The 72,089-nt window shown below is 38.5% G+C and overlaps 2 protein-coding genes across 2 annotated transcripts; both read left to right on the top strand.

Moving 5' to 3' along the window:
- Window positions 1-25,930: 25,930 nt before the first annotated feature.
- On the top strand, window positions 25,931-27,689 carry LOC103693040 (prostate and testis expressed protein 2-like). Its single transcript, XM_087564015.1, has 4 exons — window positions 25,931-26,024; window positions 26,136-26,159; window positions 26,459-26,599; window positions 26,866-27,689. Exons 1-4 carry the CDS (start codon window positions 25,973-25,975, stop codon window positions 27,060-27,062), a joined length of 414 nt encoding a protein of 137 aa, XP_087420141.1. The 5' UTR covers window positions 25,931-25,972; the 3' UTR covers window positions 27,063-27,689.
- A 33,253-nt stretch (window positions 27,690-60,942) lies between these two features.
- Pate-f (prostate and testis expressed protein F) lies at window positions 60,943-71,360 on the top strand. Its single transcript, NM_001267780.1, is given in 3 exon segments — window positions 60,943-61,003; window positions 70,949-71,077; window positions 71,224-71,360. Coding segments are annotated over 3 exon segments (327 nt in total).
- The last annotated feature ends 729 nt before the right edge of the window (window positions 71,361-72,089 follow it).

Here is a 72,089-nt window from a genome sequence, read left to right as displayed (position 1 = left end):
TTGAAGTTCTAGACAGAGCAATGAGACAACAAAAGGACATCAAATGGATAAAAATTGAAAAAGAAGCCAAAATATCACTATTTTCAGATGATATGATAGTATATTTAACTGATCCCAAAAGTTCCACCCGAGAACTACTAAACCTGATAAACACCTTCAGCAAAGTTGCAGGGTATAAAATAAACTCAAATTAATCATTAGACTTCCTCTACACAAAAGAGAAACAAGCCAAGAAAGAAATTATGGAAATGACACCCTTCATAATAGTCCCAAATAATATAAAATACCTCAGTGTGACTTTAACCAAGCAAGTAAAAGATCTGCACAATAAGAACTTCAAGCCTCTGAGGAAGGAAATTGAAGAAGACCTCAGAAGATGGAAAGATCTCCCATGCTCACGGATTGGCAGGATTAATATAGTAAAAATGGCCATTTTACCAAAAGCAATCTACAGATTCAATGTAATCCCCATAAAAATACCAATCCAATTCTTCAGAGAGTTAGACAGAACAATCTGCAAATTCATCTGGAATAACAAAAAACCCAGGATAGCTAAAACTAGCCTCAACGATAAAAGGACTTCTGGGGGAACCACTATCCCTGAACTCAAACAGTATTACAAAGCAATAGTGATAAAAAAACTGCATGGTATTGGTACAGAGACAGACAGATAGACCAGTGGAATAGAATTGAAGACCCAGAAATGAACCCACACACCTCTGGTCACTTGATTTTTGACAAAGGAGCCAAAACCATCCAATGGAAAAAAGATAGCATTTTCAGCAAATGGTGCTGGTTCAACTGGAGGTAAGCATGTAGAAGAATGCCTATTGATCCATGCTTATCACCCTGTACAAAGCTTAAGTCCAAGTGGATCAAAGACCTCCACATCAAACCAGATACACTCAAACTAATAGAAGAAAAAGTGGGGAAGCATCTAGAACACATGGGCACTGGAGAAAATTTCCAGAACAAAATACCAATGGCTTTTGCTCTAAGATCAAGAATCTACAAATGGAATCTCATAAAACTGCAAAGCTTCTGTAAGGTGAAGGGCACTGTTGTTAGGACAAAATGGCAACCAACAGATTGGGAAAAGATCTTTACCAATCCTACAACAGATAGAAGGCTTATATCCAAAATATACAAAGAACTCAAGAAGTTAGACCGCAGGGAGACAAATAACCCTATTAAAAAATGGGGTTCAGAGCTAAACAAAGAATTCACAGCTGAGGAATGCCAAATGGCTGAGAAACACCTAAAGAAATGCTCGACATATTTAGTCATAAGGGAAATGCAAATCAAAACAACCCTGAGACTTCACCTCACACCAGTGAAAATGGCTAAGATCAAAAACCCAGGTGACAGCAAATGCTGGCGAGGATGTGGAGAAAGAGGAACACTCCTCCATTGCTAGTGGGACTGCAAACTGGTACAACCATTCTGGAAATCAGTCTGGAGGTTCCTCAGAAAATTGGACATTGAACTACCTGAGAACCCAGCTATACCTCTCTTGGGCATATACCCAAAAGAAGCTCCAAGATATAACAAAGACGTGCTCCATTATGTTCATAGCAGCCTTATTTATAATAGCCAGAAGCTGCACAGAACCTAGATGCCCTTCAACAGAGGAATGGATACAGAAAATGTGGTACATCCACACAATGGAATACTACTCAGCTATCAAAAACAATGACTTCATGAAATTCATAGGCAAAAGGTTGGAACTGGAAAATATCATCCTGAGTGTAGTAACCCAATCACAGAAAAGCACAAATGCTGTGCACTCATTGATAAGTGGATATTAGCCCAAATGCTTGAATTATCCAAGATGTACAGACCACATGAAACTCAAGAAGGGTGACCAAAATGTGGATGGTTCACTCCTTCTTTAAAAGGGGAACAAGAATACCTTTGGGAGGGAATAGGAAGGGAAGGTTTAGAACAGAGGCAGAAGGAACACCCATTCATAGCCTGCCCCACATGTGGCCCATACATATACAGCCACCAAACTAGGTAAGATGGATGAAGCAAAGAAGTGCAGACTGACAGGGACTGAATGTAGATCTCTCATGAGAGACACAACCAGAATATGGCAAATACATAGGCGAATGCCAGCAGCAAACCACTAAACTGAGAATGAGACCCCCATTGAAGGAATCAGAGAAAGGACTGAAAGAGCTGAAGGGGCGTGAGACCCCATATGAACAGCAATGTCAACCAACCAGAATTTCCAGGGACTAAGCCACTACCCAAAATCTATATATGCACTACCCTGGGCTCCAAATTCATAGGTAGCATTGAATAACTTATTAGGGGCACCAGTGGAAGTGGAAGTCCTTGGTCCTGCCTAGTCTGGACCCCCTGTGAACAGGATTGTTGGGGGGTGTTGGTAATGTGGGGAAGATGGGGAGGGGAACTTCTATATAGAAGAGGTGGGGGAGGTGTTAGGGGGATGTTGGCCTAGAAACCGGGAAAGGGATTAACATTTGAAATGTAAATAAGAAATACCCAATTAAATAAAGATGGGGGAAAATGGTATAGTGAGCTAATCAGGGAATTCTCAACAGAAGACTCTCTAAGGGCTGAGAAACATTTAAATAATGTTTTTTTAAAGTCATTAGTCATTAAGGAAATGCAAATCAAAACAAAATGTCTAAGATCAAAAACTGAAGAGATAGCACATGAATGTAGAACAGGGGAGACATTCCTCCATTGCTGTTGTGAGAGCAAATGTATACAACCACTTTGCCAATCAATGGGGCAGTTTCTCAGAAAACTTGGAATAGTTCCAACTCCAGACCCAGCTATAGCACTTTTGGGCATATCCAAAGGATGCTCCACCTTCCCACAAAGACATTTGCTCAACTATGTTCATAGCATCTTTATTCATAATAGCCAGAAACTGGAAACAATCTAGATGTCCCTCAACTGAAAAATGTATACAGAAAATGTGGTATGTCTATTCAACAATTAAAAACAAAGACATCCTAAATTTTGCAGGCAAATGGATGGAATTTGGGAATATCATCCTGAGTTGGATATCCCAATCCTAAAATGATATGCATGGTATGCACTCACTTATAAGTGAACATTACCTATAAAACACAGGATACACATGCTACAATCTACAGACACAAAGAAGCTAAAAAAGAAGGAAGGCACAAACAAAGATTCTTGAATCTCACTTAGAAGGCAGAATAGAATAGTCATAAAAGGCAGATGGTGGGAGAGAACTGGGAGGGAGAAGGGATGGAAAAGGGAATGTATGAGTTCAGGATCAGGTGTGGAGAGGGACAGAGGAGATAACCGGAGGTACATGAGAATAAGTGGAACTCTGCAACTGAAGTGGGTGCATCTCCAGGATATGACAGAGTCCTGGTTTAATGGAGGCATCCAAGAATCAATGGAGGTGACCTTAGCTGTGATTTACAATGTTGGGGATATGGAAGCTGAAGAGGCAACTTCCTGTAGCCAGGCAGTAACTACACTGGAACAATAGGGACACCAACTCACCCACAACCTTTTTTGACACAAAATTTATCCCATTTATAAGAAAAGCAGTGGGTGTAGCATGGAGACTCTTATGGAAGAATGGGGGAGGGGGGAGAATGTGTATCCTGAAGTGTATAAAAAGTCTATAGGAAAACCAATGGAGTCAAGTAACCTGAACCCTTGGTGTCCGTAGAGACTGAATGATCAACCAAAAAACATGGGCTAGACCAAAACTCTCCACACATATGTAAGCTTGGTCTTCATGTGAATTCTGAGCAACCGGAGAAAGGGGCTATCCCAAAGCTGTTGCCTATGCATGGGATATGTTCTTCTAACTGGCCTGCCTTGTCTGGCCTCAGTGGGTGAGAATGTGGCTAGCCTCAGAGAGACTTTATACACTATAATGGGGTATGTATAGGGCCTCCACCCACTCAGAGGAGATACAGAGATAGAGAAGTGGGGGAAAGATTGTGGGAGGTGACCTGGAGGGGGACAGTGAGTGGGATGTAAAGTGAATAAATTAAAAAGTAGTTCCTATCATTCTGGTGTATTTTGAATTATATTTCTTCTGTAGCTTATCACATCTTGGCTATTTTTCTCTGTTTACTTTGTTTATGAATTACATGAATTCTCTAGAATGTCATTTGTATGCTTTTAGATTTTTCTAGATGGTTTCTGACAAAAGGGATAACAATAAAATAATCAAAATACCTATAATAAAATGGCCATCTTACCAACAGCAATATCTACAACAAATACAACTCCTATCATAAATATTCACATAACTTGAAATGAAAACTTTCATTTTCACATGAGAAAACATACACACAACAATAACCACAAATTTAAAAAGGTAGAGCATAATTGAAGCTTTATGTAACAGTATTTCTTTCCTGCAAGAAAGATTCTTTTGGTCATTCTAAATCTCAATAAGATTTTTATTTAAAAAATCTTTGATGAATAAGTTAGGGACACAAATATTTTTCCTAAATTCTCACTTTTGCTTTAATAAACATCAAATTTGCATTTTTCTAATAAGTAATTGTATTTAATTCATTCTCCATCAGTATTTTCTACCAGCATCTCATTTTTACCCAAGAATCTGTTCTGATATTATAAATCAGAAAGGTTAGGTGAGAAAATTCTTCTTATGTGTTTCTATTCAAGTTCTTTGTCAGTAATATATGATTTGATTATTTTCTATAGTTTTCACTTTTTCAGATTTTAACAGTATTTTTACAATAAAACAATTTGTTCTATTACTTTAAAAATATTTTTATATTTTTTTATCAGGTTGAGTTCAGTTAGTGTTTCCCATATGCAATCTATACTGGGTCATCACTGTGAAATAGATGTCTATCAGAGATGATTCCCACAACTAAAATAATCGTTGTGGGTTGTCCTGATGGTGTTTTCTGATGTTAATTTTGCTTCCTCAGGAGGAGCTGACCTCCAATGTACAGTCGCTCACATACTCAGGTGATATAATGTGAATCTTTTGCCCATTTTTACTGGTCAAACAAAGGCTATGCCCTGTGGTTGGACAAGGAAAGTAAAAAGTGGAATGGAAGGTCTGGAAAAGAAGAAGAGAGGGTGAGAGGGAGGAGGAGAGAGGAGAAGGAGGAAGAAAAGATGGAGCAGATCCACATGGCCAGGAGAAATTGCAAGTAGCAAGGGTATCATAGTTGGAGGAATAAATTGGTATGGTGATAGAGCTGCTGAATCTAGGCTCAGGCTTATAAAAACTGTAGTGTATGTTTTCATATGGGTTTATTAGGGGTGAAAATAAACCTTTCCAGCATTCCAAAAAGGTCTCATGTCAGTTATTGTTAGCCAAGGAAAAAAATTAAATATGGTTTGTGACATTGTCCTTGTCAGTGTGGCCAGATTTATAATTACCCAGGAAACACACTGCTAAGTGTGTTTGATGGTGTTTCCAAGGAGGTTTATCTGAGGAGATCTACACAGAATGTTAGTAGAGCCATAGCATGGACTATAATCTTGGTCTAAATTTTTTAAAAAAAGTGGCTAGAAATGCCAGCTGAGGTACACCATTCATTTCTATCTGCTTCTTGCCTGTAGGTATAATGTGATGACCTTTGCACACCTGTGACCACATCTTCCCACTATGATGGATTCTTTCCCTAAAACTATAACCCCATATATACCCTTTCTTCTTTAAGTTGCATTTTTCAAATATTTTGTCATGACAATAAGAAAACAACATATATTCTTACTGAATATGATTCACATTTGTGTGGCAGGAAGTCAAAAACAAAATCACGCCATCCTTAAATTCTGGAACATTATGCATGCAGAAATGGTCATAAAAGTATGAAACGAAAAAGTATAAAACAATTGCTAGTTTTTTGTTTATTTATTTTGGGCTTGTTTGTTTGTTTTGTTGTTTTATGGGGGTTGTCATTGTTTTGTCAACTTTCCACAAGATAAAATCATTTGAGAAGAGTAATTTCAATTGACAAAATGCTCCCACTAGATTTGCCTGTGGAATATTTTCTTGAATAATGATTTATATGGGAGGAACTATCAGCCCTGGACTGGTGGTACCAATGGTATAAGAAAGCAAACTGAGTAAGTCATTGGAGGCAATCCAGTAAGAAATTGTCCTCCATAGTTTCTGATTCTGTTCCTGCCTCCATGTTCCTGTACTGCTTTAGTTCCTGTCTTAACATCCTGAATGATAGACTGTTACCTGGGATTGTAACACCCAACCAACAACCAACTTGCTTTCAGTCATGGTGTTTTATCACAACAAAAGAAATCCTGATTAAAACAAAAATTGATACCAAAAGTGTGGTATTGTTATGATAATTTTATCATGCTTATGAGAAGAATATAGAAGACACTGAATAAATTTCCCTATGCTTTCATAGACTTTATCCTGTTAAGAATCATTCTTGCTCTCCAGTCAACCTAAATTGAGTGCCATGCAATAATAAGATGGACGAAGGATTCCCAGCATTCACACTAGACTGAGACTTAAGTGGGCAACCCTTAATAATCTTCCTGTCCTCCATTTTGCTTCTTCAGATTTATTCTTCATCCTGATGCACCTACATGTAGGAGTCGGTCTTCTTATCCCACTGAGGACTCTGCTTCTTGGTGTGTGCCCTGGGTCTCAGTAGTTTTTCCCACTGATCCTTTTGACCTTCTCTCCTATCACATTTCCATTTATTTGTGACACTTGCCAACCCTCTACCAGAAATCACACAGCCTTTCAAATGCCTAAACTGAAATTCAAAAATAAAATCATAAACAGCCAAGACAATATGTCTTTGGCATGGGGCAGCCACCTTATTGCAATAGATTTCAAGAAAAGTCATTTAGCTGATATACAAAACAAAGTACTTCAAAATAATGATTACAAACATGTTCAATGACCTTAAAGATGATATGAATGCCCTAATAAAGATTTTGAAAGTGCAAGAAAACAGTTTAAGATAATTGAAGACTGGAAAGTAAAATTTAACAAAGAAATAGAATTTACTAAAGAAAACCCAAACTGAAATAAACATGGATGTGTAAATCTCAGGATATCAAACAAAACCCACAGAGGTAACACTAACCAACAGTTAAAAGAAGGAGAGAAGAGAATTTTGAATCTTGAAGACAAGATAGAAGAAATGAATAGCTCAGTCAAAAAATAATGTTAAATCTAAAACATTCTAGACAGAAAACATCCATGAAATCTGGAGCACAATAAAAATATGGAAAAGGGAAAAGATATTCATTTTAGAGACACAGAAAATACTTATAACAAAATGATAGAGCAAAATTTCTCAAATCTAAAGAAGGAGATGCCTGTTAAGTTCCAGACGTTATACAAAATACCAAGATAGGCAAGATCAAACAGAAACTCCCCATAAAATATAATAACAAAAGCACTCAATGTACATAACAGGGAAAGAATTTTAAATATTGCAAGGGAAAAAATACCAAGTCATATGCAAAGACATATTCTTTAGAATAACCTTTGACTTTTCAATGGAGGCATTGGAGGCTAGAAGGAATGGAATGGTGTTCTTTCAAGTTCCAAGAGCCACAGATGCCAGTTTAGACTACTATAAAGAGCAAAACTATCTGTGTATATTGGCTGAGAAAAATAATTATTTTGTGATAATAATTAGTGAAAGCAATTTATGTCCACAAATCTACCTCTACAGAAGACACTAAAAGAAAACTTCAGTTCCAAAAGGTTAGCAGTCATCAAGAGAACACAATGAACAAATAATCAAAAGAGGGGGTTCATCACCACCATGTCAAAAGATCAATAAACATTGCTCATTAATAACTTAATATTTAAGAGTTAAATCTCTCAATAAAAAGAAAGAATTCACATTCATATTTCTTTTGTAGCTGAGAATTGTACCTCACCATCAAGGACAGACACTGCCTCAGAGCAAAAGAATGGAAAAGAGTATTCTAAGAAAATCTAGTCAAGAAGCAAGCAGGAAATGGCTACATTAATATCAAACAAAACTAACTTCAACACAAATTTAATCAGATGAGAAAGAGAAGGACTTATTTAAAAAAATCCAACAAGAGATTATTGCAATTCTAAACATTTCTGAATGAAAGACAGGGCAAAAAATTAACCAGAGACAAAAATAATAACAGATAAAAGCTGGCATCAAATAATTTCATAAATCAAGTAAATTTAGCAAACACCTTCAGAACATCCCACTCCAACACTAAACAATATACTGTCTTCTCAGCAACTGATGGAACTTTCTTAAAAGTTGATCATATATCAGGACAGAAAGTAACTCTCAATAGATATATGTACTGAAATAACATATCCTGCATTCTATCTGATTGCCATGGATTAAAGCTGGGATCAACAATAACAGAACAACAGGAAGTATATAAAACCATGAAAATTGAAGAACCCAATACAGAATGAAAAATGGATCAAGACAGAAATAAAGAAGGAAATGAAAAACTATTCAAAATTGAATGAAAATAGTGATACAATGTATCCAAGCATATGAGACACAAGAAAGTCAGTTCTAAGAGGCAAGCTCACCCAGGGACTAAGCCACTACCTAAAGACTATACATGGACTGACCCTGGACTCTGTCCCCATAGGTAGCAATGAATATCCTAGTAAGAGCACCAGTGGAAGGGGAAGCCCTGGGTCCTGCTAAGACTGAACCCCCAGTGAACTAGACTATGCGGGGAGGGTGGCAATGGGGGGAGGTTTGGGAGGGGAACACCCACAAGGAAGGGGAGGGGGGAGGGTGATGTCTGTCCGGAAACCGGGAAAGGGAATAACACTTGAAATGTATATAAGAAATACTCAAGATAATAAAAAAAATAAAATAAAATAAAACAAAATAAAAAAAGAAAAAACCTCATGTACTGAAAAAAAAATAAACAGTTTTCAAAGGAATAAACATACATTGTCAATAAATATTTGAAAATGTGAAAAAATAAATAAATAAAAAAATAAATAAGGCTGCGATGAAAAAAAAAAAAAGAGGCAAGCTCACTGCACTAAGCACCTACATCAAAATAAAGACCTATAATGATCTTATACTAATAACTTAATGACTTAAAAGCTCTAGAAAAACTAGAAGAAATAATACCACAAAAACAGTTAATGCAAGGAAATTAAACTCATGGTTGAAATCAAAGAAATAGAAACAGAACAAAAGATACAACTAATTAATGAAGTGGAGAGTTGGTTCTTTGTGAAAATCAACAAGATTGACAAATCTTTGGTCAAGTTAGTCAAAAGATATAGAAAGAAGGTCTAAATGAACAAAATTAGAGATGCAAAGAGAAACATTACAACAGACACCTAGGAAATACAAAGATCCTTAATGACATACTTTAAAAATCTATTTCCCAGAGGCTGAAAGAAGGCCCATTCAGATCCTGCCCCACATGTGGCCCACACATATACAGCCACCAAACTAGATAAGATGGGTGAAGCAAAGAAGTGCAGGCTGACAGGAAGCAGATGTAGATCTCTCCTAAGAGACACAGCCAGAATACAGCAAATACATAGGAGAATGGCAGCAGCAAACCAGTGAACTGAGAACGGGACCCCCGTTAAAGGAATCAAAGAAAGGACTGAAAGAGCTGAAGGGGCTCGAGACACCATATGAACAACAATGCCAACCAACCAGAGCTTCCAAGGACTAAGCCACTACCCAAAGACTATATACATGGACTGACCCTGGGCTCCAACTGCATAGGTAGCAATGAATAGCCTAGTAAGGGCACCAGTGGAAGGGGAAGCCCTTGGTCCTGCCAAGGCTGGACCACCAGTGAATGGGATTCTTGGCGGGGGAGGGCAGTAATGGGAAAGGATGGGGAGGGGAACACCCATATAGAAGTGGATGGGGAGGGATTAAGGGGATGTTGGCCTGGAAACTGGGAAAGGGAATAACATTTGGAATGTAAATAAGAAATGCCCAATTTAATAAAGATGGAAAAAATAAAAAATAAAAAAAATCTGTTTCCACTAAAGTAGAAAAGCTAAAAATAAATGGGTGAATTTCTTGATATCTATTACCTACCAAAATTAAACTATGATGAAATATACCATTTAAACAGACTCCTAACCTCTATTGGAACAGAAGTGGTAATTGAAGTGTAATAACCAAAAAACAAGAGACCAGAGTCAGATGAATTTAGCACAGATTTCTCCCAGACCTTGAAAAAGCTGACATTAATATTATTTAAATTATTCTGCAAAATAGGAATGGAATAAACATTTCTTACTTCTTTTTGTGGAGATCCTGAGACCAAAACACATAAAAACCCAGTAAAAAGAAAAAGAAAAAATTATAATCAATATTTTATGAGGGTAGATGAAAACTTTCAATAAAATGCTTTCAAATCAAATTCAAGAACATACTAAAATGATTATCTACCATGATCAAGTTAGCTTCTCCCCACAGATTCAGTGATGGTTCAACATATGAAATTAATGAACATAATCTACTATATAAACAGAGTCCAAGGGAAAATCAACATGATCATCTCAGGAGATGCAGAAAAGGCCTTGTTTTGATAAAAAAAAATAATATCCCTTCATGATAACTTTCTGAATGAGACTAGTGATAGAACAATAAAAAAAACTCACATCAAGCCCAAAGCCATTATCATCCTAAATGGAGATAAGTTCAAAGCATTCCACAAAAAATAAGGAACATAAGAAGTGTGCCTACTCTCTTTATACCTATTCAGTATAATACTTGAAGTCTTAGCTACAGCAACATGACAACTGAAAGAGACCAAGCTTCTTCAATAAGAAAGTAAGAAGTCAAAGCATCCCTTGCAGCTGATGTGAGTTTACAATCCTAACAGACTCCACTGGAATAAATGATAAACTCATTCAACAATGTTGCAGTATACAAAATTATCCCACAAAAATCAGTAGCTTTCCAATATAAAAATGGCAAACATAATGAAAAATTATAGAAGTAGTAGCTTCTACAACAGCCTCAAAAAATACCTTAAGATAATGCTAATCAAGCAAGTGAATGACAGAGTTATACAAAGTACTATATTTTTTTTGTATAACAAGATCCTTGAGGCACTGAAGAAAGAAATTAAAGAAGACACCAGAAGGTGGAAAGATCTCCATACTCATGGATCAGTAGGTATAATATAACATCTTACCCAAAGCAATTCACATTAAATTCCTGTACAATTCTTCACAGAAATTGAAAAATACAATCTTTATCTTTATATAAAAAGACAAAAATATCAGCATAATTAAAAGTACTACTTTAGATATGATCAAAGAATCTGTGCACTTTGCTTCCTTATTCCGTGATTGGTCAATAAAGATACCAGATCAGCCAATGACTAAGCAAGACAGAGAATAGAGTTGACTTCCTCCCAGTTAGGGAAGGGGGAGTTAGAAAGAGGAATGGGGATTTGTCATGGGGAGAGAAGCCAGGAGATACCAGATACCATGAGAAAACATCAGGGGCAGAGAAAGCCATAGCATAAAGGTATCATTGGAATTTTTGACTGGCAGGCAGCCAGATTAGCTGAGATGATTAAAACATAGTAATACTACTCAATTATTATGCCCTTGATACTCATTAAATAAATACAATAATCTAGTCTCAATTATTTGGGAGCTAGCTTGGATAAGAGGAAATCAACAAACATTCATAAATTTATACTAACAGATCTCTAATTGGATCAAGAACCTCAGCATAAGACCAGATACCCTGAGTCTAATAGAAGAGAAAATGTAAAGCAAGCTTGAATCACTGGCACAGGAATGAACTATCTGAACATGAAATTCAATAACATTGGTACTATGAATAGTTAATGAATGGTACCTCATGAAGTTGAAAAACTGCATAACAAAATCATTGAAACAAATAGGCAACCTACAGAATAGGCTGAAATCTTTACCAATTATATGTCTATCTGATAAAGAATTAGTATCAAGATTATATAAAAAACTGAAAAACTTAACATCAAGAAAACAACACAATTAAAAAATAACAGTTCTCTTAAACTGGAACACAAATGGCTGGTAAAACTTAAATATTTAACAGCCTAGCTATCAGGAAATGCAAATTAAAACAACTGATATTCACCTTACTCAAGTTAAAATTGCAAATATCAATAAAACAAATAATAGCACATGCTGATGAGAGTGTGGGGAAAGAGAATGACATCATTGTTGATAGGAGAGTTAACTGGTATACCCGAAACTTCAATCAGTGTGAAGGTTCCCAATGAATCCGTGAGCCAATATACCTTAACATAAAGTTCTATTACTCTTTGCCACATAGCTAAAGGACACTGCATCTTACTATAAAGATGTTTGCTCATCCATTTTCATTACTGATCTACTCATAATAGTCAGAAATTGGAAAAAGCCTAGATGTTAATCAACTGGTTAAGGTATAAAATGTGGCACATTTACACAATGGAGTATTCTTGGGCTGTTAAGAAAAAAAAATCAGACTGTGAAATTTGTTGGTGAATGGATGGAGCTAGAAACAATCATCCTGAATAGGGTAACCCAGATCCTAAAGGACAAATACTATGTGTTTTCTCATATATGTGGATGCTAGCCTTTTAGCTTTTGATATGTGTGCTACAGTGAAAAACACCTTTGTGGTTAGTTTCCCAATACAGAATCAGAGGGGAGAAGAAGATATTCCAAGAAAGGTAGAAAATAATATAGAGTTATATAAAGATAAAGGTGAAACCAAACTAAGACTAAATGGGGAGTAGATGGAAGGGAAGTGTTAAGGAGAAAATATGGAGGAAGTACTGTCACTAAATGCCTTTTGAAAAAAAATCTTATGGAAAATTACTATTCTAGAAGGTTCCTAACATATATATACATAAATGAAAATGTAAATAGAGTCAGATGAAGATGAGACAATGACCCAACTATAGATTTTATGTCACCAAGGAAACCCTCATTGCATGAAATGGGTTATATTTCATTAAGTCATTAGCAAAAGGATTACCATGGAATCCCCTCCACCAACATTATGGACAATTACCAAGGCTATTGGTTGCTCTCCACACCCTCATGGTAAGACCCACTGCTGAAGACAGCACTTATGTCCTGGATGATGGAAAACTCTAGCTGGTGCCCAAATTTGTGTTGCTTAAAGGTATTGTGTACACTACTGAAGAAGAAGGATATTCATTAATATAACCCACCTGTGAGTTGTTTTGTGGATATTCTGAGCTTCTTTTTGGCTAATCTCCACTTATCAGTGAATACATACCATGTATGTTCTTTTGTGACTGGGTTACCTCAGCCTCTGGTTGAAGGATGGGATGGACCCACACATCCACCCACCTCAAACTCCCCATGCTTCCACCCACCTCAAATCCACCTACCTCCAGAATAGCTCCTGTCAAAAGGTATAAAGAGTGGAGCAGGGATTGAAAGAAAGGCCTTCCAGAGACTGCCCCACCAACCAAAGAGAACACATGGAGATACCCATGGTTCAGCTGGATATGTGGCAGAGGAATGCCTTATTTGGTATCACATGCTGTGACCTAAAACTTACCCTCTGTGGAGCAGAGAAGACATAAAGTCATGGTGATCAGTATGCTAACTTTTACGATTGGATTCATGATGGACGATGGAAAGTGGATTGAGGTAAATGACAGTCATTTGTTCCTTTTATAAAGCTGGAAAACAGGAAGAATTCTCCAACATAGGCACAAGGAGGAAATGTTCTTTACTATTTCCTTTTGAGAAATCAGAATTGTGATAGTGTGGGTCAATGTTTTTGCCACAGCTAAGTCAGATAGCTTCCACACCTTATCTCATCTTCTGTTGTCCTTCAGAAACATCTCTCTGTACACTGTGAGAAAGAGATTATCATCCTACAATTAGGAAGTGGGAAAGGTAACTCAGAATTCAAATGATCCCAGAAAGGGTACATGAGATGTGAAGGCTTCCTGTACAACTTATTCCAATGTTGGAAAACTCTTCAGTTTGAGTCACAGGATAGGATTTTTGAACCTAATCATCTACATGCAACTTCCCAGGTTCCTGATTTCCAAATACCTCCATCTTTTCTTCTTAGGAAGTTCTAGTGCTTATCAGGCTGGAAGCCTGGGTTATCTGGAGGTTCCCAGAAAATCTTATAGTTGGGAGTTCAAGGATGAAGGAAGAAATGAGGGAGTGTTTCTTCAGAGACATTTCCAGTAAACTCCTTCTTGGGATCTGAGCAGTTTCTAGGTATTTCCTGTCCTAGCTATTCTAGGTAGAATGCATTCATCCAACACTCTTTCAAGTTGGCACTAATTCCTATTACCTTTATTTTAAAGGTGACCTTGCATTTGTGTATCTCCAATGTCTGTGATTCATTTAAAACCAGTAACCATTAAGGTCTTTTCTATTAACTTGCTGGTCTTGCACTCTGTGGGATTAGGTGTCTTTCATGTTCTAAAATTTTAATAGACAGGCTCTCTCCCTTTCCTTCTGCACATCTTTCACATGTTGGATCCTTAAAATAACTCTACGAAGTATGTGTAATATAATTTCTTCAATATGAAGTATAATATTTCATATTGATCTCAATAGGAAATACCAAAATTTCTTCAAATGACATAATAAACTCTGAAAGGTTTAGTAATATAAACAGGTCACAAAAAATTAGCAAATTGCAAATGACATGAACCAAAAATTTTCTGCCTCAATGCTATATTTGAGATAAAAATAGTCTTGTTTAGAAATCATAATTTTTCTGATTACTGGTATTTTATATATTTCTCGATTCTTGAGGAAAAATAATTTGATTAAATTCCTGCAACTGTGACACAGTAAAAAAAATCAATTCTATATTATTAGGGCATTTATGCTTAGTAGATTCCTATTGCTATGGTAAAAAATAATTTACAAGCAGTGACCTATAGTGAGATGGATTATTTTCTTAATGTTCTGGAGGACAGACTTCTAATGGCATTACCAAAAATAATGTCAGCAGCATGATGGTTTCTCTTAGAAGTCACATTTAAGAAGAAAACACATTTGCTTGATTTTTTTGTTTCCAGCTTTTAATGGCCTCTAATATCCCTGGGTTTAGGACTTATTTTTTGATCTTCAAAATATATAAATTCAAAATATGCTTTCATCCTATTATATTCTGCCTTCTCTGTCAAATCTTTTTCTATTTATCTCTGTCATTCCCCTCCCCATATCTTTTCCTCTTTATGGAGCTGGTGAATGAACCCAGGGCTCTGCACATTCTAAGCAAGTGTTTAATATTTGAACTGCATTCAGCGTCCTCTACTTCTCTTTTACAAGGTCATTTGGGATTGTATTTAGGGGCCAAATCACATGAAACCCACATAGCAGATACTAAGACCTAAAAATCTTTAGAAGTTATATCCTAGTTAGTGTTGACAACTAGATCACCAGAATATCAACTGGACAATTGTCTTTATCAGGTTAGTCTATGAGCATTTCTATGGGAGATTGGCTTGATTATTAATTAATTAATACAGGACGGTCCAACAGTCTGTCACTGGCACCACTGGCTAAGAAAGCTGGCTAAGCATAAGCCTCTGAGCAAGCCAGAAGAACCAGTAAGTGAAATGGAAAGCAGTATTCCTTCAGGAAATTTCTCCAGATCCCTGTCTTGAGTTTTCCCTGACTTTCCTCAAAAATTGGTTGTGATCTGGAAGAGAAAACTACTTAAAACTCCTTTTCTCTAAGATGCTTTCAGTCAGAGTATTTTATCACAGCAACGAGTGGAAACTAAAGCACAGTCCATCACACTCTAGTAGTATAAAGACTATGAGAACATCTCCATGGCCCCTCCTGTTTATCCAAATGCTACTTTCCAATATGATGTGAGTCTCTCATATTGGCCTTCTTGCATCCTCAGACCTCTATATTGTCCTATTTTATGCAGTAGCAAACACCTGCTACATCAGCAAACTAACAAGTTATTTACAGCCACTATACTATGACATCTTTTTTCTTTGAGACCCTCATTAACTGTTTCTTATAACCTATTCATTATTATTATTATTCAAAGTCTGTGTTTTTTACATTTTTAAATTTTATTTTTAATTGATATATAATTATATCATTTGCTCCCTTTTTCTTCCTTTCCCTTCTCCCATACTCCTTCCCCAATACTCTCTCAAATTTATGGCCTCCTCACCTCTTTTTATTTGATTATTATGGTTGACATACTAGATGTGGGGCGGGGAGGGGGAGGGTACGGGAGGAGCATCTCTAAAATGAGCTAAAAACCTAGGACAATGAAAACTCCCAGCAATCTATGAGGATGACTCTAGACTCCTAACAATGGGCCTAATATGGAGCCTGAAACAGTCACATCCTATAACCAGGCAAGACATCCAAAGGAGGGATTGGGACACCAACACAGACATGAAAGCTTAGATCCAAAATTTATCCTGACTACAAGGTGTGCATGGGTAAAAGATGGAGCAGAATTTGAGGAAAGGGCCAACCAATAACTGGCCTATCTTGAGATGCATGCCATAAGGGGGAGCCCACCTCTGACACTGTTGATGATATTCTGCTATACTTCTGCAAGACATGAGCCTTACATCAGAGAGGTTTCATCCAGTAACTGATGGAAAAGATGCAGAGACCTGTAACCAAACTTTAAGCAGCACTTGGGGAATTCTGGGGAAGAATGAGAAGAAAGATCAAAGTGGACAGGAAGGTCAAGTACACCATAAGAAAACCTACAAAATCAACTAGCCTAGGCCCATGGGGATCATAAAGACAGAACTGCCAGAAAGTACTAATGGGACAGGGACTCTTAAGCAAGAGTAGGGTCTGTCCCTAACTATATTGACTGCCTTTAGATCCTTTTCTCCTAACTGGGATACCTATTCTAGCCTCAAAAGAATATGCACCTAGTTTTACTTCAACTTGATATGACAAGGCTGGTTGACATCCATGGGAGGCCTCATCTTTTTCTGAGCAGAAAGGGAGGAAGGGTAGATGGTGGAGTGTGTTGGAAGGATTTGGAGGAGAAGAAGGAGAAGAAGCTTTGTTAAATATATAATATAAATAAATAACTTAATAAATAAAGAGTAAAAGTACAATTTGGCTGGGAAAATTATGCCAGATGATTGTTTCTGAATGTAGTTTTCTATGGTTGCCAAGAGATTTGCCTTCAGTTTCAATTACTTCTTTTTAACCAAGTCCAGACTTTAAATTTGCCTTGCTACTATTTTTCTTCCTAACAGTCCATTTTCAGAACTCTCTGTATCCCTCTTTCATCATCTGCTTCTAGTTTTAATTGGTTTAATTCTGTTGAGGGACTCTACTCAGATCTAACTAAATCTTCCAAATCCCACATTCCCATGTTTGTAGGAAATAACACACAAGATAAACAACTTACTCTTCCCTACTAGAGTCATGGACTTTTCTGCATTTAATTAAAGCATCTGCTCTAATTTAGTCACCTGAGGATCATGGATTCTGTGAGAAGGGATGACTTTTCCATCTCCTGTATGAAATAGCATGCTCTTTTTTTTATAAATGTGACTGGAATCCCTGGTAATGTCACAGCTAAAAAATTTATAGAAAAAAATTTACTTACTCACTTTGCATCCTGCTCACTGTCCCTCTCCTCCCACAATCCTTTCCCCATCCTTCCATCCCTTCTCAGAGTGGGTGGGTTACCCTGGGTATCCCTCACCCTAGCAAGTCTCTGCAAGGCTAGGTGCTTCCTCTCCCACTGAGGCTAAACAAGGCAGCTCAGCAAGTAGAACATATCCCACATATAGGCAAGAGCTTTCAGAATAATCCCCATTCCAGTTGTTTAGGACCCATATAAAGACCAAGCTGAATATCTGCTTCATATGATCAGGGAGGCCTAGGTACAGACCATGTATGCTCTGGTTGATGTCTCTGACTCTGAGAGCCACAAGGGTTTAAGTTAGTGTTCTAATGATCTTCCTGTGGAGTTCCTATCCTCTTTGGGGCCTGCAATCCTCCTTCTTCCTATCCTTCCAAAAATGTCCCCAAGCTCCATCTTCTGTTTGCCTATGGGTTAGACTATTTATTATTAAATGACAACATATAAGAACCACCAAAAACTTCTCATAGATATTGTGCTATTCCCAAAGTACTGTACTTCCACTGAGGGAGAACTCATGTATATTCATGCTTCTGGACTAGTATAATCCTTCTATGTCCCAGGAAGGCATGTTAGCAAAACTACATTAATGGAAGTTTGTACAAGGGCAGGGTCTACACTACAGCTACAGTTGAGGGTTAAAGTCCCGAATATCGAAGGAAAATCCCGGTGGAGTTAGCCAGCTATGGAAGAGACACTTCCCTACTCAGTAACATCACAGGCAGCCATATACAGAAATAATACATGCAGTGCCTAAATCACAAAAGTCCCCTGTGCAAGACTCTCCTGTGTCTGGAAAAAGGAAAAATGACAGAGAAATTCTGTGGCCCAAGAGAACTTAACAGAAAGGGCATGCACATGCATGTGTACTTGCCCCAGCATATGTATAAGTGCCAGATGACAATATGCAGAAAACTGTTCTCTTTCTACCCTATCTGTTCTAGAGGTCAAAGTTTGGTCATCAGTCTTGGCAGCAAAATTTATCTACTTGGACAAATTTTGATGATTGAAAAATGCCACAAATAGGAATAATTATATAAATGCTTCTGATATTTACTAACATGTGATTTATGCAATATCATGATGCTACACAAACCTAATAAAGTAAATTGGTTATAAAACTCTATAAACATTATTGCCCCCTGCCTTTAGATATTAAATGCAGGAGAAAATGTCTTTGTGATTTCATCCTTGATAGATAAGAAACCACCATTCATCTCATCGTACCATCCACATCCAGGTACCATGGTATCTTTGCAGCCCTTTGTGCCTAGTGAGCCTTGGCTGAGTTTCTTGTTATAGCCTGGGGCAACACTCCCAAGAAGCAAGATTCAAATTTTCTTTGCTGGGTTGACTTCCTTCTACTTCACCCTGGCAGGGGTTTTATTTTAGCTTTTAAGCTTGTAACCTCCTACAACTTCTGAACCTCCTACATTAGACTGTAACTTAGAATTGCTTTGATGTGCTACAGAAAGCCTCAAGGCATGTTCAGTGATTTTCAACTGGGCCCGCCGCACACGTAAACCAAAACTACCTTAGGGTTTCCTTATGATGCCAACCCTGTTCTGGCTACTGTGAAACAATGTCTACACCAAACCAGTGACTAGAGCAGGGTCAGGTATCTTCTAGCAAATTCACAGGACAAATGAGATGCATCTTTTTTTGCTGTTTCTTCTCTTCTGATCCCCTAGCAGACTTTCTCACCCTGGCTGGAAGGAGAGGGCATGTTTTTTTCCTTTTCTTTGAATTTTTTTATGATGGAGTGGTCAGAGATGTCAGTGTATGGAGCAGCCATAGGGTCTGTGAAGAGATCTCCATTTTTGGTTGTTAAAAAGTAAAGAAATTTGGTGAATTACCTTAAACTTTCCTTCCTATTGAGCATGGCTTCTGCTGTTATTGGCCCCTTTATAATCAGATTTAATATCCATTTACAAAATGTTATCTCATCTTACTTTGCTTTTACTTTGAGAAAATAAAATAAAATTTATCCATAGGAAATGCAAATGTCTCTTTCAAAAACTCAAAGTATGATACATGATATGTGTTTAAAGTACATTTGTGTTTTTGTATTAGGAGTCTGAGGCTACACAAGATAGACACTGATTATTAAGTAGCATTTCAGACTAAATTTGTGTGATGGTCAATATTGTGACCTTGACAAGATCCAGCATCACCTTGGGGACAATCTTTTGGGATTTTAGTCTATGTTAACTGAGATATGAAGAACCATTGCCTCCCATGCTGTGGTCTTGAACTGAATTGAAAGAGAAAGTGAAGAAGAGACAGCTAAACATCCCTCTGCTCTCACCCCAGGGACCACGTGATCTGCAACCTCAAGACCCTGCCACCATGCCTTGCTACCACCATGGGCTGAGACCTCAAACTAGGACCCAAACAGACCCTTCCTTCATAGGTTACATTTGTCAGACACTTTGTCACAACAATGAGAAAAGTAAACCGAACAGTTTGCCATACCATCTTCACCCTTTATGTGTTCTCTGCTCTCATGTAATGTCTCCTCAGGAATTTTTCACTCAAGTTATACATAGGATTTTCAAAGTCCTTCTTTAGAGATCTAGGGTTTTCTCCCATGTTGAGTTTTTAAAGCATGTCTATCTTTATTTGCTTTTCACAGGACACACTGGATACTATAACCTATAACCTATTTGGAATCTGAAGGTTCACTATCAGGCATATGGGATAGGAATTAGGTCATGGTGTAGTCTTCTCCTCCCATTGTCCATACCCTGCATAAGGCAGAGAGGATGAATCATATCAAGAATAACATTAGCAGGTAGTAATCATAGGCAAGTGTTGTTCTATTCTTTGTGCTCAAGACTTTATCATTTAATTTCCACTATTTCCCTGCATTATATATGAGATCCAGGTGAATCTTATTCAAAGAACTATTTAAAGGTAGCACCAGCATTTGCCCTTACTGTTGTCATACTGACAAATTACTGTCTTCTTATAGCATCTCCTTACCTATTCATTTTCACACAGTTATCCTTTGTCAGCATGCTGAATGTGGAGTCCCTGTTACTATGACACTAGCATATGTGTGATTAGTCTCCCTGCTCTGCTAGTACCAGACACTGAATCTGTCCCCTCACAGCTTGTCAGTACCAGAAGCATAGTTGTGGGACTAAGTGTGTTTAAAACAAATGAATAAGGAAGAAATATGGGGACATTTTTAATGCAGACAGAGATGGAAGCATGTAGGTTGGAGATTGGCTTTCTTGTCTTGAGGACAAGTTTGGTTTGAATAATTACAGATCTTAAGAGGTGCTCTAGATGCAGTGTTCAGTATGCTATGCTTAGCAGGGAATTCATCACCTCCCACATTGTAATGGGTTGATCCAGAAACAAATTAAATATTGATTCCCCAGCCTTCTGCTTATGTATCTTAAATATGAATTCAGGGAACTTTTCTTCCAAATAGATATTAGAATAAAAGAGATATAATATCACATTCATTTCTATGTTATTTGAATGTTGTTGCTATGGTTCATGCTATTCTTTGCTTCATGAGAGTCTTTCTTATAGACTGAACTATCTTGTGTGTTCTATGTATATATTTTGGTATATTATCATCAGTATGTTAGAATGTGACCATATTTGTGTATAGAACCTTTATAGATGTGATTGCAGCTAAATAAGAAATACTGGTAGCACCTAATTCAATGACTAGTACCCAAACAAATGAAAATAAAAACTGAGTATTTGTGTTTAAAGGGGATTTGTGTGTAAAGACACACAAAGAAGGCACCTATCTACAAACCAAAAAAAGAAGGGTCAGAGAAACCAACCCTACTGAGACTTTGAACTTAGATTTCTAACTTCTTTAGCAATGTAAAAATAGATTTCTGTGGTTTTAACAGCTAGTTATCATGTCCTGTCATGGCCCTAATAAACTAATATGAAGAACTGTCATAGATATTTGAATTACAGTTTGGAGATTTTGTCCCATTGTTATAAGAGTCACTGTCAGACTCTGAAGCCCTCTCCTAGGCCATTAGTGGGGGAAGAGCTGAGTGTTTGTGTTTTCCTAGATGAAATGGGAGTACACATAATCATGCTTCTGGGATAACACAGAGGGATTGGCAGGACTGGTGCAGCTAAACTTGGGAACTACCTGAGTCTGGGTTTGATTTAGGATTAGGTTTCCTTCTAATCTTTCTGAATCAGAGCTTATTGGTATTCTAGACGAAAATTGTTTGAACCTCAAAGTTTGACCTAAGAGAAAGAGCTTTCAGAGACTATCGTAAAATCCCTAGAAGTAAAGCCTGTAGCTAGAGAAAGAAAGCAAGGCTCCAAACATATCTTTGTAAGTCCCAATGGCCATAGCCCTCCAACTGTGTCTTTGACTGCTCTGGCCTTCAAGATGCAGATTCAGATTTCTCTCCATGATTTATGAATAAATTTATCTGTTTTCCTAATCAGTTGGCTCAACTATGAGAGAATTCAACCTGTTCTGAAGCTCAGCCCAGATTTCAAAGGCTTCCTAGAAGAAATTGTTCTTAGTTGCCTGCCCACTCCAACCTGAAAACCATACTGAAGCCATGTGGGCAGCTGATTTTTTCAGACAACTCCTACAGCTATCCACAACTGCCAGGTTATTTCTCTTCCCAAGACAAAGGGTCACCGTTAGGCCATGTTCTGATGTTGTCTCCAGAGTTATAACTTCTCAAACGGACCTCCGACTAAAGGATCTGATTCTAAACCATTTTTGAGACAAGGTCTCACTGTATAATTCTGCTAATATGGAACTCATTATATAGACCAGACTGGCCATAAAGTCACAGATATATGCCTGCCTCTGCCTCCTAAGAACTAGGATTAAAGGTGCACACTACCTTGACCTTTCTCAGGTCTGAGTCCTATGCTATGCTTGCTGGAGGGTTCTATATGATTCTTGAGAATCCCAAATATCAAGAATTCTATTATTATTATAACCTCTTTGTGCTTTAGCATAGAAGATCAAGGTTGACATAGCCCTGGGGTCACTTTTTCATGTAAAATAATGCTGTGTGGCAGTGGTTCTTAATTTTCCCAGGATCCTGTGCTAGAAATCCATGAAAATTGGAAAGTCCACATGGTTACTCTTATGAATATTGTATATAGATTTCCTTGAGCAAGAGAAGTACTAAGAAGTCATACTGTAGATCTCTCTCTCTCTCTCTTCATGCCTCTTCTCTAGCCTGACTGTCCATACTTCTATGGGAAGACTCAGAGGAATACTTTCTGTAAATACAGCTGCCACAAAATATGTAGATTTGCTCATGAGCCCTCCATGTATTGTGGCTATAACCAGATGAGTTTGGAAGGCAGGAGGTTATGTATTAGGGCACCCTGTGAGAACAGACTTAGGGCAAAGCCTCTCATGCTGGTTCTCTAAGGTCTTGCTTTCTCAGTCCAGGCAAAGCTAGGTCATGGAAAGTCAAAGAGGGGCATAGAAGAAGCCTGCAGAAAAATCTCTCTGAGGAAATTGATTTTTATTTCCCAAACTTCTGAGTTTGTGAAGCCAGTAGCCAACCAGGGCTGTGGTAGACATTAACTGTAAAAAGAGGTGACTCAGAATCCCTACCTAAAGTTTATACTCCATTCTTTTCTCACCTAACATGTGGCCTGATAACTGAGAGGACATGAATCAGTCTCCCTTTACCTTTATATTTTGGTGAATTTTAATTGACTTCTGTTTGTCATGTATAAAATAGATGTATAAAACTCCATGGCTCCTAATCTTACCTACTTAATTTTACATATATGACAATTTATTACTAATCATGGTAACTTTGAGATCATCCATCACCAGAAAGCTTGGAAAGTAACTAGAATAAATCATAATTATTAGAAGGATTTGGCAGGAGGCTCTCCTTGGCTGGTGGTATATGAGGAAATAGATGGTGAAGAACTTCTGGGTAGGAAGCTGTCAGACAGACAGGGTCTGTCTAGGATGACTTTAGGCTATCAGAGGGTGATTTGGTCTTAGGACATCTACATGTAAGGAAAACTAATTTCCTAGTCTCCAATTGCCTTGCAGTCTTGGGAGTGAGACAGGATAGATGCCATGGAGAAAGAATATGACTAGAGAGACACTTGCCTAATTTTTCTGTTTATGTGGACTATCTCATAGAAACTTGCTATGTAGCCTCTTCTCTGGAACACAGGCATATTATGCTTCTACACTTTACTTTCTTTCCTGTTTCTTACTGAGGGGAAAATATTTAATTTTGAAGAAATCGTTGTTCATTTTTCCCCTGCTTCTCTCAAGAGATAAACACAAAGAAAGTTATCAAGCTTCAAATCTACAATTTGCCTTTCCCTTGTAATAAGTAATAAGTGAATTTATGAGAAAAGTTGTTGAACATGAGGAGAGCAGGACAGAATAGTTGTCCTACAACCCCAGGTCTTAATAAAGTGCACTGAGAAAATGACAAGGCTTTGGGTCCAAGCCAATGTTAGAGGTAAGGTTAAACTTTCCAGATTTAACAGAAGACTCAAGGAAAGTTTAGGGGGAATCTAGAAGTTCAAAAATAGTAGAAGGGATGACAGGTTTGACAGCAAGTCTTCCTCTCTGTGGGAAGAAGAAGAGTTTTCAAGTATCATAAGACTGTCTATGGTTCATACAGATCTAACAAGAATTAATGATAGCAAGGGTAAGCTTGCATATCAGCCCTTCATAGGATTTCTTCTGATGATTGGCTTATTAGATACTTTCTTAATTCTAGAACACACTTTCTAGAAAGAATAATAATTTTAAAAGAAAAATTACACAATAATTCATTAAGTGATAGTGTCAGAATGACATATATAATGATGTATCAACCATGTGAACATAGACTTACAATATATGAAGGGAAATAATATTGGATGGAAAGATAGTAAGTTACATTGTTTTTCCTCAGAATTAGAGACAGAATGTGATTTTCATTAACTTCTTAACAATTTTGATATATTTCTAAATGTCCTATCATTCTTATTCTGAGAAAAATATTGGAATTGCCTAAAGAAACTATAAGATTGGAAATGAGACATTAAGTCAATTTGTTTAATCTTTGGAAACCCATGATATTTTTCTGGGCTGAAATAAAGTTTTTTCCTGGGAGACATGAGCTTGGTGCTCTCAGCTTGAACCATCTGGGGCTATGGGTTGCTTTCAGTCTCATGTACTCCAAATGTGAGATGCATTGAAGTAGTCCTAAAACCAATATGGGATTCTTTCCAACATAGTTTAACACTCTGCAGAGAAGACAGGAAGAAAGAGTGTTCAGAGAGTCTTGCTATTCCATCTGCATATTTGTGTGTTTCACAGTAAAAGTAGCAGCTAATATAAAAATGAGGGTTAGCAGGAAAATGTAACATCCCTGGAACTCTCACTAAGTTCCTTTCCATGCACCAGTCTACATCCCTTCAAGTGTTAGTCTCTGCCAGTGTCATCATTATAGCCTTTGTCTTCCTTGGGAAAAATAATGAATTAAACTCATGAAATGCTGATATCATCTTTCCTTCAATCTCTTGTCTCTTTTCCTAAGGCTCTTCTACCCACTAAAAAGAGCTTGAGCACTCAAAATACAGATAACGTGTGAAGCTCAGGTTCTGTTACCACACTGTGCAAGGAACTAAGGGATTGATAGATATAATACAAAGGCAAGTCAGGAAGACTGTGGTCTCTGAAAGGGAGTGAATAAGTCATTTGCAAGTGCTTTGTTGCCTTGGCTTTATCATATTTGAAGGATGTCATGTAGATGCAAAGCTAAGACGTCCAGTTAATAAATCAATACAAATAAATGAAGAGGGAAAAGATTCTCTTCTAGTATGTGGTGGTTTGAATATGCCTGGCCCAGGGAGTGGCAGGATTAGAAGTTATGGCTCTGTTGGAAGAAGTAAGTCACTGTGTGATGGGCTTTGAGAGCTTCCCCTTTGTCTTTGGAACAAGATTTAGAACTCTTGGCTCCTCCAGCACCATGTTTTCCTGGACAGTGCTTCCTGCTATGATGATAATGGACTGAACCTGTGAGCCTGTTAGCCAGCCCCAATTATGTGTTGTTCTTTTTAAGAGTTGCCTTGGTCATAGTGTCTCTTCACAGCAATGAAAATGGTAACCAAACCACAGTATTAACTGATGCCTTATGATTGATCCAATAAAACATTACAAGGTGTCTCTGTAGGCTTAGTACCAAGTGATTGGAGAAATATAAACACAGACAGGATGTACCCTCTTCTTAGAACATTATCAAAAAGATTCAGTTGGTTTGACCTTAAATTAATGATTCTCTCATTCTATTTGGATGCCTGAGGGCAGATGATAGAAATAAATATAGCTGGAACCTCCTGGTAGGAACTTGTCAGAAGGAGGCACAATTATGTCCCAGAAGCTTCTGCTGAGTGTTTCCATAATTCTCCTCATGGACATAGGTAAGGCTTGGACAGAGAGGAGAATATTAGGGTGTAGTAGGAAGAGATTAGTGTACTTCAATAGGGTTCTGCTATGAAATTATTTAAGATGAATTTTCCTTCTCTTCACAGGAGAAAGAGTGGTGACAATTCGCTGTACAGTATATTTGGTTTGCATTTATTGGAAAAAATCATACTACCACAAGAGAAGGAATTCTTGAACCTTTTACATACTGTCTCTTTCCATATCTCACTCACTACTTCGGGTGTTCTTTCTATAGCTTTGATTTGTAGATGACTGGGGAATTCTTGAAGGGAATCGTTGATGTCATTAATAATATCAGGGGGGATGGGGTATGAGTGCCAAATTTATTCTCACTGAGTGTGTATAATATTGACTTTCTAAAGTAGTTGTTTTACATAGATCTAACCTTTAAAATCTCCCTTTCCTTTAGTTATTAAAATTTGTAATCTATGTTCTCACCATGATGGGTTCGAATGCCGCACTGGCATGAGATCATGCTGGAAGTTTGACATATTGCCAGAAAACAGGACTTGTACCACAGAAAACTATTATTATACTGACCGTTACACAGGTAAGCAAGTCTTTGAGAGATACACACAAAAATGTTTCCAATAATACAAATTTTGGAATTAAGGTGCAGAGGGAAACTTGGATCCCAAGGTTCTGAAGTCACAGACTAAGGCATGGCTCTGGTGGAAGACAGGTTTTTTGGATGACTATAGCTAGAGATATATACATGAGATGCAGCCACAGCCCTGGGCACATAATGTACTTCAGAAAAAAATATGAGGTTCTAGAGGGAGGCATGTTGATAACATTTGTTTTTCTTCTTTTTAGGGTTAAACCTTTTTCGTTATGCAAAACTTTCATGTAGACCCTGTGCACCTGGAATGTATCAAATGTTCCATGACCTCATGAGAGAAACATTTTGCTGTACAGACAAGAACTACTGTAATGATGGCACTGCTAACTCAGATATCTCATCATTACTTATACAGGATAAGAGGGAACAGAAAGAGTTGAATGACGACTAACATAATGAAGATTTAAACACCAAATGCCCCTGTGTTCTTGACATTTATGAAACCCAGGCCCCATACTTCCCTCTGTGTTAGTAAATCTTCCAATGCAAAATCAGTCTTTTGCATTTCCACATTTTAATTAATATTAAAGAGAAAATCCACAGGTTACACAAACCTCAATTCTTTCTTCTGGTGAATGTTCCAGTTTTGTCTCTCTGATGCCTCCTAGTTTACTTCATTTACCCTTATATTCTGATGTTCGACTGTGCTAAAAACACCATTGCAAAAATGAGCATTTTCTAATGGATCTTCATACAGAGGATCAAGGAAAACAGACTACAAAGAAACAGGGCCAAGGAATCATATTTCCAGAGGAATGACTGACAGAGGATAAAAGAGGTAGTAGAGGGAGGGTTTGTATTACTCAGAGCTGGAAAGACAATGAGAAATTAGAAGGCTTTCTGAAACTTAAATGCAAGGAATAGTCTGTATATTTGTTAAAGTCATAATACCTACCATCATTTTGGGGAAGTCATCTGGCCATAGCTATTCCTGTCCACTCATCCCTTAGCCATGGTATTTCTATTCACTTTACTATGTTCTCAAAATAAAAGACAAGTATGTCAAGATGAAAAATTAGCTGAGGACTAGTCACTTATTCTTATTTGAAGAGGCATGTGTATGATATTAGTCTTCAGGATGCTTGAATATAATATTGCATTTAGGGAATCAATGATGAGATGTATGTTTTAACTATCAACATAGCTTTGTAACAGAAAATGTAATGATAGAAAAAGAAGTTTAGAAATCTCCTGTAACTTGAAAACATAATTAACCTTTTACTCTATATTTATCAGCCACTCTTTCTATATTTCCTTTGTTAGCATGTGAACTCTTCCACGTTTTAGAGTCTGAATACCTGACTATATTTTAACCATGTAATCACATACACAAAATCAATATTATCTCCAATATAGCAGTAGTATTCCTCTTGAGTTTAATCATTGTGGTTTCTTATTAATATCTGCCAAATAATATTTAGAAAAATAAAATATTTATATCTCAAAGGTATTTTCAAAACACTTAATGTATAATTAAGACAGTATTTGTCCAACTATAATAATATTAATAATAAAATAGAAATTAGAATTTAACTTCATGTCACATGGGAAATATTAAAGATTCCTTCGTTGGGATTTGAATAATTATTTCATATGGACAGAATGGAGATACCAACAGTAAGTTCCCAAGATTAAACAATTCCTAGGGAAATTAAATGTGTATACTCATTGTACAAATAATTATCCAAGGAAAATAAAAATGATGCTGAAACAGAAACTAAAGGAAAACTTTAAAGTAGAGAAGAAATACAAAGTAGATAGTGATGGAGGTAACTGACAGCAGTAAGAGAAAGAAAGAGACCCCTGAGTGAAACAGAGAAGTAATGAGCAGTCAAGCTTGAAGTGAAGATCATTACCCTTTTAGATAATAGCCTTAGACAAAATAAAGATAAATCCACAAATGCCCATAATGCAGTTTATTGGGTTCGCTGACTGAAGCATAGTTGTAAATGCTATGAAGACCAGTGGATTCCAATGATTTTGTTCATAAAGATGTGCATTTACAATGCCCATGACAAAAGTAATTTTATCTAAATTTGAGAGAGAGAGAGAGAGAGAGAGAGAGAGAGAGAGAGAGAGAGAGAATAAATTTTAGGTGTGTTACCAGCATTGATGGCATTATCTGGACCATAAATCACTGAAGAACACTACTATCATCACTTATTTATAAGATGGTGAGAAAATAAATCTTATTGAGAAACCAAGTAGGATTATTCAATTCACCAATAAAAAGATATAGACTAAAAAACTGGATATGTAGAGAGAACCCAGCATTTTGCTGCATACATGAAACACACCTCAGTGACAAACACAGATACCACCTAAGAGCAAACGGCTGGGAAAATTGGTTCCAAGCAAATGGTCCCAAGGAACAAGCTGGAGTAGCCATTATAATACTGAATAAAATCAACTTTCAACCAAAACTTATCAAAAATATAAGGAAGGACACTTCATACGCGCCAAAGGAAAAATCTACCAAGATAAACTCTCAATTCAGAACATCTATGCTCCAAATGAAAGGGCACTGACATTCAAGAAAGAAACTTTACTAAAACTCAAAGCATACATTGCACCACACAGTAATAGTAGGAAACTTCAACCCACCACTCTTATCAATGGACTGATCATGGAAACAGAAGTAAACAGAGACACAGAGGAATTAACAGAAGTTATGAACCAAAAGGATTTAACAAACATCTACAGAACATTTTATCCTAAAATAAAAAGAATATACCTTCTTCTCATTACCTCATAGTACCTTCTCAAAAACTCACCATATAATAGCTCACAATGCAGACCTCAATAGATACAAGAAGACTGAAATATGCCCATGCATTCTATCAAATCACCATGGACTGAGGCTAGTCTTCGATAACAATAATAAAACAACAACAAAGAAAAACAACTAGAAAACCCACATGCAAATGAAAGCTGAACAATGCACTACTCAATGATATTTTGGTCAAATAAGAAATAAATAAAGAAATTAAAGACTTTTTAGAATGTAATGAAAATGAAGGCACAATATACTCAAACACAGGGGACACAATGAAAGCAGTGCTAATAGGATAACACACAGCTCTGAGTGCCTCCTCACTAGCAGCTTGACAGCATACCTAAAAGCTCTAGAACAAAAAGAAGCAAATACAACCCAGAGGAGTTGATGGCAGGAAATAATCAAACTCAGGGCTGAAATAAACCAAGTAGAAAAAAGGAACTAAACAAAGAATCAACAAAAAAAGGAGCTGGTTCTTTGAGAAAAACAAGAAGATAGATAAAGTTTTATCCAGAATAACTAGAGGGCACAGAGAGAGCATACAAATTAACAAAATCAGAAATGAAAGTGGAAACATAACAAAAGAATTTGAGGAAATTCAAAAAATCATCAGATCCTACAACAAAAAAACTATATTCAACAAAACTGGAAAATCTAGAAGAAATGAACAATTTTCTAGAGAAATAACAGTTATCAAAGTTAAATCAGGATCAGATAAACCATCTAAACAGCCCCATAACTACTAAAGAAATAGAGGCATAAAGAATAAAAGTCTCCAACCCAAAAATACCCCAGGACCAGATGGGTTTAGTGGAGAATTCTATCAGACCTTCATGGAAGGCCTTTTCTGTCCAAACAATTCCACAAAATAGAAACAGAAGGAACACTGACAAATTCCTTCTATGAAGCTACAATTATGCTTAAAAATAAACCTTACAAAGACACAAAAAAGAAAGAGAATTTCAGACCAATTTCCATTATGAATATTAATGCAAAAATAATCAATAAAATTCTCGAAAACAAAATTCAACAACACATCATGATCAAGTAGGCTTCATCTCACAAATGCAGGGATGGCTCAATATATGGAAATCCATCAACATATCCACTATATAAACAAACTCAAAGAAAAAAACCTCCCGATCATCTCATGAGATGTTGAGAAAGCATTTGACAAAATTCAGTAACCTTTCATGTTAAAAGTCTTGGAAAGATTAAGAATTCAAGGCCCAGACCTAAACATAGCAAACTAGTAGCAAGCACCAAACTAAATGAAGAAAAACTTGACAATCTCATTAAAATCAGTGATTAGACAAGGCTGACCACTCGCACCCTACTTAGTAAATATATTACTTGAAGTCCTAGTCAGGGCACACGGACAACAAAAGGAGGTCAAAGGTATGCAAATTGGAAAAGAAGAAGTCAAAATATCAGGATTTGCAGATGACAAGATAGTATACTTATGTGACCCAAAAGTTCCACTAGAGAAATACTAAGCCTGATAAACAAATTCAGCAAAGTGGTTAGAAATAAAATTAACTCAACCAAATCAGTAGCCTTCCTCAACTCAAAGGATAAACAGGCTGAGAAAGAAATTATGAATATCACACCCTTCACAATAATCACAAAAAACCATAAAATACCTTGGTGTAACTCTAACCATGCAAGTGAAAGGTCGATATGACATGAACTTCAAGTCTCTGAAGACAGGAATTGAAGAAAATCTCAGAAGATTGAAAGATCTCCCATGCTCGTGGATTGGCAGGATTAATACTCTAAAAATGGCCATCTTGTCAAAAGCAATCTACAGATTCAATGAAATCATTATCAAACTTCCAATTCAATCTTCATAGAGTGAGAAAAGACAATTTGCAAATTCATATGGAATAACAAAAAACCCGGGATAGCAAAAACTATCCTCAACAATAAAAAAATTCTGGGGAAAATCAACATCCCTGTCTTCTAGTTTTTTACAGAAGAATAGTGATTAAAAACTCTATAGTATTAGTAGAGAAACAGGCAGGTAGATCCGTGGAATAGAATTGAAGACCCAGAAATGAACCCACACACCTATGATCACTTGATCTTTGACAAAGGAGATAAAATCACACCATGTAAAAAAAGATAGCACTTGAAATAAATGATGATGGTTCAACTGGAGGTCAGCATGTAGAAGAATGCACAATTGACCCATTCTCATTGGACTATACAAAGCCCAATTCCAAGTGGATCAAGGACCTCCATATAAAACCAGATACACTCAAACTAATAGAAGAAAAAGTGGGAATAGCATTGAACACATGGGCACTGGGGAAATTTCCAGAAGAGAACACCGATGGCTTGTGCTCTAAATTGAAGAATCAACAAATGCAATGAAATTGCAAAGCTTTTGTAAGGCAAAAGACCCTGTCATTAGGACAAAATGACAACCAACAGATTGGGGAAAAAAATCTTTACAAATCCTACATCCCATAGTATAGACATCTATCAAATATATACAAGGAATTTAAAAAGGTAGACTCCAAAGTATCAAATAACACTATTAAAAGTGGGATACAGAGCTAAATAAAGAATTCTCAGCTGGGGAATATCGAATGGCTGAGAAGTACCTAAAGAAATGTTCAACATCCTTAGTCATCAGGGAAAGGCAAATCAAAACAACTCTGAGATTCCACCTCACATCAGATAGAATGGCTAAGATGAAAAACTCAAGTGACAACAGATGCTGGCAAGGATGTGGAGAAAGAGGAACACTCCTCCAATGTTGGTGAGATTGCAAGCTGCAAATTAGTCTAGAGGTTCCTCAGAAAATTGAACATATTACAACCTGAGGAACCAGCTATACGATTCCTGGTCAAATACTCAGAAATGCTCCAAAAAGAAAAAAATGCTCCGAAGAGGAAAACTCATAGCTCTGAGTGCCTGCAGAAAGAAACAGGAGAGAGCATATATCTGTAGTTTGACAGCACACATAAAAGCTCTAGAACAAAAAAAAAAAAAAAAAAAAAGCAAATACACCTAGGAGAAGTAGAAGGCAGGAAATAATCAAACTCAGAGCAGAAATCAACCAAGTAGAAACAAAAAGGACTGTACAAAGAATCAACAGAACCAAAAGTTGGTTCTTTGAGAAACTCAACAAGATAGATAAACCCTTAGCCAGACTAACGAGAGGACACAGAGAGTGTGTCCAAATTAACAAAATCAGAAATGAAAAGGGAGACATAACTACAGAATCAGAGGAAATTCAAAAAATCATCAGATCCTACTACAAAAGCCTATATTCAACAAAACATGAAAATCTGCAGGAAGTGGACAATTTCCTAGACAGATACCAGGTACCAAAGTTAAATCAGGAACTGATAAACCATTTAAACAACCCCATAACTCCTAAGGAAATAGAGGCAGTCATTAAATGTCTCCCAACCAAAAAGAACCCAGGTCCAGATGGGTTCAGTGCAGAATTCTATCAGACCTTCATAGAAGACCTCATACCAATATTATCCAAACTATTCCACAAAACTGATACAGATGGAGCACTACCGAATTTCTTCTATGAAGCAACAATTATTCTTATACCTAAACCACAAAAAGACCCAACAAAGAAAGAGAACTTCAGACCAATTTCCCTTATGAATATCAACCCCAAAAAATACTCGATAAAATTCTTGCAAAGCGAATCCAAGAGCCATCAAAATAATCATCCATTATGATCAAGAAGGCTTCATCCCAGGGATGAAGGGATGGCTTAATATATGGAAAACCATCAATGTAACCCACTATATAAAGAAAGTGAAAGATAAAAACCACATGATGAGATCATTAGATGCTGAGAAAGCATTTGAAAAAATTCAACACCTGTTCATGATAAAACTCCTGGAAAAAACAGGAATTCAAGGCCCATACCTAAACATAGTAAAAGCCATATGAAACAAACCAGTAATTAATATTAAACTAAATGGAGAGAAACTTGAAACAACCCCACTAAAATCAGGGACTAGACAAAGGTGCCCACTCACTCCCTACTTATTCAGTAGAGTTCTCAAAGATCTAGCCAGAGCAATCAGACAAGAATAGGAGATCAAAGAGATACACATTGTAAAGGAGGAAGTGAAAATATCACTATTTGCAGATAATATGATGGTATACTTAAGTGATCCCAAAAGTACCACCAGAGAACTACTAAATCTCATAAACACCTTCAGCAAAGTGGCTGGGTATAAAATTAACTCAAATAAATCAGTAGCCTTCCTCTACACAAAAGAGAAACAAGCCAAGGAAGAAATTAGGGAAACAACACCCTTCATAATGGTCCCAAGTAATATAAAATACCTCAGTGTGACTTTAACCAAGCAAGTGAAAGATCTGTATGATAAGAACTTCAAGCCTCTGAAGAAAAACATTGAAGAAGATCTCAGAAGATGGAAAGATCTCCCATGCTCATGGATTGGCAGGATTAATATAGTAAAAATGGCCATTTTATCAAAAGCAATCTACAGATTCAATCCAATCCCCATCAAAATACCAATCCAATTCTTCAGAGAATTAGACAGAACAATTTGCAAATTCATCTGGAATAACAAAAAACCCAGGATAGCTAAAACTGTCCTCAACAATAAAAGGACTTCCGGGGGAATCACTATCCCTGAACTCAAGCAGTACTACAGAGCAACAATGATAAAAACTGCATGGTATTGGTACAGAGACAGGCAAATAGACCAATGAAATAGAATTGAAGACCCAGGAATGAACCAACACACCTAGGGTCACTTGATTTTTGACAAAGGAGCTGAAACCATCCAATGGAAAAGAGATAGCATTTTCAGCAAATGGTGCTGGTTCAACTGGATGTCAGCATGTAGAAGAATTCAGATTGATCCATTCTTATCACCCTGTAAAAAGCTTAGGTCCAAGTGGATCAAGGACCTCCACATCAAACCAGATACACTCAAACAAATAGAAGAAAAAGTGGGGAAGTGTCTCGAACAGACGGAAACTGGAGAAAATTTCCTGAACAAAACACCAATGGCTTATGCTCTAAGATCAAGAATCTACAAATGGGATCTCATAAAACTGCAAAGCTTTTTTAAGGCAAAGAACACTGTTGTTTGACAAAACGGCAACCAACAGATTGGGAAAAGATCTTTACCAATCCTACAACTGATAGAGGGCTCATATCCAAAATATATGAAGAACTCAAAAAGTTAGACTGCAGGAAGACAAATAACCCTATTAAAAATGAGGTTCAGAGCTAAACAAGGAATTCAGAGTTGAGAAATATGGAATGGCTGAGAAGCACCTAAAGAAATGTTCAACATTTTTAGTCATAAGGGAAATGCAAATCAAAACATCCCTGAGATTCCACCTCATGCCAGTCAGAATGGCTAAGATCAAAAACTCTAGTGACAGCAGATGCCATCAAGGATGTGGAGAAAGAGTAACACTCCTCCATTGTCTGTGGGATTGCAGACTGGTCTGACCATTCTGGAAATAAGTCTGTAGTTTCCTCACAAAATTTTACATTGCACTACCTGAGGACCCAGCTATACCTCCCTTGGGCATATACCCAAAAGATACTCCAACATAAAACAAAGACACATGCTCCACTATGTTCATAGCAGCCTTATTTATTAATAGCCAGAAGCTGGAAAGAACCCAGATGCCCTTCAACAGAGGAATGGATACAGAAAATGTGGTACATCTACACAATGGAATATTACTCAGCTATCAAAAACAATGACTTTATGAACTTCATAAGTAAATGGATGGAACTGGAAAAGGTCATCCTGAGTGAGGTAACCCAATCACAGAAAAACACACACGGTATGCACTCATTGATAAGTGGATATTAGCCCAAATGTTCAAATTACCCAAGATGCACAGAACACGTGAAACTCAAGAAGGATGATCAAAATGTGAGTGCTTCACTCTTTCTTTAAAAGGGGAACAAGAATACCCTTGGGAGGGAATAGGGAGGCAAAGTTTAGAACAAAGGCAGAAGGAACACCCATTCAGAGCCTGCCCCACATGTGGCCCATACATATACAGCCACCAAACTAGATAAGATGAATGAAGCAAAGAAGTGCAGGCCGACAGGAACCAGATGTAGATCTCTCCTGAGAGACACAGCCAGAATACAGCAAATACTTAGGTGAATGCCAGGAGCAAACCACTGAACTGAGAATGAGACCCCCATTGAAGGATTCAGAGAAAGGACTGAAAGAGCTTGAAGAGGCTTGAGACACCATATGAACAACAATGCCAACCAACCAGAGCTTCCAGGGCTTAAGCCACTACTATTCATGGACTAACCCTGGGCTCCAACTGCATAGGTAGGAATGAATAGCCTAGTAAGGGAACCAGTGGAAGGGGAAGCCCTTCGTCCTGCCATGACTGAATCCCCAGTGAACGGGATTGTTGGGGGGAGAGAGGTAATGAGAGGAGGATGAGGAGAGGAACACCCATATAGAAGGGCAGAGGGGTTAGGGGGATGTTGGCCTGGAAACCGGGAAAGGTAATAACAATTGAAATTTAAATAAGAAATGCCCAATTCAATAAAGATGGAAAAAATAAAATAAAATAAAATAAAGAAATGCTCCAATAGATAACAAGGACACATGGACCACTATGTTCATAGCAGCCTTATTTATAATAACAAGAAACTGGAAAGACCAGATGTCTTCCAACAGAGAAATGGATACAGAAAATGTGGTGCATCTACACAATGGTGTACTAATCACCTACCAAAAACTATGACTTCAGGAAATTCCTAGGCAAATGGATGCAACTAGACAATATCCTGAGTGATGTAACCCAATCACAAAAAAACACACAAAGTATGTACTCACTGATAAGTGCTTATTAGCCCAAAAATTTAATTTACCCAAGATACAATCCACAGACCACATGAATCTCAAGAAGGATCAACAAAGTACAGGTGTTTCAGTCTATCTTAGACAAAGGAACACAAATGTTCATAAGAGGAGATATGGAGACAAAGTTTTGAACAGAGACTGAAGGAATGGCTATTCAGAGCCTGCCCCAACTATGGATCTAGCCCTTATAAATGCAACCACCAAACCCAGACAGTATTGCTGATATCAAGAAGTACATACTGACAGGAGCCTGATGTAGCTGTCTCATGAGATGCTCTGCCAGAATATGACAAATACAGAGGTGAATAATTGCACCCAACCTTTGAACTGAGAATGGAGTCCTCATTGGAAGAGTTAGAGAAAGGATTGAAGAAGCTAAAGGGGTTTGCAACCCCATAAAATCAACTATACCAATCAACCCGAGCTTGCAGGCGCTGAATCACCATCCAAAGAGTACACATGGACAGACCCATGACTCCAGCTGCATATGTAAGAGAGGATGACCTTTTTGGGCACCAATCTGAGGAGAAGCCCTTAGTTCTACTGAGGCTATACCCCACAGTGTAGGGAAATATCGGGGCAGAGAGGCATCAAGGGGTAGATGGGGGAACCTCCTCATAGAAGAAGTGAGAGTGGAAATGGGATAGGGAGTTTATGGAGAAACCTGTAAAGGGGATAATACTTGAAGTGGAAATAAAAAATGTCCAATAAAAATGAATAAAAATATTTGAGAGAGCATACACTAACAGCTTGTCAGCACACCTGAAAGCTGTAGAATAAAAAGAAACAAATTCACCCAAGAGGAGTAGATGACAGGAAATAATCAAACTCGGGGCTGAAATCAACCAAGTAGGAACAAAAAGAACTATACAAAGATTCAACAAAACCACAAGCTGGTTCTTTGAGAAAGTCAACAAGATAAAGAAACCTTTAGCCACATTAACCAGAGGACAGAGAGACAGTATCCCAATTAACAAAATCAGAAATGAAAACAGAGAGATAACAACAGAAACTGAGGAAACTCAAAAAATTATCAGATTCTTCTACAAAAGCTTGTATTCAAAAAACTGGAAAATCCGGATGAAATGAACAATTTTTTAGACAGATACCAGGTACCAAAGTAAAATCAGGATCAGATAAACCATCTAAACAATCCCATCTCCCCCAAAAGAAATAGAAACAATCATTAAATTCTCCCAACCGAATAAAAACCAGTACCAGAGGGGTTTGGTACAGAATTCTATCAGACCTCCAAAGACCTAACACCAATACTCTTCAAACTATTCCCCAAAATATAACAGCAGAAACACTACCTAATTCATTTTTCTGAATCCACAATTGTGTTTATACTTAAACCGCATCAAGACCCTACAAAGTAAGAGAACTTCAGACCAGTTTCCCTGATGAATATCGATGCAAAAATACTCAATACAATTCTTGCAAACTTAATCCAAGAACACATCAAAATGATCATTCTCCATGACCAAGTAAGCTTCATTCCAGTGATGCAAGGATGGATCAATAGATGGAAATCCATCAACATATCTACTATATAAACAAACTCAAGGAAAAAAAACACATGATCATTTCATTAGATGATGAGAGAGCATTTGACAAAATTCAACACCCCTTCTTGTTAAAAAGTCTTGCAAAGATCAAGAATTCTAGTCCATGCCTAAACATATTAAAAGGAATATACAGCAAACTAGTAGCCAACATCAAACTAAATGGAGAGTAACTTGAAACAACGCCAATAAAATTGTGGACTAGACAAGGCTGCGCTCTCTCTCTCTCTCTCTCTCTCTCTCTCTCTCTCTCTCTCTCTCTCTCTCTCTCTCTCTCTCTCTCTCTCTCTCTAGCTATTCAATATAGTACTTGAAATCCTAACCAGAGCAGTTAGACAACAAAAGGAGGTCAAAAGGATTCAAATTGGAAAGGAAGAAGTCAAAATAGCACTATTTTCAGGTGATGCAATAGTATACTTAACTGACACCAAAAATTCCACCAGAAAACTCCTTCACCTAATAAACAACTTCAGCAAATTGTCTGTATATGGTATTAACTCAAACAAATCAGTAGCTTTCCTCCACTTAAAGGATAAACAGGCTGAGAAAGAAATTAGGGAAATGACACACTTCACAATAGTCATAAATATTATAAAATATCTTGGTGGAATTCTTACCAAGCAAGTGAAAGATCTGTATGACAAGAACTTTATGGTTCTGAAATAAGAAATTGAAGATCTCAGAAGATGGAAAGATCTCCTATGCTCGTGGATAGTAAAAATAGTAAAAATGGCCATCTTGCTGAAAGAAATCTACAGATTCAGTGCAGTCCCCATCAAAATTCCTACTCAAGTCTTCATAGACTTAGAAAGAGCAATTTGGAAATTCATTTGAAAAAGAAAAAAAATACTGGATATGGAAAACTATTCTCAACAAGAACGGTACTTCTGAGGTAATCACAATCCATGATCTCAAACTGTATTACTGAGCAAGCATGTTAAAAACTGCATAGTACTGGTACAGAGACAGGCAGGTAGATCAATGGAAAAGTATTGAAAACCCAGAAATGAGCCACACAGGTATGGTCACTTTATTTATGATAAAGGTGCTAAAAGTATACAATGGAAAAAAGACAACATTTTCAACAAATCATGCTGGTTCAACGAAGTCAGCATGTTGAAGAATGCAAATTGACCCGTTCTTATCTCCTTGTATAAACTTCAAGTCCAAGTGGTCCAAAGACTTCCACATAAAACCAGATACACTGAAACTAATAGAAGAGAAAGTGGGGGAAAGCCTCAAACATGTAAGCACAGAGGAAAATTTCCTGAACAGAAGACCAAGGGTTTATGCTCTAAGATGAAGAACTAGCAAATGGAATCTCATAAAGTTGCAAAGCTTCTTTAAGGCAAAGGACACTGTCATTAGGACAAAACAGCAACCAACAGATTGGGAAAAGGTGTTTACCAATCCTACATCTGATAGAGGGCTAATATCTAATATATACAAAGAACTCAAAAAGTTAGACTTCAGAGAACCAAATAACCCTATGAAAAAATGGGGAACAGAGCGAAACAGAGACTTCTCTACTGAGGAATACCGAATGGCTGAAGAGTACTTAAAGAAATGTTCAACATCCTTAGTCATCTGGGAAATGCAAATCAAAACAAATCTGAGTTCCACCTCACACCAGTCAAAGTGGCTAAGATCAAAAACTCATGTGACAGCAGACGCTGGTATGGATGTGGAGAAAGGAAACCTCCTACATTGTTGGTGTGATTACAAGCTGGTACAACCACTCTGGAAATCGGTCTGGAGGTTCCTCAGAAAATTGGACATAGTACTACACGTTGACCCAGCTATACCTAGACATAGGTATATATTTGGCTCCTAGACATAGAGCCAAAAGCTGCTCCAACCTATGACAAGTACACATGCTCCACTATGTCCATAGCAGCCTTATTTATAATAGGCAGAAGCAGGGATGAACCCAGATGTCCTTCAACTGAGGAATGGTAACAGAAAATATGGTACAGTTACACAATGTAATACTACTCAGCTATTAAAATCAATGACTGCATGAAATTTTTAGTTAAATGGATAAGTGATATTAGCCCAAAAGCTTGGAATACCTAAGAAAAAGTCACAGATTATATGAATCACAAGAAGAAGCGAGACCAAAATGTGGATGCTTCATTCCTTCTTAGTAGGGAGAACAAGGCACTCATGGGCAGAAATACAGGAACAAAGAGTGGAGCAGGGACTAAAGAAAAGGTCATCCACAGACTCTCTGACATGGGGATCCAGTCTATATGCAGCCAACAAACCTAGTCATTATTGCTCTGCCCAGAAGTGCTTGCTGACAGGAGCCAGATATAGGTGTCTCCTAAGAGGTTCTGCCAGAATCCTACAGATATAGATGAGGATGGTTGCAGCTAACCATTAGACTGAACAAGGGGACCCCAGTGGAGAAGTTAGAGAAAAGAATGAAGAAGATGAAGGGGTTTGCAACACCATAAGAACAACAGTATCAACCAACCAGACCCCACCAGAGCTCTCAGGGACTAAACTACAAACCAATGAGTACACACGGAGGGACCTATGACTCTAGCCACATATCTACTAGCAAAGGATGGCATTGACTAGCATCACTAGGCAGAAAAGCCCTTCATCCTGAGAAGGCTCATTTCCCCATTGTAGAGTAATGCCAGTGTGTTGAGGTTGGAGTTGGGTTGAAGTGGGAGCATCCTTATAAAAGCAGAGGTAGAGGGTAGGGGGTATTGGAGAGGGGGATAAGGGGATAACATTTGAAATGTAATATATAAAATATTCAAGAAAAATAAAGTACATATATGTAACAATAATTAATCAAAAAGGAGATCATGATATTGAAAGAGAACAAGGGAGGTTTATAAGGAAGTATGGAGGGTGGAAGAAGAAGGAGAAAATAATGTGATTATATTATAACTTCATTAAATAAAGCAATTTTAAAAGGATCATTTGTTGCATAGTATCTTGATTAGAAAAGCAATAGTACCTGCTCTATGCTTACCTGGATGGAGAAGCACAAGCCATTCAGGCCAATCAGCACCCTATCTTACTCTTGTGTAGGTGCAGAAAAAGCATGAGGGAAAGCACAAGGTGACCAGACTGACCAGGCACCACTATGAATAAATGAATATGCAATGTAGAGTTGGGAAAGGTTGAAGAGCAGAGCAGTATATGTGCTGTCCCTGGGTGGACCTGGAGATGTGAAAGTAGTGACAGGTGTTGAGAGAATGCTGAAGTGGACGATAGAATGTACAATTACCCAATAGGGTCAGTGGAGTAGTATATAGTAGTCTGGAGCTTATGCAGCTGCAGATGTCTGATTGCCCTGAGTCTGTGCAATGACAGAAACCTGAGATGAGAATTGGTTACTTGCTGGATTGAACCTACTTGAAGGACCAATGTGGTCCATGATATTATTGAGGGCCATGTATGAGTCAGTGGTTCTGATATGGCTAGGAATCAAGTTGAGGTCCAAGGCCCATATGAGTACCAAGTATCATGTGGATGTCTATGGTCTATGCCCCAGCCTGAGGCTACTGGTAATGTCTAAGTCTCTGCTGCTTCTGGGTACCATGTCTGTAGCCATGGTCCTACTTTAGCCAGAATTTGTGTTAATGTCTCTAGCCTGGGGCATCAATGGAAACCACTAACTGTGCTACAGTCTGACACCATGTTGATGTTTATGGGCTATGCTGTCTATGGGCTATGCTGTCTCCAGTGATTATATTAATGTGAGTGGGCTGTGCTGCCACCTGATGGCATGATGATGTCTGGGTCCAGACTGTCACCAAGGGCCATGTCTGTGTTCATAGTCCTACTGCAGACAGAGGCTGTGTTGATATCTGTGGCCGACATCATAACCAAAGGACATGCGGATAACCAAGGCTATTTTGGGGTCCAAGGGCCTGCTATATCCAGGGTCTGTTATGATGTCTGTATCCCACATTATCACTGAAGACTTAGTAAATGTCAATCATATAGCCTAATGATATGTTGATATCTCTGGGCTATGCTGCCATTTGGGGCCATATTGATGTGAGTGGCCTGTGCTGCCATATTGATTTTTCTGGTCTAGACTACAAGGAGGGGCATATATAGAATGACTTGTAAGTGAGTGGGAAAGAGTATATAATGTGAAATTCCCAAAGAATCAGTAAAAATGTTTTTCTGGAAAACCAAAACAAACAAAAAGGGGATAGTAGATGAATCTCGGAAAATCTAAATGGCCATGAAAAAGTTCAGTGAGTAAAGACATTTGCCACCAAACCTTGTGGTCTGAGTCCAATCCCTAGATTATACACATAGTTTCATTTGGTGATAAGAATGTTTTCACATTGAGGTTGTGTTGAACAGGTCAGTGAGGCTAGTGGTGACTGATAGAGCTGGATAGATGAGAGCTCTTGTGAACAGACAGCCTGAGTGATAAGGGGAACAAATGAGAAAAATCCCAGTTGTCAAAGTGCAAAATTTCAGCTTCCTGGAATCTATCCAATATCCATAAGCCATCTACTAATGATCCACAGTGAAAAGAACAATTTCTTCTTCATCAGGAGATGAAGCATCACTGGTCAGATAAGAATAACCTATCTCATTGCATCAGGTAATTGAAGAACACAGCATTTCATGATAAGAATTAAAAGAAACTAGGTCTCTAACTCCAGGAATGATATGGGATACAGGAAATATCTAAACAATATGTACTAATCCAAGAAAGGACACTCAAGTGTCTTTAAAGAACATTCACATGTACTTTCTTCTGTCATGGGACTAGCCAGTGCTTTACTGCCAGATCCCCAGAATTTCCATAATCTCCATACATATATAAAGCCCCCCCTCTTGTGCTGAGAACTAGAGAAGATACTAATGACAGTGAGTGATGACGGAGGTAGGTCTGCATTCCAAGGGTGAAAAAAACAACAATAATTTGTTTATAGTTTTTATGACAACATAAAGATTAAATTGAATTAGCTGGATTTTCAATAGAGTATATCAATAAATCTGGCTGGCAACTGAGAAAAATTTATAGAGGTGGTCTTAGGAGGTCCCTCTATTATTTTGTATGGTAAACTCAACATAATCTTGAAGCCACACCTAGATACTTCTTCACAACCTTCCAGAAAATTTCTATCTGCTTGTTTTTCATACTTTTAGTGTCCTTATAAATATTCATTTGTTGACAAGTTGTTCTAGTTTCTTTGAGTCCTTTACATTAGATTTTTGAATAAAGGATAAATATATTAAATAAATAATCTTATTTTCTACCTTAAGAAGTAGGATAAACAAGAATAAAAGAAACCCAGATAATGAGGATGGAGGCTAAAATAGAGATACAAATGGAAATAAACAAAATACTAAATAGAAAAGCAACTGGAAGCTTTCATGGCTTTTTAAATGACAACTTGACACAAGTTAGAGTCATCTGAAAGGACCTCAATTGAAAAAAAATGCTACCATCGTATCCAGATGTAGGGATTTTCTTAAATAGTTGATGAGTAAGGGTCTAGTCAATCATGGGTGGTGATATTCCTGGGTAGGTGGTTCTGGCTTCTAAAAGAAAACAGACTAATTAACCCATGAGGAACAAGCCAGTAAGCAAAATCCCTCCATGGCTTCTGCATCAGCTCTTACATCCAGGTTCTTTCTCTGTATGAGTTTCTACCCCGACTTCTTTCAATGATATACTACAGTATGGAACTGTAAGGCAAGTAAACTGTTTCCTTCCCAAGTTTCTTTTGGTCATGGTGTCTCATTACAATGGCTTACTGGTGAAACAAATACACTGTATTTACAGAGGACCTGAGTTCAGTTCCCAGAATGCATGCATATACATATATGTATGTATGTATGTATGTATGTATGTATGTATGTATGTATGTATATATATATACATATATATAATTTCTAAAATAGCAAACTTGAGAATTCAGTGAAAACAAGCATTGATTCTTTGAATAACTCAACATAAAAAGATGTTAGCACAGTTCATCAAGCTAAGAGAGAGGGAGAAAAATGTAAAATTTCTTGAGGTTACAGAAATGTAACCTTGAGAATGAAAGATAGTATGTTTCTGACATTACAGAGGCAGAAAGGACTATAAAAAATGTTATCAATATTCATACACAATTTAGATAACTAGGTGAGATAAGCATGGTCCTTAAAAGATAAAATTACCTGTATTTATATATGTATATGTATATATACCAGCATGTAAAGTGAACAGAAATGTGTTAAGAGACAAGTCTGGGCATGAGACATGAGTGTATTAATAAGAAAATGTTTTTACAAACTACAGTGATATACATAAATTAATATGAGATGTTCACAAATATAGAAATATTTGATTCAGAGCGAGTTATAAATTTTAAACACATTATTTTGTATTAAATACACTGGTGTTTAAAAATTTAAAAAAAAAAGATAAAATTACCAAATTTACTCAAGAAGGAGCATAAATATAACCTAATTAAAGTAAAGACTTAATTAACCTTCAAAAGAATCTACAAAGAGAAGTTCAGGCTTAGGCAGTTCCATTAGTGGATTCCAATGGATTCAATGCTTCAAAAACTTTAAAATACAGACAAGTATGGAAGTCTTGGCAATTCTTTATATAGGGACACTGTGGCCCCATCAGTAAATCAGAAAAATACATAGGAAAACTAAATTTTAATTTGATTAGTGCATGTAGCCATAAATACCATCAAAATACACAAAAATTTGATTGCAGTCAAATTTATTTAAAAATATTATATATGTTGATCAAAAGAGGTTTATAATCAGATTAATTCAGGATATAAAATTTAGCAATGCAATCTGTCTTAATAAAATAATTACATGAATTTTCAGGAGCCAATTTGCCTGCTTCTGTAGAAGTCTGTCAGGCAGAGTCAAGGCAGGTCAGAGTCTGCTGGCAGATTTCCTGGCTGATGCATGGAACCATAAGAGGGACTACCCCTAAAGTTCAAGACAAAGGACTGAATGTTTTATTAATCTTGGTGAAAGGAACAGGGATGCCTCTGGATAGGAACAGATAGTCTATATGCATCAGCCTTTGTCTCTGCTAGATTGTGACTTTGTTTCCCATGATACTGTAACATATATAAAGGCTATAAGAAATACATTTGGGGCTGGCAAAGTATATAGACCTGCAGCTCTTCCAATTTCTATCTTTTGCCTCTGAGTTTTCTTTTCCATTTTTCCTATAATCATCCTCACCCTCCATTCAGAAGACTTCTCAACTTCACACCAGCTTGACTGATGCAATGAATAGCATGAGTATCAAAAGCATAGCAGCAACAACAGAAATAGATGAATGTCCTGTAAAGGGTCATGAGATTTGTGGCCCAGGGCAGTGGAGCACATACTCTTTCCTCAACTCACTAGCCATCTTACGTTCTTGGAGCTTCCCTCTCTTAATGGCCTGTCTCTAATTCTGTTTAAAAAAAAAAAACCAACTGGACAGCACACAAAGAATAAGAGGCTTTGAAATGCTCTGACACATGTAGGATGTCTGTATCACACTCCTCCCTCTTAAGGATCATGCAGAGGTCTATAAAGAAGTGAACATAAAATCTCGCCCCTACTGAAGAAGCTATTTGCAATTGAGAGTTGCTGGGACAGAGAAACTCAGACTTCTTTTACAAAGTGATAGTGGGCATATTAATCACACTCTAAGGAAGACCCCCATGCTGAAAAATAGTTGGCCAATAGAAATTGGGCCCTCTAGTTTGTTTTTACAGAAGAGAAATAAAATGAAGTTGTGGGCTCCATGGGCTCTGCCTGATGCTTATCATGAGTCTCTGCATTTCCCTCCATCGAATGCTGGATGGAACCTCTCACGAGACAATTACACTAGGTTCCTGTTTGCAAGCAGTGCAAAAAAATCATTAATAGGATCAAGAGTTGACTCTCTCACATGGGATGGGTCTCAAATTGAACTAGTCATTGGTTGGCTGTTTTTTCAGTATCTACTCCATCTTTATTCCTGCATATCTCATAGGAAATATAAATTTTGGACTGATGTCCCTCTCCTCATTTGGAATTCCTCTCTATCTATGGGCGGTGGCCATTTTTGCCTCTATATCACCTTCTAGTAGGAATCTAGACTAGGGTCACCCCTGTAGCCTTGCAGTATCCTCTCCCATCCCAGGCCTCCAGCCAATCACAAGAGATGCTCACCACCAACACCCCCATCAATTTCCATTCTCATTCCCAGGCCTCTCATACTCTACTTCTCCTCACATGTGATCACCATTCCCATTTTATACCTCACCTCCTTTCCTATCTAGTTGCCTCTTTCCATCTATCATCCATAACTATTTAGATTCCCCTTCTGAGTGAGATTCACTCACCCTTCCTTTGGACCTCCTTATTACACAGTTCCTTTTGGTCTGTGGATTGTAGCACGGTTATCCTGCACTTTATGGCTAATTCCACTTATAAGTGAGTACAGACCATATGTGTCTTTGTGGCTCTGGGTTACCTCACTAAGGATGACATACACATACTCCATTATTTTGCCTGAAAAATTTGTCTTGTCTTTGTTTTTTATTTTTTTTTTTTGGTTCTTTTTTTTTCGGAGCTGGGGACCGAACCCAGGGCCTTACGCTTCCTAGGTAAGCGCTGTCTTTGTTTTTTTATAACTGAATAGTATACCATTGTATAAACATACCGCATTTTCTTTATCCACTTTTCTGTTTTTGTAGCTTTTGACATTTCATTAAATGTCTAGGTGTGTGGAGTACAGATGTACTTATATGATAGAAATCTTGGTGACCAATCATAATTTATATTTCCATTTATTTTGGATTTGTTGACTTTCTTTATTTCTGTTACCCCCCCCCAGAGAGCTTGTTCAGCTTGGATTAGATTTCTTCCTAGTTCCTTGGCACAACCTGGGATGCAGCAGAACATTCACTTCTTGGGACCTTGAAATGAAGATACTTTGACGATAAAACCAAGATGGGCAGTAGATGAGAGGCAATCAGCTTAACCAGGTGAGAAAAGGGAACGAGTAGCACCAGAAGTTTCCTCAGCAATCAGTGGCAGGTCAAGCTTGGGAAAGAAGCTCTGAGAATACTCTGGAGATACAGTCAAATCAAAGAAAACCAAGCTGGTTGCTGCCGCTGCAGAGAGCCCATGGGCAGCACCCCACAAGCGAACTTGAGCCTCGGGACCACAGGTAAGACCAACTTTTCTGCTGCAAGAAAGCTGCCTGGTGAGCTCGGGACACACGGAGGCAGAATTCCTCTAGGACCGGGCACGTCCTGTGTTTACCGGAAGTCCCACACTCGCGGATCCCGACCTGCAGCAGCTCTCTGATCCCAGACCCCATGAGAGAGAAACCCAACCACCTGGTCAGGTGGGCACTCCTGAGGCTGCAGAGCAGAAGAGACCACCAACACTGCCCACCCCTGCCCACATCCCTGGCCCAAGAGGAAACTGTATAAGGCCTCTGGGCTCCCGTGGGGGAGGGCCCAGGAGCGGCAGGACCCCTGCCTGAGACACCGCCGGAACCTGAAGGAAACAGACTGGATAAACAGTTCTCTGCACCCAAATCCCGTGGGAGGGAGACCTAAACCTACAGAGAGGCAGACAAGCCTGGGAAACCAGAAGAGACTGCTCTCTGCACAAACATCTCGGACGCCAGAGGAAAACGCCAAAGGCCATCTAGAACCCTGGTGCACTGAAGCTCCGGGAAGAGGCGGCGCATATCTTCCTGGTTGCTGCCGCTGCAGAGAGCCCATGGGCAGCACCCCAGGAGCGAACTTGAGCCTCGGGACCACAGGTAAGACCAAATTTTCTGCTGCAAGAAATCTGCCTGGTGAACTCAAGACACAGGCCCACAGGAACAGCTGAAGACCTGTAGAGAGGAAAAACTAGACGCCCGAAAGCAGAACACTGTGTCCCCATAACTGACTGAAAGAGAGGAAAACAGTTCTACAGCACTCCAAACACACAGGCTTATAGGACAGTCTAGCCACTGTCAGAAATAGCAGAACAAAGTAACAGTAGAGATAATCTGATGGCGAGAGGCAAGCGCAGGAACCCAAGCAACAGAAACCAAGACTACATGGCATCATCGGAGCCCAATTCTCCCACCAAAACAAACATGGAATATCCAAACACACCAGAAAATCAAGATCTAGTTTCAAAATCATATTTGATCATGATGCTGGAGGACTTCAAGAAAGACGTGAAGAACTCCCTTAGGGAAACACAGGAAAACATTAATAAACAAGTAGAAGCCTACAGAGAGGAATTGCAAAAATCCCTGAAAGAATCGCAAAAATCCCTGAAAGAATTCCAGGAAAACACAATCAAACAGTTGAAGGAATTAAAAATGGAAATAGAAGCAATCAAGAAAGAACACATGGAAACAACCCTGAATATAGAAAACCAAAAGAAGAGACAAGGAGCTGTAGAAATGAGATTCAACAACAGAATACAAGAGATGGAAGAGAGAATCTCAGGAGCAGAAGATTCCATAGAAATCATTGACTCAACTGTCAAAGATAATGTAAAGCGGAAAAAGCTACTGGTCCAAAACATACAGGAAATCCAGGACTCAATGAGAAGATCAAACCTAAGGATAATAGGTATAGAAGAGAGTGAAGACTCCCAGCTCAAAGGACCAGTAAATATCTCCAACAAAATCATAGAAGAAAACTTCCCTAACCTAAAAAAAGAGATACCCATAGACATACAAGAAGCCTACAGAACTCCAAATAGATTGGACCAGAAAAGAAACACCTCCCATCACATAATTGTCAAAACACCAAATGCACAAAATAAAGAAAGAATATTAAAAGCAGTAAGGGAAAAAGGTCAAGTAACATATAAAGGCAGACCTATCAGAATCACACCAGACTTCTCGCCAGAAACTATGAAGGCCAGAAGATCCTGAACTGATGTCATAGAGACCCTAAGAGAACACAAATGCCAGCTGAGGTTACTGTATCCTGCAAAACTCTCAATTAACATAGATGGAGAAACCAAGATATTCCATGACAAAACCAAATTTACACAATATCTTTCTACAAATCCAGCACTAAAAAGGATAATAAATGGTAAAGCCCAACATAAGGAGGCAAGCTATACCCTAGAAGAAGCAAGAAACTAATCGTCTTGGCAACAAAACAAAGAGAATGAAAGCGCACAAACATAACCTCACATCCAAATATGAATATAACGGGAAGCAATAAACACTATTCCTTAACATCTCTCAACATCAATGGCCTCAACTCCCCAATAAAAAGACATAGATTAACAAACTGGATACGCAACGAGGACCCTGCATTCTGCTGCCTACAGGAAACACACCTCAGAGACAAAGACAGACACTACATCAGAGTGAAAGGCTGGAAAACAACTTTCCAAGCAAATGGTCTGAAGAAGCAAGCTGGAGTAGCCATTCTAATATCAAATAAAATCAATTTCCAACTAAAAGTCATCAAAAAAGATAAGGAAGGACACTTCATATTCATCAAAGGAAAAATCCACCAAGATGAACTCTCAATCCTAAATATCTATGCCCCAAATACAAGGGCACCTACATACGTAAAAGAAACCTTACTAAAGCTCAAAACACACATTGCACCTCACAGAATAATAGTGGGAGATTTCAACACCCCACTCTCATCAATGGACAGATCATGGAAACAGAAATTAAACAGTGATGTCGACAAACTAAGAGAAGTCATGAGCCAAATGGACTTAACGGATATTTATAGAACATTCTATCCTAAAGCAAAAGGATATACCTTCTTCTCAGCTCCTCATGGTACTTTCTCCAAAATTGACCATATAATTGGTCAAAAAACGGACCTCAACAGGTACAGAAAGATAGAAATAATCCCATGCGTGCTATCGGACCACCACGGCCTAAAACTGGTCTTCAATAACAATAAGGGAAGAATGCCCACATATACGTGGAAATTGAACAATGCTCTACTCAATGATAACCTGGTCAAGGAAGAAATAAAGAAAGAAATTAAAAACTTTTTAGAATTTAATGAAAATGAAGATACAACATACCCAAACTTATGGGACACAATGAAAGCTGTGCTAAGAGGAAAACTCATAGCGCTGAGTGCCTGCAGAAAGAAACAGGAGAGAGCATATGTCAGCAGCTTGACAGGACACCCAAAAGCTCTAGAACAAAAAGAAGCAAATACATCCAGGAGGAGTAGAAGGCAGGAAATAATCAAACTCAGAGCTGAAATCAACCAACTAGAAACAAAAAGGACCATAGAGAAAATCAACAGAACCAAAAGTTGGTTCTTTGAGAAAATCAACAAGATAGATAAACCCTTAGCCAGAATAATGAGAGGACACAGAGAGTACATCCAAATTAACAAAATCAGAAATGAAAAGGGAGACATAACTACAGATTCAGAGGAAATTCAAAAAATCATCAGATCTTACTACAAAAGCCTATATTCACCAAAACTTGAAAATCTTCAGGAAATGGACAATTTCCTAGACAGATACCAGGTATCGAAGTTAATTCAGGAACAAATAAACCAGTTAAACAACCCCATAACTCCTAAGGAAATAGAAGCAGTCATTAAAGGTCTCCCAACCAAAAAGAGCCCAGGTCCAGACGGGTTTAGTGCAGAATTCTATCAAACCTTCTTAGAAGACCTCATACCAATATTATCCAAACTATTCCACAAAATTGAAACAGATGGATCACTACCGAATACCTTCTACGAAGCCACAATTACTCTTATACCTAAACCACACAAAGACACAACAAAGAAAGAGAACTTCAGACCAATTTCCCTTATGAATATCGACGCAAAAATACTCAATAAAATTCTGGGAAACCGAATTCAAGAGCACATCAAAACAATCATCCACCATGATCAAGTAGGCTTCATCCCAGGCATGCAGGGATGGTTTAATATACGGAAAACCATCAACGTGATCCATTATATAAACAAACTGAAAGAACAGAACCACATGATCATTTCATTAGATGCTGAGAAAGCATTTGACAAAATTCAACACCCCTTCATGATAAAAGTCCTGGAAAGAATAGGAATTCAAGGCCCATACCTAAACATAGTAAAAGCCATATACAGCAAACCAGTTGCTAACATTAAACTAAATGGAGAGAAACTTGAAGCAATCCCACTAAAATCAGGGACTAGACAAGGCTGCCCACTCTCTCCCTACTTATTCAATATAGTTCTTGAAGTTCTAGCCAGAGCAATCAGACAACAAAAGGAGATCAAGGGGATACAGATCGGAAAAGAAGAGATCAAAATATCACTATTTGCAGATGACATGATAGTATATTTAAGTGATCCCAAAAGTTCCACCAGAGAACTACTAAAGCTGATAAACAACTTCAGCAAAGTGGCTGGGTATAAAATTAACTCAAATAAATCAGTTGCCTTCCTCTATACAAAAGAGAAACAAGCCGAGAAAGAAATTAGGGAAATGACACCCTTCATAATAGACCCAAATAATATAAAGTACCTCGGTGTGACTTTAACCAAGCAAGTAAAAGATCTGTACAATAAGAACTTCAAGACACTGAGGAAAGAAATTGAAGAAGACCTCAGAAGATGGAAAGATCTCCCATGCTCATGGATTGGCAGGATTAATATAGTAAAAATGGCCATTTTACCAAAAGCAATCTACAGATTCAATGCAATCCCCATCAAAATACCAATCCAATTCTTCAAAGAGTTAGACAGAACAATTTGCAAATTCATCTGGAATAACAAAAAACCCAGGATAGCTAAAGCTATCCTCAACAATAAAAGGACTTCAGGGGGAATCACTATCCCTGAACTCAAGCAGTATTACAGAGCAATAGTGATAAAAACTGCATGGTATTGGTACAGAGACAGACAGATAGACCAATGGAATAGAATTGAAGACGCAGAAATGAACCCACACACCTATGGTCACTTGATTTTTGACAAAGGAGCCAAAACCATCCAATGGAAAAAAGATAGCATTTTCAGCAAATGGTGCTGGTTCAACTGGAGGGCAACATGTAGAAGAATGCAGATCGATCCATGCTTATCACCCTGTACAAAGCTTAAGTCCAAGTGGATCAAGGACCTCCACATCAAACCAGACACACTCAAACTAATAGAAGAAGAAGTAGGGAAGCATCTGGAACACATGGGCACTGGAAAAAATTTCCTGAACAAAACACCAATGGCTTACGCTCTAAGACCAAGAATCGACAAATGGGATCTCATAAAACTGCAAAGCTTCTGTAAGGCAAAGGACACTGTGGTTAGGACAAAACGGCAACCAACAGATTGGGAAAAGATCTTTACCAATCCTACAACAGATAGAGGACTTATATCCGAAATATACAAAGAACTCAAGATGTTAGACCGCAGGGAAACAAATAACCCTATTAAAAAAATGGGGTTCAGAGCTAAACAAAGAATTCACAGCTGAGGAATGCCGAATGGCTGAGAAACACCTAAAGAAATGTTCAACATCTTTAGTCATAAGGGAAATGCAAATCAAAACAACCCTGAGATTTCACCTCACACCAGTGAGAATGGCTAAGATCAAAAACTCAGGTGACAGCAGATGCTGGCGAGGATGTGGAGAAAGAGGAACCCTCCTCCATTGTTGGTGGGATTGCAGACTGGTACAACCATTCTGGAAATCAGTCTGGAGGTTCAGAAAATTGGACATTGAACTGCCTGAGGATCCAGCTATACCTCTCTTGGGCATATACACAAAAGATGCCTCAACATATAAAAGAGACACGTGCTCCACTATGTTCATCGCAGCCTTATTTATAATAGCCAGAAGCTGGAAAGAACCCAGATGCCCTTCAACAGAGGAATGGATACAGAAAATGTGGTACATCTACACAATGGAATATTACTCAGCTATCAAAAACAATGACTTTATGAAATTCGTAGGCAAATGGTTGGAACTGGAAAATATCATCCTGAGTGAGCTAACCCAATCACAGAAAGACATACATGGTATGCACTCATTGATAAGTGGCTATTAGCCCAAATGCTTGAATTACCCTAGATCCCTAGAACAAACGAAACTCAAGATGGATGATCAAAATGTGAATGCTTCACTCCTTCTTTAAATGAGGAAAAAGAATACCCTTGGCAGGGAAGGGAGAGGCAAAGATTAAAACAGAGACTGAAGGAACACCCATTCAGAGCCTGCCCCACATGTGGCCCATACATATACAGCCACCCAATTAGACAAGATGGATGAAGCAAAGAAGTGCAGACCGACAGGAGCCGGATGTAGATCGCTCCTGAGAGACACAGCCAGAATACAGCAAATACAGAGGCGAATGCCAGCAGCAAATCACTGAACTGAGAATAGGTCCCCCGTTGAAGGAATCAGAGAAAGAACTGGAAGAGCTTGAAGGGGCTCGAGACCCCATATGTACAACAATGTCAAGCAACCAGAGCTTCCAGGGACTAAGCCACTACCTAAAGACTATACATGGACTGACCCTGGACTCTGACCCCATAGGTAGCAATGAATATCCTAGTAAGAGCACCAGTGGAAGGGGAAGCCCTGGGTCCTGCTAAGACTGAACCCCCAGTGAACTAGACTATGGGGGGGGAGGGCGGCAATGGGGGGAGGGTTGGGAGGGGAACACCCATAAGGAAGGGTAGGGGGGAGGGGGATGTTTGCCCGGAAACCAGGAAAGGGAATAACACTTGAAATGTATATAAGAAATACTCAAGTTAATAAAAAAAATATTAAAAAAAATTAAGAAAACCAAAACATCTCTATCCTTCCAAAAACTAAAAATCTCTCTAAAAACAGCTCTAAATGCATGCTTTCCTCCCAGGCTAAGAAACTATTCCAGCAAGTGTTACATTCAGATGCACTACCTAAAAGTAAAACTAGTTTGCTCAGTGCTGTGGTCAAACTTAAGGTCTGTATGCTAGCTGAGTTCCCATCAGCATACTGTGCTCCCAGCCCTAGACAGTGATGTTTTGTAATATATATCTCTGTGTGTCCCATAGAAAGTTCTAGAATGCAGCTCCAAAGCCTCTCTTCTGGCTAGCCTTATTTCTATTACTCCTGGATTGGCTGACACCAGGAGGTACCTAGGTCTCCACAGTTCTAAATTTAATGTAATAGTCAAGATATTAGTATTGTAAGCCTAATAGAAATATAATTGAATATATATATGTTAATTTAGTGTTTGACCTGGCTGTTTTCTATTTACTATTCTGTTTTCTGTCCCACCTTCTCTCACACAACACCACCACTCTGGCTTTATAATGTGTTATTTGGTTTAGAAATGGTTTGAACGCTTCACCTGAAGGTTTATGTGCTTGAGACATGGTCCCGAACATGCTGGTTTGGAGGTGACACCTAGTGGTAAGGGTTGAGGTCTTCCTAATACTTTGAGGGTTTCTTCACTCTTCAGTGAAACTAATGTGAATCTTGCAGGATATGTTAGTCCTCTACAAATTCAACTTATCTTACACATTCTGTCCCAACTGCATGTTTGAGATTCCCTTTGTCATTTGTTCATGGTGTTGCAATGAAGCCAGGGACACTGCCATGCAATTCGTGCCCCACCCCCAAAACTATTATGGCCAATAGAAACTGCTTACCTGACTGCTCCCAAACCCCTTGGGAGAGAGAGCTTACTGCCGGGATAGGTGGGCACTCCTGAGACTGCAGAGCGGGAGAGACCACCAATACTGCCCACCCCTGCACACATCCCTGGCCCAAGAGGAAATGGTATAGGGCCTCTGGGAACCAGAAGAAAAGGGCACTCGGGCGGCAGGTCCCCTGCGATCCAGACACCATTCGAACCTGAAGGGATCTGGTCAACAGTTCTCTGCACCCAAATCCTGCAGGAGGGAGAGCTAAACCTTCACAGGGGCAGACACGCCTGGAAATCCAGAAGAGACTACACTCTGCCCACATTTCTGATTCCAGAGGAAAACACCTAAGACCATCTGGGACCCCGGTGAATGGGGGCTCAGCAAAAAGGCAGCACAGGCCCTCCTGGTTGCCGCCATCATGTAGAGCTCAAAAGTGGCCCTCCACGAGCAACTTGAGCTGCAGGACCACAGATAAGACAAAATTTTCTGCTCCAAGTGACTTGCCTGGTGGACTGAGGACACAGGCCCACAGGAATAGCTGAAGACCAGTAGATAGGAAAGACTACAAACCTGAAAACACAACACTCTGTTCCAATAACTGGCTGAAAGAAAACAGGAAAACAGGTCTACAGCACTCCTGACACACAGGCCTATAGGACGGTCTAGCCAATGTCAGAAATAGCAGAACAAGGTAACACCAGAGACAACCTAATGGCGAGGGGCAAGCACAGGAAACCAAGCAACAGAAACCAAGACTACATGGCATCACTGGAGCCAAATTCTCCCACCAAAGCAAACACTGAATATCCAAACACACCAGAAAAGCAAGATCTAGATTTAAAATCACATTTGACCATGATAATGGAGAACATCAAGAAAGACATGAAGAACACCCTAAGAGAAATGCAGGAAAACATAAATAAACAAGTAGAAGCCTATAGAGAGGAATCACAAAAATCCCTGAAAGAATTCCAGGAAAACACAAACAGGTGAAGGAATTAAAAATGGAAATAGAAGCAATAAAGAAAGCACAAAGGGAAACAACCATGGATATAGAAAACGAAAGGAAGAGACAAGGAGCCGCAGATACAAGCATCACTAACAGAATACAAGAGATAGAAGAGAGAATCTCAGGAGCAAAATATTCCATAGAAATCATCGACACAATGGTCAAAGATAATGTAAAATGGAAAAAGCTAGTGGTCCAAAACATACAGGAAATCCAGGAATCAATGACAATATCAAACCTAAGGACAATAGGTATAGAAGAAAGTGAAGACACCCAGCTCAAAGGACCAGTAAATATCTTCAACAAAATCATAGAAGAAAACTTCCCTAACCTAAATAAAGAGATGCCAATAAACATACAAGAAGCCTACAGAACTCCAAATAGATTGAACCAGAAAAGAAACTCCTAGTGTCACATAATAGTCAAAACACCAAATGCACAAAACAAAGAAAGAATATTAAAAGCAGTAAGGGGAAAAGGCCAAGTAACATATAAAAGCAGACATATCAGAATCACACCAGACTTCTCAACAGAGACTATGAAAGCCAGAAGATCTTGGACAGATGTCATACAGACCCTAAGAGAACACAAGTGCCAGTCCATGTTACTGTATGCAGTAAAACTCTCAATTAACATAGATGGAGAAACCAAGATATTCCAGGACAAAACCAAATTTACACAAAATCTTTCTACAAATCCAGCCCTACAAAGGATAATAAATTGTAATGCCCAACATAAGGAGGCATGCTACACCCTAGAAAAAGCAAGAAACTAAATGTCTTGGCAACAAAACAAAGAGAGAAAAAGCACACAAACAAAATCTCACATCCAAATATGAATATAACCAGAAGCAATTATCACTATTCCTTAATATCTATCAACCCTCAAGAGACTGGAGTCCCCAGTGGTGGGTGGAGTGGGGACATTCTTGTGGAGATAGGGGGAGTGCAGAGGAGGCAGGGAGGAGGTATGGGATGTGGAAATCTTATGGGTGAACCAGAGGGGATTGAAATATGGAGTGAAAAAATGAATAAACAAATAAATAAGTTTTTTTTAAAAAAGAAAAGAAAGCTCTAAAGTAACCACCACTGTTTCAAAACAGCTTAAACCAGACATGTTATCATCATAACCATTCATTTTTATCCAGGCTTGACAGGGAGCACCTCTTTGATGGCCCACCAGAAGGCTTATGACTGGTTTTAAAAACTAGTCTTTTGCTAATTCACTAGAAAAATCAAGCCAACCATTTTGGACCAAATTTGAAGCAAGTTTTACTAAATAGTAAATACTAATTAAGAGATGAACTTTGGTCAGGACCATGCCCTGGAATTCCCTACCTGAGAATGGCCTCAAGCCATGTATTGCAGGAGTTTATAAGGACAACCTATAGTGCATCATACTTTTCCGTGAGGCTTTGCTATTTCCCAAGAACTACAATTCCCAGCATTCTAAGAAGTTATCTGGTTCCTGGGCAGGTGTGGCTTGCAGGTTAATTTGGGGCATTACACTTTCTCTGCATGAGAGGCTATACAAGGATTGTGTGGCAACATATGCTAATTAAATTATCTCTGTGGTATTCTTGACTTTTCCTTTACTTTTAAAATATATTATTTTACATTGCTTTCATATGTTGTGTTGGTTGGTTTGGGCCAACTAGCATAAGCCTAGAGATATCTCTGGAAAGAAGGAATTTAAGTGCCTCTATAATACTGGCCTACAGAAATTTCTAAGGATATTGTTTTGATTAATGATTGCTGAAAAGGTCAAGCTCACTGTGGGCGGTCACCCCTGGGCAAGTAATCCTTCGTCTTATAAATCGGCAGGCTGAGCAAACCGTAAGGACTAACACAGTAAGCCCCACTACTCCATAACCTCTGTTTTAGTTCCTGCTTCCAAGCTTCTGCCTATAGTCCAGGCCCTGACTTCCTTCAGAAACATAATCTAAAAGTTGTAAGATGAAATAAACCTTTTCCTCTCCTTGCTTTTTGTTTTTCGTTTTCATTTTGGCTTTCTTTGTTTTTGAGGGAGCAGCACGTATCACAGTAGTAGAAACCCTGATTAGGACCTATGTATATAATGCGATTTGATAATAATATTCCCTCCACTATCCTTTTTTATATCAATTCCTAAAAAAAAAAAAATCACCCACCCTCTGACTTTCATGTCTTTTGTTGTTGTTTTTGTTGGTGGTTGTGATAGTGGTGTTTTTGTTGTTTTTGTTTGCTTTGTTTTTGTGACCCACTATGTTTACTTAGGACTTCTTGCATGATCATAGGTGACAGGACCATTAACCTGAATAACTGCAATTTACCAGAATCCTTACCTCTGGCTCCTGACTCCCCCTCCTCCTGCAACCATTAACTCTCTGTAGCTCCTCAGATAGGAGCAGAGCCTCATAAGACCATCCCTACTCCATTAATGATGGAATTTTTGATTGGCCCAGCTTCATGCAGGTCTTCTGCAAATAACCACTGTTGCTGTGACTTCATGGGTACAACAGTCATGTTATATTCAGAATACAGCATTTTACAACATTCCTTCTCATTATTTGGCTCTTAAATTCTTTCCATCTCCTCTTTTATGGTTATTCCTGATTCTTGGATAGGATCTGGACAGATACAGGGCAGATAAATGCTCTGTAAGCACTCAATAGTCATGTATTCTCAGTGCTTTTGACCAGCTATGAGTCACTACATTAACTGATACTGACTGAAAAATAAAAGTTTCTCTGACTAAAGTTTAGAGCAGTGTTAATCTATGCATATAAACATGAATATTTAGAAGACAGCATAAGGACATATCCATATAGCAAAACATAAGGCCTATGATCTCCCTAGCCATGGGCTTTTGACTATTGTTGCCTACTTTGTCATGTTAGTAGAATGAACTAAGCTGATAACAAAGGTTGGTAGAAGTGGCATGGAGTGGTATTAACTGTGAAGGAGGCAACAGTAGTAGCAAGAGTAGTAAGAAGGTAGCTAACGAACTCGGGAAAGAGCAGAAACAATGGTGCACAGAAGTGTGAAACAGATATGAGACACTGCAGGTCTAATTCCTTAAGAAACTCAGGGGCACTACCAAGCAATAAAGACCAGTGCTCCTGAAAAACTTACAGCTCAAAGCTGTAATCCCAGTTACTACATGAGTTAAGAACCCAACATCTGAGTCCTGTCAGGAGCTTTCACACTAATAGTCACTACATCTTTGTGGTAGGTAATCATGGTTGTCACCATGAGGAACCTGGGAGGAGGGAACTTCAATTTAAAAACTGCCTCCATCAGTTTTTGCCTGTGAACACATCAGTAGTGCATTCTCATGATTATTAATTAATGTTGAATACTCATACCACTGTGGGTGATACCATCCCTCAACACATGGGCCTGGGTGGTATAAGAAAGGTAACTAAATATGAATCTGGGAACAGGCCAGTAAGGAGTCAGCCAGTCAAACTTCTAAACGTTGGACAGTTAAGGTCCCAGAAATGCCAGCAATAGAAAAACTTCTCCTAACCTATTCACAATTTCTATATTATTATTATTATTATTATTATTATTATTATTATTATTATTATGGTTGTTGCTATTATTGTATTCTTGAAGGGAGTATGTTCACAAAGTTAATGCTACAGAAAAAAATTATTTACTGGTAGTTCCAATAATTTGATTAGATTCTTTGTCCTTGTTTTCTGTTCTTTCCTTACCAGGTTTTCCAACAGAGTTATTGTACTGGTTAGTTGTAAACCAACTCGACACAAGCTAGAGTCTCTAAAGAGGAGAGAGCCTCAGTCAAAAACACATCTAAGATCTAGCTGAAATGAAGATTATAGGACATTTCCTTAACCAGTGATTCATAAAGGAGGAACCGAACCATTCTGAGTAGGGTCACACCTGAACTGATGGTCCTTAGCTCTAAGGAAGCTAGGCTGAGAAAGTCATGTGGAGCAAGGCAGCAAGGACTGTTGTCTCCAGCTTCCTGCCATGTCTGAATTACTGCCCTGACTTCCTTCAGTGATGGACTGTCATTTGGAAGGATAAGGCAAATAAGCCTTCTCCTTTCCAAGTAACTTTGGCCATGATGTTTCATCACAGCAATAATAACTATAACTAGGAAAACTATGATGAAGTATCAAGGGTTGAAGACTTTAAGAAGACCTAGAATTCCACAGTTGTTTTTGAAGAAGCATGCTGAATCTTCTAGTAAGTAGAGTATCAGTGCTGTGAATCAGCATATCTGGTAAATGGTGGAACTATTGTCTTCTACTACTCATGCAAGTCTATTTCTTCCAATGCTTGCTGTGTACTTTCTTTGTTTTGGGAGGGTGGGAAGCAAGATCTCCAACCTTTACAGCATGGAGGATGCTGGTCCCCAACCTCCAAGAGCTGTTCTCTTCTCACAGACCACCTCGCCTTTGTCATTTCTCATATTCTTCTATGTTAAGGCATCAGTACATTTTGAGTGCTCACTCTGTCCACTGAGTATGCACTGTGCAGAGTGATCATGACCAAAGGGCTTTGTCTTAAAAGACCTATCTAAAGGGAGAAGGGGAACAAGACTACCCCTGCCTCCTAAGATTGTCACTAGCTCCCAGGCTATCTAGGTAATGAACTTGCTTCTTGTCCTTTCTCTTCCACTTGAATGGATTTTATATGTGTGGAGGTTAGGCTATTTTTATGAAGCATGATTAAAGAGCTGAAGATATTTTGGCAAAAGAACATATTGGGAGAAGGGTATAATTTTTAAAATTAGGAAAACATTTGTCTTTTAGCCCCCCTTGCCACACATTGGAACAAGCCTATGAAGAAATGTGCATGAGAATTCTGTCTGAACCTTTCTATCAAGTGTGGATCAAAAACAGAGTCTGTATCTAGGTAAATCTGCCAGGCTAGCTGTGTGTGTAGGTCTGTACTTGGCAGAACTAAAATAACAGCTAATTGGAATGGGAAATCATTTCTTTTTTTAAAAGGATGCATTATTATTCCCTCTATTGCATATGTACTGCTCAGATGGTTTTTGATACATATTTAATGGGTTTCTAGCAAACTAAAGATCTATGACACATGAGACATGGTATAATGGATGCAAATCTTGGTCTATAGAGCATACATAACAAGACTATTATTATGACTACCTCAGGTCATTACCAATCAGAGAATGACCATCATCCTGCTGAGATCAACCTTAGGAATATTAGAAAGAAGTGAACAACAGAGCTTTGCCTATGAAGGAGTGTGAGACCAATCCATGGACATCCTGTGCTCTTTGAAGCTCTGAGGGAGCTGGTTCTATGAGACACTTTCCTGAGCCTGGATATTGGCAAAACACCCATGAACAGGTGTGTCAGGAAGCTCCTGCCCACATCCCAGGAGCAGCTCAGAGAAGAGTCTACAGTCTGCTCTCATCTACCCTGACCCATTCTAGGTACTTGCTGCCAGTGCTCTGCTGTGTCTTCTGCAAACTCAGACTGAGATGGGCAAGCTCCTGCTCCTGCTCCTGCTGCTAGGAGCTTTTGTTCTTCTGTTGATCCAAGGTGAGAATGAGTCTTCAGAGGCTGAAACAGGGGTGAAGTCAGGAGCTCCACATAGCTGACAGTAAACTTAAGATGGTGGCTTGAATGACTGGGATAGTAATATGCTGGGAGCAGAGGGAGTTTAAGGTCAGGATTTTTGCCCTGAGCAAACAAATAGTACCAAACTGAACTGGTACTATGGGATTTTGGATAGGTTTTACTTTTTCTTTTATTTTATTGGATATTTTCTTTATTTACATTTCAAATGTTATACCCTTTTCTGGTTTCCCCTCCAGAAACCTCCTATCCAATCCTTGCTCACCCTGCTTCTATGAGGGTGCTCACCCAACCACCCACCTACTCCTTCCCAACTCCCCACCTGGACATTCACCTACAATGGGGCATGGAGCCTTCACAGGACTGAAGGCCTCTCCTTCCATTGATGCCTGCCAAGGCCATCTTCAGCTACATATGCAGCTGGAGCCAGGGTTGCTTACAGGTTTTAAGGAGTAAAAATTTAAATTTCAATGTTGTTCAAATGTGAGATGTATATTTGATTTGCCCAGTCACATTGCCTTTCCCCAGTCTTGTTCATATCAGCAGGCAAAAAGCATATTTTTAGTATTTTTATTCATTTTAAAGTTGTGTATGTGCACGTTTGTGTGCAGTTATACACATGAGTGCAGGTGCCCCCAGAGTCCTGAAGACTTTGGATCCTCTGAATCTGGAGTCACAAGCATTTGTGAGCTGCCTGACCTGAGTGCTAAGACTCAAAGTCAAGTTCTCTGTAGGAGCAGTAACTGCTTGTAAGCACTGAGCTGCCTCTCCAACTCTAATGAGTCCCTTTTGTAAAAGCAGCTTTTATGTGAAATATTTAACACACCACAATTTTACCTATTAAAAGCACAGAAGCTTTTTTATGATTAATGGAATTCAGATCCATGGATCAATGAAATGCATAGTGGTAAAGTCCTATGAAAGAAATCTAAGGATATTTTTAGACCTAGGTTATCATAATTATTTGTTGTGATGCCTTATTTCTTTTTTTTTTAAATAAAGATAATTTATTTTCTGCTGATTTTGTCAGGCCCTTGGCTACTCAGGAAACTTAATTCTAACAAAGTTAAGGTCCATTTAAATATCTGTTTATGCTAATGTCTTTTAAATGATCACTTTATAAACACCGATTATTTCAAGAGGATTCTGTTACATTTAAAACCCTATGCACCCATGACATGTGTACACATGCATGTCTCAATTCCATCCAAATATTATACAAAAGTTTGCAGAGTGGATATAAGCAGCAAGTGCCCCATTTTACTCAATATGCTTTTCATTTGGGTTTAAACCATACAAAATAAGCAACAAAATATAATGACATTTCTATTACTTGTAAGCAGAACCATCGAGGTGAAAAAAAATGCAATTTTGGAAGTCAAATTATTTAAGACCTGGCTCACTGGATAAAGGCAATGCTGTCAAGCCTGATAACCTGATATCAATCCCCGAGGTACAAGGAGAGAACAGAATTTTGCTTCAGAATTAGAAGCTGAATTAACAGAAAGTCTTCTTTCTGTTTAGCCATGGTGTAAGACTTTACCTAGATGCTACTCTCCAAAGTAAAACTGCTAATAGTGCTGACCTTTTCAAGGACTTGTGCTGATGTGCTCCTGGGTGGATTGTGACTACCATCCTTAAGCAACGACGCGCCTAAATATTATATACTCCAAGCAGTGCCACCCTGATAATTAAATATAGACATTGGTCACCAGGGTATTTGATCTGTTAACAAGTACAACCTAATTTCTTTAGAAAATTTCCCAATTAACTCATTTTTAATAAAACCACTTTATTGGCATGAACTCACAAATAAAATCATCTCACAGCTAGATTAAGGCAGTCTTTCAAACACTTGACCAGTCCAGTCCCAAACTCTAATTATAGCAGTGATTTTATATTTATTTTATTAAATGAGCGTTTTGCCTGCATGTGCATATGTATAACACACACAAGCCTGGTACCCACAGAGGTCAGAAAAGGGTAGTACGTTCCCTGGAACTGGAGATACAGATGGTTGTGAGCCACCATGTGGGTGCTGAGAGCCAAACATGTGTCCTCTGCAAGAGCAACAAGTGCCCTTAACTGCTGAGTCATCTTTTGGGATATCTGAATTTCTATGCAGTTAGAATGGTCATTTTAAAACTGAGGAACTTCACTTAGGGCTTTACATTTTCACTGTCAATTACATTTTTGTGCATTACCTACCACCAAAAACAATACAGAAAAGAACTAGTCAGAAAATTACCAATAAATTAAGTTATATAAAAATTGCCCATCTTTTGTTTAATATAGATGCATGAATATAAACCAGGAGGCAGGCAGATCTCTGAGTTTGAGGCCAGCCTGGTTTACAGAATGAGTTCCAGGACAGTCAGGGCTACACAGAGAAACCCTGTCTAGAAAAGAGAGAGACAGAGACAGGGAAAGAATATTGTATTTTCTTGGGCACCTTCTCACTTTTCACTTTTTGAATGGTCTTATTCCTTTGACTTGCTTCTCTTCTATTTATTTTGTTTTTTTCCCTTCACTTTTGATGCCCTTTTCATGTGACTGGTAATCCTTGGATGCTTATTTCTGCTTGAATTCCCTTTTTAAATATTGAATGGAATCACTATGTAAAGGCAGGACTTTGTGTTAGAGCAAAAATTCAGCCTCCTGACTTTTGTTGTGCTCCATAAATGTCAACAGTCCTTGCATATCCAGATATTTTTCCAGAGAAGATTTCTTGAATCAACTGCTTTTGGGGTTACTAGGCTCCTGATTTATTGCCTATTGATACAGGACAAAGGGAGTAGGCTCTCAGTCTAAAAGCTGATACTTGTTATTTTTTTTTTTTTTACTGTCCTTTTAAGTTTATTAGCCTGACAAATTTGGTGTGTTTCCCACTTTGCTGTTTTACACCAAATGAGCAGAATTAATGTTAACTAGAGAACACAGCTGATGCAGGAAGGAAAGCAATAATCATTTTTGTCCACAGACAGGCAGGCAGGCATGTCTCTGGGCACCCGAGTCATTCCTCTTTACTGAGACTCAATGGTCCGTCCCTTTACATTAACAAACATTAACAAACCACCAAAGGAATGCAATGTCAACTGTGGCTCACAAAATAAGCACAAAATTGGAGTGTCCATGAGGGCAGGACAGAAGAATATCAACTCATAATGGTAAAACTAAGACTGAGGCAAATGAAGCCTGGCCACGGGCTCTGAGGAACAGGAGAGTTGGACTCCGAATGCTCTTACAGAAGGTAGAAATAGGTAGAAAATGCTCTTTATCAAACACTAGGCATTAAATGCTGTTTCTCATGAGCTCTTTGCAGTGCTGACTCTCATTTTGCTTGCCCTGGATTTGCTAGTCATGCTGTACCTTAAGGCAGCTTTCTGCCACCACGTTCCACACCACTGTCTGTGTAACCTGACAGGACCCTTTATTTTTTTTTTATTTTTTTTTTTTATTATCTTGAGTATTTCTTATATACATTTCAAGTGTTATTCCCTTTCCCGGTTTCCGGACAGACATCACCCTCCCCCCTCCCCTTCCTTGTGGGTGTTCCCCTCCCAAACCTCCCCCCATTGCCACCCTCCCCGCATAGTCTAGTTCACTGGGGGTTCAGTCTTAGCAGGACCCAGGGCTTCCCCTTCCACTGGTGCTCTTACTAGGATATTCATTGCTACCTATGGGGACAGAGTCCAGGGTCAGTCCATGTATAGTCTTTAGGTAGTGGCTTAGTCCCTGGAAGCTCTGGTTGCTTGACATTGTTGTACTTTTGGGGTCTCGAGCACCTTCAAGCTCTTCCAGTTCTTTCTCTGATTCCTTCAACGGGGGACCTATTCTCAGTTCAGTGGTTTGCTGCTGGCATTCGCCTCTGTATTTGCTGTATTCTGGCTGTGTCTCTCAGGAGCGATCTACATCCGGCTCCTGTCGGTCTGCACTTCTTTGCTTCATCCATCTTGTCTAATTGGGTGGCTGTATATGTATGGGCCACCTGTGGGGCAGGCTCTGAATGGGTGTTCCTTCAGTCTCTGTTTTAATCTTTGCCTCTCCCTTCCCTGCCAAGGGTATTCTTTTTCCTCATTTAAAGAAGGAGTGAAGCATTCACATTTTGATCATCCGTCTTGAGTTTCCTTTGTTCTAGGGATCTAGGGTAATTCAAGCATTTGGGCTAATAGCCACTTATCAATGAGTGCATACCATTTATGTCTTTCTGTGAGTGGGTTAGCTCACTCAGGATGATATTTTCCAGTTCCAACCATTTGCCTACGAATTTCATAAACTCGTTGTTTTTCATAGCTGAGTAATATTCCATTGTGTAGATGTACCACATTTTCTGTATCCATTCCTCGGTTGAAGGGCATCGGGGTTCTTTCCAGTTTCTGGCTATTATAAATAAGGCTGCGATGAACATAGTGGAGCACGTGTCTCTTTTATATGTTGAGGCATCTTTTGGGTATATGCCCAAGAGAGGTATAGCTGGATCCTCAGGCAGTTCAATGTCCAATTTTCTGAGGAACCTCCAGACTGATTTCCAGAATGGTTTTACCAGTCTGCAATCCCACCAGCAATGGAGAAGTGTTCCTCTTTCTCCACATCCTCGCCAGCATCTGCTGTCACCTGAGTTTTTGATCTTAGCCATTCTCACTGGTGTGAGGTGAAATCTCAGGGTTGTTTTGATTTGCATTTCCCTTATGACTAAAGATGTTGAACATTTCTTTAGGTGTTTCTCAGCCATTCGGCATTCCTCAGCTGTGAATTCTTTGTTCAGCTCTGAACCCCATTTTTTAATAGGGTTATTTGTTTCCCTGCGGTCTAACTTCTTGAGTTCTTTGTATATTTTGGATATAAGGCCTCTATCTGTTATAGGATTGGTAAAGATCTTTTCCCAATCTGTTGGTTGCCGTTTTGTCCTAACCACAGTGTCCTTTGCCTTACAGAAGCTTTGCAGTTTTATGAGATCCCATTTGTCGATACTTGATCTTAGAGCATAAGCCATTGGTGTTTTGTTCAGGAAATTTTTTCCAGTACCCATGTGTTCCAGATGCTTCCCTAGTTTTTCTTCTATTAGTTTGAGTGTGTCTGGTTTGATGTGGAGGTCCTTGATCCACTTGGACTTAAGCTTTGTACAGGGTGATAAGCATGGATCGATCTGCATTCTTCTACATGTTGACCTCCAGTTGAACCAGCACCATTTGCTGAAAATGCTATCTTTTTTCCATTGGATGGTTTTGGCTCCTTTGTCAAAAATCAAGTGACCATAGGTGTGTGGGTTCATTTCTTGGTCTTCAATTCTATTCCATTGGTCTATCTGTCTGTCTCTGTACCAATACCATGCAGTTTTTATCACTATTGCTCTGTAATACTGCTTGAGTTCAGGGATAGTGATTCCCCCTGAAGTCCTCTTATTGTTGAGGATAGCTTTAGCTATCCTGGGTTTTTTGTTATTCCAGATGAATTTGCAAATTGTTCTGTCTAACTCTTTGAAGAATTGGATTGGTATTTTGATGGGGATTGCATTGAATCTGTAGATTGCTTTTGGTAAAATGGCCATTTTTACTATATTAATCCTGCCAATCCATGAGCATGGGAGATCTTTCCATCTTCTGAGGTCTTCTTCAATTTCTTTCCTCAGTGTCTTGAAGTTCTTATTGTACAGATCTTTTACTTGCTTGGTTAAAGTCACACCGAGGTACTTTATATTATTTGGGTCTATTATGAAGGGTGTCGTTTCCCTAATTTCTTTCTCGGCTTGTTTCTCTTTTGTATAGAGGAAGGCAACTGATTTATTTGAGTTAATTTTATACCCAGCCACTTTGCTGAAGTTGTTTATCAGCTTTAGTAGTTCTCTGGTGGAACTTTTGGGATCACTTAAATATACTGTCATGTCGTCTGCAAATAGTGATATTTTGACCTCTTCTTTTCCGATCTGTATCCCCTTGATCTCCTTTTGTTGTCTGATTGCTCTGGCTAGAACTTCAAGAACTATATTGAATAAGTAGGGAGAGAGTGGGTAGCCTTGTCTAGTCCCTGATTTTAGTGGGATTGCTTCAAGTTTCTCTCCATTTAGTTTAATGTTAGCAACTGGTTTGCTGTATATGGCTTTTACTATGTTTAGGTATGGGCCTTGAATACCTATTCTTTCCAGGACTTTTATCATGAAGGGGTGTTGAATTTTGTCAAATGCTTTCTCAGCATCTAATGAAATGATCATGTGGTTCTGTTCTTTCAGTTTGTTTATATAATGGATCACGTTGATGGTTTTCCGTATATTAAACCATCCCTGCATGCCTGGGATGAAGCCTACTTGATCATGGTGGATGATTGTTTTGATGTGCTCTTGAATTCGGTTTGCCAGAATTTTATTGAGTATTTTTGCGTCGATATTCATAAGGGAAATTGGTCTGAAGTTCTCTTTCTTTGTTGGGTCTTTGTGTGGTTTAGGTATAAGAGTAATTGTGGCTTCGTAGAAGGAATTCGGTAGGGCTCCATCTGTTTCAATTTTGTGGAATAGTTTGGATAATATTGGTATAAGGTCTTCTATGAAGGTTTGATAGAATTCTGCACTAAACCCGTCTGGACCTGGGCTCTTTTTGGTTGGGAGACCTTTAATGACTGCTTCTATTTCCTTAGGAGTTATGGGGTTGTTTAACTGGTTTATCTGTTCCTGATTTAACTTCGATACCTGGTATCTGTCTAGGAAATTGTCCATTTCTTGAAGATTTTCAAGTTTTGTTGAATATAGGTTTTTATAGTAAGATCTGATGATTTTTTGAATTTCCTCTGAATCTGTTGTTATGTCTCCCTTTTCATTTCTGATTTTGTTAATTTGGACGCACTCTCTGTGTCCTCTCGTTAGTCTGGCTAAGGGTTTATCTATCTTGTTGATTTTCTCAAAGAACCAACTTTTGGTTCTGTTGATTCTTTCTATGGTCCTTTTTGTTTCTACTTGGTTGATTTCAGCTCTGAGTTTGATTATTTCCTGCCTTCTACTCCTCCTGGGTGTATTTGCTTCTTTTTGTTCTAGAGCTTTTAGGTGTGCTGTCAAGCTGCTGACATATGCTCTTTCCTGTTTCTTTCTGCAGGCACTCAGCGCTATGAGTTTTCCTCTTAGCACAGCTTTCATTGTGTCCCATAAGTTTGGGTATGTTGTACCTTCATTTTCATTAAATTCTAAAAAGTTTTTAATTTCTTTCTTTATTTCTTCCTTGACCAGGTTATCATTGAGTAGAGCATTGTTCAATTTCCACGTATATGTGGGCATTCTTCCCTTATTGTTATTGAAGACCAGTTTTAGGCCGTGGTGGTCCGATAGCACGCATGGGATTATTTCTATCTTTCTGTACCTGTTGAGGCCCGTTTTTTGACCAATTATATGGTCAATTTTGGAGAAAGTACCATGAGGAGCTGAGAAGAAGGTATATCCTTTTGCTTTAGGATAGAATGTTCTATAAATATCCGTTAAGTCCATTTGGCTCATGACTTCTCTTAGTCTGTCTACATCTCTGTTTAATTTCTGTTTCCATGATCTGTCCATTGATGAGAGTGGGGTGTTGAAATCTCCCACTATTATTGTGTGAGGTGCAATGTGTGTTTTGAGCTTTAGTAAGGTTTCTTTTACATATGTAGGTGCCCTTGTATTTGGGGCATAGATATTTAGGATTGAGAGTTCATCTTGGTGGATTTTTCCTTTGATGAATATGAAGTGTCCTTCCTTATCTTTTTTGATGACTTTTAGTTGAAAATTGATTTTATTTGATATTAGAATGGCTACTCCAGCTTGCTTCTTCTGACCATTTGCTTGGAAAATTGTTTTCCAGCCTTTCACTCTGAGGTAATGTCTGTCTTTGTCTCTGAGGTGTGTTTCCTGTAGGCAGCAGAATGCAGGGTCCTCGTTGCGTATCCAGTTTGTTAATCTATGTCTTTTTATTGGGGAGTTGAGGCCATTGATATTGAGAGATATTAAGGAATAGTGATTATTGCTTCCCGTTATATTCATATTTGGAAGTGAGGTTATGTTTGTGTGCTTTCATTCTCTTTGTTTTGTTGCCAAGATGATTAGTTTCTTGCTTCTAGGGTATAGCTTGCCTCCTTATGTTGGGCTTTACCCTTTATTATCCTTTGTAGTGCTGGACTTGTAGAAAGATATTGTGTAAATTTGGTTTTGTCATGGAATATCTTGGTTTCTCCATCTATGTTAATTGAGAGTTTTGCAGGATACAGCAACCTGGGCTGGCATTTGTGTTCTCTTAGGGTCTGTATGACATCTGTCCAGGATCTTCTGGCCTTCATAGTTTCTGGCGAAAAGTCTGGTGTGATTCTGATAGGTCTGCCTTTATATGTTACTTGACCTTTTTCCCTTACTGCTTTTAATATTCTTTCTTTATTTTGTGCGTTTGGTGTTTTGACAATTATGTGACGGGAGGTTTTTCTTTTCTGGTCCAATCTATTTGGAGTTCTGTAGGCTTCTTGTATGCCTATGGGTATCTCTTTTTTTAGGTTAGGGAAGTTTTCTTCTATGATTTTGTTGAAGATATTTACTGGTCCTTTGAGCTGGGAGTCTTCACTCTCTTCTATACCTATTATCCTTAGGTTTGATCTTCTCATTGAGTCCTGGATTTCCTGTATGTTTTGGACCAGTAGCTTTTTCCGCTTTACATTATCTTTGACAGTTGAGTCAATGATTTCTATGGAATCTTCTGCTCCTGAGATTCTCTCTTCCATCTCTTGTATTCTGTTGGTGAAGCTTGTATCTACAGCTCCTTGTCTCTTCTTTTGGTTTTCTATATCCAGGGTTGTTTCCATGTGTTCTTTCTTGATTGCTTCTATTTCCATTTTTAATTCCTTCAACTGTTTGATTGTGTTTTCCTGGAATTCTTTCAGGGATTTTTGCGATTCCTCTCTGTAGGCTTCTACTTGTTCTCTAAGGGAGTTCTTTATGTCTTTCTTGAAGTCCTCCAGCATCATGATCAAATATGATTTTGAAACTAGGTCTTGCTTTTCTGGTGTGTTTGGATATTCCGTGTTTGCTTTGGTGGGAGAATTGGGCTCCGATGATGCCATGTAGTCTTGGTTTCTGTTGCTTGGGTTCCTGCGCTTGCCTCTCGCCATCAGATTATCTCTAGTGTTACTTTGTTCTGCTATTTCTGACAGTGGCTAGACTGTCCTATAACCTGTGTGTCAGGAGTGCTGTAGACCTGTTTTCCTGTTTTCTTTCAGCCAGTTATGGGGACAGAGTGTTCTGCTTTCGGGCGTGTAGTTTTTCCTCTCTACAGGTCTTCAGCTGTTCCTGTGGGCCTGTGTCTTGTGTTCACCAGGCAGGTTTCTTGCAGGGGAAAAGTTGGTCCTACCTGCGGTTCCAAGGCTCAAGTTTGCTCGTGGGGTACTGCCTAAGTCCTCTCCGCTGTGGCAGCAACCGGGAAGATCTGTGCCGCTCCTTCCGGGAGCCTCCGTGCACCAGGGTTTCAGATGACGTTTGGTGTTTTCCTCTGGCGCCTGGATGTGCACAGAGTGCAGTCTCTTCTGGTTTCCCAGGCGTGTCCGCCTCTCTGAAGGTTCAGCTCTCCCTCCCACGGGATTTGGTTGCAGAGAACTGTTTATCCGGTCTGTTTCCTTCAGGTTCCGGCAGTGTCTCAGGCGCAGGGGTCCTGCCGCTCCCGGGCCCTCCCCTACGGGAACCCAGAGGCCTTATACAGTTGCCTCTTGGGCCAGGGATGTGGGCAGGGGTGGGCAGTGTTGGTGGTCTCCTCCGCTCTGCAGCCTCAGGAGTGCCCACTTGATCAGGCGGTGAGGTCTCTCTCCCACGGGGTTTGGGAGCAGAGAGCTGCTGCCATGCCTTATTTCTTAACTGTTCTTACCCTTGTTGGTCCTAGCTCAATCAACCCTGGAATCGCTCATTTTATCTCTTTTTTCTAGCCCAAGAAAGAATATGCATGTCCTGCCACATGTTTGTGAATGGCAAGTGTGTAGAAAGTGAAGGTAAATGCACCATGGAGGACGGCGGTGCATGCAGAACCAGGGACATCTATCTTTTCAATGCAAGAGGTAATGCTAATATGGAATCCACAAGGGAGTCTTTCAAGGAAGTGGTGTTTCCTGTGGAAGAGCAGGCTTGTGTGGATACCAAAGACTCTCATACACTGAATTTCAAATATTATTTTCTTACATTAAATATCAATGTTCTTTTCCAGGTGGGTTTCTCTACAACCACACTATGCTGGAGTGTTCTAAATCTTGTAAGGCTTCAGAAGAGAGTTATTTTCATCTAAAAATTTCAACTTTTTGTTGCAAAAGTCAAGACTTCTGCAATAAATATAAAGGAAAGTGAACACATGTGCTAATTGATGACCAGCTCCTTCACTTGCTTCATTTTCCCTTGTGTGCCTGCTGGATCCCCCTCCATACACAATCTGCTGAAGATGGGGCAGTTCATTTCTGTTATTGTTTTGTTTTAATTAATCATTTTATTCATTTACATTTTAAATTGTATCCCCTTTCCAGAGGGAGCAACTCTTATAAATTCTAAGCATCCTTCTTTTCCTCTATCTTGGATACTGACTCCTTCCTACCCAGCATCAGACACCAAACATACTCCATTCATCCTCATTTCCTACACCTTCTTTGTTCATATGTGAAAATTACCACCAGTCTTGCTTGTCTTGCATTTATCTATCCCTCACAATCACTAAGTCAATCTGGTTGACGAACTACCTGGTTTCTAGTTTAAACATTTTTTTTTTCAGTTAGCAAAATTTTACTAACATCTTATATTCCTAGTACGTAGTGTTTTCTGCTTATTTGATGTTAAATTTCTATTGTTCTGAATCATTTCTTCATTCTTTTTCCTTCAAAAGGAGCAATCCAAATGCAAAGAATATAATTAGTATATTGTTTTACAGCATTCAATTATATATTTATCATGAATAATATTTAAAGAAAGAAAAATTTTACGTTTCTGTAAAAATGTTAAAAATAAATTCATTTCTCTTGACTTTCATTGTGTTGAATTTCTTTTTGAATAAGTGAAAAAATCTGCAAATCTAGATTTATATTCTAG

The sequence above is a fragment of the Rattus norvegicus genome, chromosome 8 (genome assembly GCF_021556685.1).
Source record: "Rattus norvegicus strain SHRSP/BbbUtx chromosome 8, alternate assembly SHRSP_T2T, whole genome shotgun sequence".
In the NCBI taxonomy this organism is placed as follows: Eukaryota; Metazoa; Chordata; class Mammalia; order Rodentia; family Muridae; genus Rattus; species Rattus norvegicus.
This window is presented reverse-complemented; position numbering and strand designations above follow the sequence as displayed.

What these genes read in the sequence shown, in the direction of transcription:
- LOC103693040 (XM_087564015.1), top strand. Translation starts at nt 25,973, where the DNA reads ATGTCCCAGAAGCTTCTGCTGAGTGTTTCCATAATTCTCCTCATGGAC. An exon ending in AAGAGTGGTGACAATTCGCT is followed by an intron (nt 26,160 to 26,458) that starts GTACAGTATATT and finishes CCTTTCCTTTAG; the next exon opens with TTATTAAAATTTGTAATCTA. An exon ending in TTATACTGACCGTTACACAG is followed by an intron (nt 26,600 to 26,865) that starts GTAAGCAAGTCT and finishes TCTTCTTTTTAG; the next exon opens with GGTTAAACCTTTTTCGTTAT.